Raw genomic sequence first — 72,089 nt, forward strand, 5'->3', positions numbered from 1 at the left:
CCACCATCTAGTTGCTTTGCCAATGTGATGTTGGCCAAGGCGAACTCAGTTAAAAAGACAGCGTTACCAACACTGAATTTAAGCTATAAGGAGAGACGCTTGGATTGGTTTCTCTGGAGCAGAGAAGGCTGAGGGGGGGACATGATTGAGGTGCATAGGATTATGAGGGGTTTGGACAGGGTGAGGAGGGAGCATCTGTTCCCCCTTGGTTGAGGGGTCAATCATGAGGGGACATAGGGCGAGGGGCAGGTGATTCAGAGGGGGTTTGAGAAAAAAACTTTTCACTCAGAGGGTGGTGAGAACTGGAATGTACTATCTCAGAAGGTAGTGGAGGTTGGAAACCTTACAACCTTTATAGAATCCCCTCAGTGCAGAAGGAGACCATTTGGCCCATCGAGTCTGCACCGGCCACAATCCCACCCAAGTCCTATCCCCATAAGCCCACGCATTTACCCTAGCCAGTCCCCGTGACACTAAGGGGCAATTTAACATGGCCAATCCACCTAACCTGCACGTCTTTGGACTGTGGGAGGAAACCGGTGGAAACCCACGCAGACACGGGGAGAACGTGCAGACTCCGCACAGTCGGTGATCCAAGACAGGGTCCCTGGTGCTGTGAGGCAGCAGTGCTTGTCATTAGTGCTGCCCAGCTTTGGATGAGCACTGGAAATATCATAACATTTAAGGATATGGGACAAGTGCAGGAAAATGAGATTAACGCACTTTTAGTGGTAGTTATTGGTGCAGGCTTGATGGGCCGAAGGGCCTTTCCTGCACTGAATGACTTTATGAATCTATAATCCTGGGGTAATGTGAAGGAGTCTCCCTAGTAACAGAGTGTGTGTTGCAGAGGAATATGTTAGGCATGTGTGCTGCATAGTTGAAGGCGTGCTCCCTCAGAGGATCCTCTGTGCCTCAGCTGGGTAAAGAGCTGATGAGTACGGAGTGGAAATGTTGACGACTGGGAGAGCCTGATGACATCACTCCGCAGAATCCATTTTTAATCTGGCCATGACCCAACGGACTAATGATCCCAACAGACAATCCAAAGAAGAACGTACAGGGTAAATGGTAGGACTCTGAAGAGTGCAGTTGAACAGAGGGATCTGGGAATACAGGTACAGAATTCCCTAAAAGTGACGTCACAGGTGGATAGGGTCGTAAAGAGTGCCTTTGGTACATTGGCCTTTATAAATCGGAGTATCGAGTATAAAAGTTGGAGTGTTATGGTAAGGTTATATAAGGAGTTTAACAACACCAGGTTAAAGTCCAACAGGTTTATTTGGTAGCAAAAGCCACGGTGTGGCTTTTGCTACCAAATAAACCTGTTGGACTTTAACCTGGTGTTAAACTTCTTACTGTGTTTACCCCAGTCCAACGCCGGCATCTCCACATCAAGGTTATATAAGGCATTGGTGAGGCCGAATTTGGAGTATTGTGTACAGTTTTGGTCACCTAGTTACAGGAAGGATGTAAATAAGGTTGAAAGAGTGCAGAGAAGGTTCACAAGGATGTTGCCGGGACTTGAGAAGCTGAGTTACAGAGAGAGATTGAATAGGTTGGGACTTTATTCCCTGGAGCGTAGAAGATTGAGGGGAGATTTGATAGAGGTGTATAAGATTTTGATGGGTATAGATAGAGTGAATGCAAGCAGGCTTTTTCCGCTGAGGCTAGGGGAGAAAAAAACCAGAGGGCATGGGTTAAGGGTGAAAGGAGAAAAGTTTAAAGGGAATATTAGGGGGGGCTTCTTCACGCAGAGAGTGGTGGGAGTGTGGAATGAGCTGCCGGATAAAGTGGTAAACATTTAAGAAAAACTTGGACGGGTTCATGGATGAGAGGGGTGTGGAGGGATATGGTCCAAGTGCAGGTCAGTGGGACTAGGCAAAAAATGGTTCGGCACAGACAAGAAGGGCCAAAAGGCCTGTTTCTGAGCTGAAATTTTCTATGGTTCTATGGTTCTATGGCTCTGGAAGGCATTGTTCAGGAGATAACATCCCAGAACAGTGGCCTCAAGTGAGTTCAAAACCTCTCCCAACCGAACCTGCGAAATGCCCTGCGAGACTTTCACTCACCCAGCCAATCAGACACCAGCACCTTGCATTTATATAGCACCTTAATTTTCACAAAGCATCCAAAGGCGCTTCAGGGCCGTTATAAAGCAAATTTTCACACCAAGCCAAGGTGACGTTAAAAACATAGAAACTAGAAGCAGGAGAAGGCCATTCAGCCCTTCGAGCCTGCTCTGCCATTCATATTGATCACGGCTGATCATTAAATTCAATATCCTGATCCCCCCTTCCCCCCCCCATATCCCTTGATCCCTTTAGCCCCGAGAGCTATATCTAATTTCTTCTTGAAATCAGACGTTTTGGCCTCAGCTACTTTCTGTGGGAGTGAATTCCACACATTCACCACTCTCTGGGTGAAGAAATTTCTCCTCACCTCAGTCCTAAATTGTTTACCCCTTATCCTCAAACTATGACCCCTAATTCTGGACTCCCCCACCATTGGGAACATTCTTTCTGAATCTACTCTGTCTAACCCTGTTAGAATTTTATAAGTTTCTATGAGATCCCCTCTCACTCTTCTAAACTTCAGTGAATATAATCCTAACCGACTTAGTCTTTCCTCATATGACAGACCCGCCATCCCAGGAATCAGCCTGGTAAACCTTCGCTGAGCTCCCTCTATAACAAGGACATCCTTCCTCAGATAAGGACACCAAAACTGCACACAAGACTCCAGGTGGGGCCTCACCAACATTCTCGGCAGGTAGGACCACAAGTGTGGTCAAAGAGGACCATCTTAATGGAGGAAGGAGAGAGAGAGAGGTTTTGGGAGGGAATTCCAGCACAGAGGGCCCAGGTAGCTGAGGTTAAAGTCTATTTATTAGCCACTAATAGGCTTACATTAACACTGTAATGAAGTTACGGTGAAATTTCCCGAGTCGCCAAATTCTGGTGTCAGTTCGGGTACACTGAGGGAGAATTTAGCACGGCCAATGCACCCTAACCAGCACGTCTTTCGGACTGTGGGAGGAAACCGGAGCACCCAGAGGAAACCCACACAGACACGGGGAGAATGTGCAAACTCCGCACAGATAGTGACCCAAGCCAGGAATCGAACCCGGGTCCCTGGTGCTGTGGGGCAGGAGTGCTAACCACTGTGCCACCGTAGCATGGTCGCCAGCGGTGAAGCAGTCAAATTCAGGGTTCTACTCCTGCCCTCCACCCTACCATGCTCACAGTGGTTAGCACTGCTGCCGCACAGCACCAGGGGTCCGGGTTCGATTCCTGGCTTGGGTCACTGTCTGTGTGGAGTTTGCACATTCTCCCCGTGTCTGCATAGGTTTCCTCCGGGTGCTCCGGTTTCCTCTCACAGTCCGAAAGATGTGCAGGTTAGGTGGATTGGCCATGCTAAATTGCCCCTTAGTGTCCAAAGATGTGTGGGTTAGGTGGGTTGACCATGTTAAATTATCCCTTAGTGTCCAAAGATGTGCAGGTTAGGTGGATTGGCCAAGCTAAATTACCCCTTAGTGTCCAAAGATGCACGGGTTAGGTGGATTGGCCATGCTAAATTGCCCCTTAGTGTCCAAAGATGTGTGGGTTAGGTGGATTGGCCATGTTAAATTATCCCTTAGTGTCCAAAGATGTGCAGGTTAGGTGGGTTGACCATGTTAAATTGCCCCTTAGTGTCCAAAGATGTGCAGATTAGGTGGATTGACCAAGCTAAATTGCCCCTTAGTGTCCAAAGATGTGTAGGTTAGGTGGGTTGACCATGCTAAATTGCCCCTTAGTGTCCAAAGATGTGCAGATTAGGTGGATTGGCCATGCTAAATTGCCCCTTAGTGTCCAAAGATGTGTGGGTTAGGTGGATTGGCCATGTTAAATTATCCCTTAGTGTCCAAAGATGTGCAGGTTAGGTGGGTTGACCATGTTAAATTGCCCCTTAGTGTCCAAAGATGTGCAGATTAGGTGGATTGACCAAGCTAAATTGCCCCTTAGTGTCCAAAGATGTGTAGGTTAGGTGGGTTGACCATGCTAAATTGCCCCTTAGTGTCCAAAGATGTGCAGATTAGGTGGATTGGCCATGCTAAATTGCCCCTTAGTGTCCAAAGATGTGTAAGTTAGGTAGATTGGCCATGCTAAATTGCCCCTTAGTATCCAAAGATGTGTAGGTTAGGTAGATTGGCCATGCTAAATTGCCCCTTAGTGTCCAAAGATGTGCAGGTTAGGTGGATTGGCCATGCTAAATTGCCCCTTAGTGTCCAAAGATGTGTAGGTTAGGTGGATTGGCCATGCTAAATTGCCCATTAGTGTCCAAAGATGTGTGGGTCAGGGTGGATTGGCCGCTTTCTGCACTGTGGAGGTTCTGCGGTTCTCATTTTCTCTCTCTCTGTGTTTCTTTTCAGATGAGAAAAATGGCCAGTTTAGCCATCCTTCAGGGACTTCAATCCGAGGGGCCCAAAGCATGCCCAGGGCGTGGAACGACTCCGAGTCTGTCGAGCACTTCAGACGAGGGGATTCCAAACACTCGTCCTCTTTGAAAGAGAAACCCAAGCTTTTATCTTCCAATGGCACACAAAGTCAACCGTAAAAACAAACGCAAAAAAAAGAGGAAAAAGGAACTAGTGGAAAATAAGGCATCTGATGCTGTCTTTTGTGAGGATGTAAATATCTTTAAAAACGTGAAGAAAAATGGAACTGAAATACGACCTCTATAGTCCCATCTCATTTTATTATTTAAAAACAGACTGTGCAGTCCGCCAGCCAGGGTTGGGGCCTTCTCTGCCTTCTGAATTGATAACATCTCCAAGACGCTAGTGTCTGCTTCAGGAAGGTATGGGACATCGTCTCCGCAGTAGCCGCCTTCAGCTCAGTATATCGTTGGACCGAGGGTCTTGAGGCCCCTCCAGAACATTCCCTGCGCATCCCCCCCCCCGCAAGGGGGGGTGGGGGATTCAAAAAAAGGGGGAATATGGGTGGGGGGGGGGGGGTGTCAAGGGGGCGCGGGGAAGTGTAAGCTATCCAACAACCCGGATCCACGGAGTTATCCGAGGCGTCTTCAGCCAGGGAAAATTAGCGGAATGCTCCTCCAGCGCTTCGTAGCCTTGTGGACGGGATCGGTTGAGACAGAAATCAAAGGAGAAAGTGAACCGCTTGTATCCGGTTCTTTCCCAGCTGGCACTGCAGGTTGGTAGAGCCAACCCCGGCTTTATGGAAATGTCGCCCACCTTGCCCCGCCAAGAAGTCTTCAACAGCGGCGTCCAGGGACTGAGACCGACCGGAGCGCAAAGCGCCATCCGGTGTCCGACGGAGGGTCAAGTAAAATTCTCGCTTGGAAAACCCCATGAGACACTTCAACTGTTAACCCGCCTTTCTCCTCTGGGCCACGGAAACCCATTCCCAGAATGTATGGCTTGAGTCACTGTGCGGGTGGCTACTTTACTTACCTTCTGACACCGTTGCGGACAAGCCTGACCCCGGGGGGGAGGGGCGGGGGTGGGGTCGCTGCTATTTAGAATAGCGATGGTAATTTTGTTTGCAGGTCTGAGGCGAGATGCCGTTAGAATATGGACTGGAATATTGGGCCTGATCCCTGAGCTCCCGAACAGAATGTAAGCGGCGATGGCGAACCCCAGGAACTAGGGTCGGAACTGAGTCTGGCTCCGGTGCATCGCTTAGGAACAGGAGGAGGCCGTTCAGCCCCTCAATCCTATTCAGTTAGACCAAACCTGATCTCTCCTAATGTGGGGTGTGCTTTTCTTTATAATATTATTGGCTCTTCAACACACACACGCACATGCACTTAGAGTGGGGAGAAATGGGCAGGAATGTGGGATGTGGTGAGGTAGAGACCAGAGAAGGTTGTTGCGCAGGTACAATAACATATAAACATACTTGGATGAGGAACATGGATAGGAAAGGATTAGAGGGCAAACGTGGGCAATTGGGACCAGCTGAGAGAGCACCATGGACTGGTTGGGCCGAAGGGCCTGTTTCCATGCTGTATTGCTCAATGACCGACAGAAGAGATGGAGATACAGGGGACAATTTTAATTCCTCCCAACTGGCAGGGAACGGGAAACCGATTTGCAAGCTGCCTTACTTTCCTTCCGTTGGCTCCGAGGTGAGAACGACGAAAATCAACCCCGTCGTTAAGAGATGGGAAGAAACTGCGACAAAGGGAATTAGAGACCGAGAAAGCTCAAACAAGACGAAGGCCCACGGGAGCAGAAATAGCCAGAGAGTAATTAGACAGTTGGGAATGACCAGACTAAGCCTCAGAAATATTCCAATTGGATCAGCAGGGTGAGTTTTTATCCATACATCGGTCTGTGTGTGAAGTACGAGACCTCCAACCTTCCCTCTACTCCATGTCGATAGTTGGGGATCATTCAAGACCGATACAAGTTGCAGAGTCCTCCTCCATCACAGATGGAGGAACTTTGTCACCTCTGCTCAACCAGGTTTAGAATAAACCAACTTTCCGGGAGACGGAATAAAGGCACAAGCTCTCGCAAAGTTAATAGTACACCCATATGTGACCCCTCTGTTCCTGCTGAATCACTGAATTTCTACGGTCCAGCAGGAGGCCATTTGGCCCATCATGTCTGCCCCAGCCCTCCGAATGAGCAAATTCACTGAGTGCCCATTCTCCCGCCTTCTCCCCTCAGCCTCCAGAACATTCCTCCTTTTTCGGGACCTGTCTAGATTCCCTTTTTAATCCTCTGATTGAAACTGCCCCCACCGCACTGTCACCACCACGTAGGGTTTGCCGACTGGTAATATTAAACCAGGCAATGGCCCAGTGATATTATCGGTGGACTATTAATCCAGAAACTCAGCTAATGTTCTGGGGACCCGGGTTCGAATCCCGCCACAGCAGACAATGGAATTTGAATTCAGTAAAATAAAAATGTGGAATTAAGAATCTACTGATGACCGTGAAACCATTGTCGATTGTCGGAAAAAACCCATCTGGTTCACTACTGTCCCTTTCGGGAAGGAAATCTGCCATCCTTACCCGGTCTGGCCTACATGTGACTCCAGAGCCACAGCAATGTAGTTGACTCTCAACTGCCCTCCAAGGGCAACGGGGGATGGGCAATAAATGCTGGCCCAGCCAGTGACGCCCATGTCTACCGAATGGGTAAAAAAAACTCACCTGATGAAGGGGCAGCGCTCCGAAAGCTCGTGATTCCAAATAAACCTGTTGGACTTTAACCTGGTGTTGTGAGACTTCTTACTGTGCCCACCCCAGTCCAATGCCGGCATCTCCACATCATAAAAAAATGTTGCCCGCCCTCCCGCCGTGGCAGTACTGATTTTTGTCCCCCACTGACAGTCCTGATCTTTGGGGTTTATGGGGAGCCAGCGGACCCCTGGTAATTCACTCAAGTGCCTCCCCCAACCCCCAACCCCCTTGCTGGAGCCATTTCATCTAATAAATTAAATTGAGGGACTAGGCATGGAGGGCAGGACCTTAAAGGGGGTTCCATCTGAAACCAAAATACAAAGCATAAAAGAAATGTAAAACTTTCAACCAAAATGTGATTCAAAGGACCAATAATACACTCCAGTCCCTGCGGTGCCCAACGAGCACAGTGCCCTGGGACACCACATGCTCCCTCTGCAGGGACACCCATCCACAAATATAGCTGCGTCAGAGAGGCAGACAGTCAGTCAGACACGGCGGCACTGCTGCCTCACAGCGCCAGAGACCCGGGTTCAATTCCGGCTTGGGTCACTGTCTGTGCGGAGTCTGCACGTTCTCCCCGTGTGGGTTTCCTCCAGGTGCTCCGGTTTCCTCCCAAAGAAGTGCGGATTAGGTGGATTGGCCATGCTAAATTGCCCTTCAGTGTCAGGGGGACTAGCTAGGGTAAATGCGTGGGGTTATGGGGACCGGGTCTGGGTGGGATTGTTGTCGGCGCAGACTCGATGGGCCGAATGGCCTCCTTCTGCACTGTAGGGATTCTATGACCCGCCTTGCTGGAACCTGGGTGATAAAAGTCAACCGCCAACTCATCCCTGTCCCCAATCTGACGTCCAGTCGCCTGCAGGGAGGTCACAGGATGCCTATCAAGAACATTTTGATATTCCACACCCACCCGTGTCTCCCACGCGCACCCCTCTCCCCCACCTCCCCTTCCCTCCAACAAACTCCGGCTAGGCTCAGCAATGTTAATCATTACATCCAGAAATGTTAAGATTGATCAATAATCCACAAGTAGGTTAGAGGAATTGAGTAGTCAGGTGTACTGCAGTCTGATGTCCTGAAATTACCTGGGATTCTCCCACCATCCTGGTTAGTATCCACTGCTTGTCCGGCAGCACCTGCCAGAATTTCACCGGAAAACTGAAGAACGTCTTCTGCAATCCTTCCATATTAAAAAAAACTTTTCTTCAGATGAGTGGCCATTTGGCCCATCAAGCTATGTTTTCCACTGCGGCCTACTGTCCCACCACACCCTGCAACTACCTGGTGAATAACTCTGTGGAGTTCATGCCTCCTTCACACAACACCCCCCTGCCCCCCCCCCCCACTGCCCCCCTTCCATTTTTACAAAAGGGTCATACACCCATATGTAAAAATAAATAACCTAATGTTAGCCCCTCTATTCACTGACAGTGATGGCACAGTGGGTTAGCGCTGCCGCCCTCACAGGTCCAGGGACCCGGGTTTGATTCCCGGCTTGGGTCACTGTCTGTGCGGAGTCTACACGTTCTCCCCGTGCCTGCGTGGGTTTCCTCCGGGTGCTCCGGTTTCCTCCCACAGTCCCAAAGACGTGCTGGTTAGTTGCATTGACCGTGCTAAATTCTCCCTCAGTGTTACCCGAACAGGCGCCAAAGTGTGGCAACTCGGGGATTTTCACAGTAACTTCATTAGTAACTAGAAGCAGGAGGAGGCCTTTCGGCCCTTCAAACCTGCTCCACCATTCATTATGATCATGGCTGATCATCAAATTCAATATCCTGATCCCCCCCTTTCCCCCCCATATCTCTTGATCCCTTTAGCCCCAAGAGCTATATCTAATTTCTTCTTGAAACCACACAACGTTTTGGCCTCAACTACTTTCTGTGGGGGTGAATTCCACACATTCACCACTCTGGGTGAAGAAATTTCTCCTCACCTCAGTCCTAAAAGGTTTACCCCTTATCCTCAAACTCTGACCCCCTAGTTCTGGACTCTCCCCACCATTGGGAACATTCTTTCTGAATCTACCCTGTAAACTGCAGTGTTAATGTAAGCCTACTTGTGACACTAATAAATAAACTTTAACAGGATCACAGAATTGCTACGGTGCAGCAGGAGGCCATTTGGCCCATCGTGTCTGCCCCAGCCCTCCGAATGAGCAAATTCACTGAGTGCCCATTCTCCCGCCTTCTCCCCTTAACCCCCAAAACATTCTTCCTTTCTCGACAGCTGTCCCATTTCCTTTTTATTCCTTCAATTGAAACTGCTTCCACTGCACTCTCTCCGCCAGGTAGGCTTTGCTGAATGAAAACATTAAAGCAGATGAAAACTGCATCCCGTGATGCCACCCCTCTGCCCACAAAGAGAATGGTCCAGTGAGGATCCGACTTTGGGCCTTGAGCTAGGTCCCCCAATAGCACAAACGACAGCCTCTGTTGTTTTATCCACGGTGGTTAGCACTGCTGCCTCACAGCGCCAGGGACCCGGCTTTGATTCACGGCTTGGGTCACTGTCAGAGCGGAGTCTGCACATTCGCCCCGTGTCTGCGTGGGTTTCCTCCGGGTGCTCCAGTTTCCTCCCACAGTCCGAAAGACGTGCTGGTTAGGGTGCATTGGCCATGCTAAATTCTCCCTCAGTGTACCTGAACAGGTGCCGGAGTGTGGCGACTAGAGGATTTTCACTAACTTCATTGCAGTGTTAATGTAAGCCTACTTGTGACACCAATAGATAAACGTTAGAAAGCTTAATTTTAAATTCTCCAACCGAAATGTGGAAACTGTTGTGAAGACAGATGGCCTACCAACCTAGTTATTCCCAATTTCTAAAAAGATTTTGAAGAATTTTTCTTTGCAAAGTCAAGTAGCCAACCAAAGCCTCCCAACCCTAACCCTTACCAACCTAACCCTTACCAACCTAACCCTTACCAACCTAACCCTTACTAACCTAACCCTTACCAACAGGGTTAAAAACTTTCCAGTTCAAGTAACTCAAGAAGAAATTAGGTCTCGCCCTTGTTGCTCTCCCTCAGTATACCCGAACAGGCGCCAGAGTGTGGCGACTAGGGGGATTTTCACAGCAACTTCATTGCAGCGTTAATGTAAGCCTACTCGTGACACTAATAAATAAACTTATAGTTAAAACTTAAACTGTGGGAAGTGGCTAGGGAACTCAAAAGTTTAAGTTTATTAGTGTCACGAGTAGGCTTACATTAACACTGCAATGAAGCGACTGTGAAAATCCCCAAGTCGTCACACTCCGGCGCCTGTTCGGGGACCCAGAGGGAGAATTTAGCACGGCCAATGCACCTAACCAGCACGTCTTTGGGACTGTGGGAGGAAACCAGAGCACCCGGAGAAAACCCACGCAGACACGGGGAGAACGTGCAGATTCCGCACAGACAGTCACCCAAGTCAGGAATCGAACCCGGGTCCCTGGCGCTGTGAGGCAGCAGCGCTAACCCACTGTGCTACCCTGCTGCCCCAAAAGAAGGGATACAAATGCACTATTATCAATCGCCCACTGTGACAACAAAATTGAATCTCAACGTAGTTGGAGTAGGGAAAAATAAAGACTGACCGCCCCCCTCCCCCCCCTCCCGTCCGCCCACCCAGTGTTTGAATGCATTAGTTTCCTTTGATTGAGGTGATCAGGGTTGTGGGGGTTGGGGGGGAGAAGGGGATGGGGTTGGGTTGCAATTTGATTCTCAGCTGGACAAAGCATCCATCCCAACCTGCGTGTTTCCGCCACCAGTATTTCTTTCTCAGCCCCCCCCATTTCTGATCGTAGCTCCTGTGTGTCGAACTCCTGTCTGTACACAATGTATGGATGTGTGTGTGTGTGTTTTATTTTAAAGTTGACAATATGCAGTAAAACTGAACGTGCTGTATAATCCGGTCCACAGTCCAGAACTCAACAAGAATTCTAAGTTTGCAATGGACGATTCGAAAAGCAGCAGGATGCTCACGTGCAAGGTGGGGTTTTTTTTCCCCCTCCACGTCCACCACATTGTTTTATTTGATGCCATGAATATAGTACTTCCTTATCAACTGAACAAACCTGTAAATTTGTATATGAATTTAGTGGGCTAGTTTAAATTAACAAATAAAGTCATATACGAGAAATAAATCAGCCTTTCTGTTTGTTTTTTCTTCCCCCTGCTACGGTGGTTAGCGCTGCAGCCTCACAGCGCCAGGAACCCGGGTTCGATTCCCGGCTTGGGTCACTGTCTGTGTGGAGTTTGCACGTTTTCCCCGTGTCAGCGTGGGTTTCCTCCGGGTGCTCCGGTTTCCTCCCACAGTCCAAAGATGTGCAGGTTAAGTGGATTGGCCATGCTAAAATTCCCCTCAGTGTCCAAAGGTGCGCAAGTTAGTGGGATTGGTCATACTAAATTGCCCCTTAATGTCCCATGATGCGCAGGTTAGGTGGATTGGCTGTGTTAAATTGCGCCATTGTGTCCAAAGATGTGTAGGTTAGGTGGATTGGCCATGCTAAATTGCCCCTTAGTGTCCAAAGATGTGCAGGTTAGGTGGATTGGCCGGGCTAAATTGCTCCTTAGTTGTCCAAAGCTGTGCAGGTTAGGTGGATTGGCCATGCTAAATTGCCCCTTAATGTCCCACGATGTGCAGGTTAGGTAATTGGCCATGCTAAATTGCGCCATTGTGTCCAAAGATGTGCCGGTTAGGTGGATTGGCTATGCTAAATTGCCCCTTCATGTTCCAAGACGTCCAGGTTAGCTGTATTGGCCATGCTAAATTGCCCATTAGTGTCCAAAGATATGTAGGTTGGCCGGATTAGTGCGGTAAATACATGGAGTGACTGGGATATGGTGGAGTTGGGCCTGGGTAAGAGTCAGTGCAGACTCGATGGGCTGAAAGGCCTCCTTCAGCACTGTCGGGATTCTATGACAATGCAAACCGTGCAAATTTTAACACAGAATAAAAGGTAAAGGTGCCGTAGGCCCTTTGAGGGGGAGAACTGACTGATGGTGATTTAACCTGAGGTTCATCACACCTCGGGCGAGGAACAAGGTTGAGAATGGGGGGGTCTTTATGAATAGCCTCAGCCAGCACAGGAATTGAACCCTCGCTCTTGGTGTCACTCTACATCACAAACCAGCCATCCAGCCAGCTGAGTTGACCTACTCCCACCTGCATAAAAGGGATGCAAAGTGCCGTTGGGAGTAGCGCTGACCGGTGTGTCCTGGAAGACTTGATTCCCTCAGTAGATCAGGAAAAAACCCCCACACAAATGCACAGCAGGGCGGCACGGTGGCTAGCACTGCTGCCTCACAGCATCAGGGATCCGGGTTTGAATCCTGGCTTGAGTGACTATTTGTGTGGAGTTTCCACGTTCTCCCCATGTCTGCATGTGTTTCCTCCGGGTGCTCCCGTTTCCCCTCTCAGTCCAAAAAGATGTGCTGGTTAGGGTGCATTGTCTATGCTAAATTCTCCCTCAGTGTACCCGAACAGGTGCTGGAGTGTGGTGACTAGGGGATTTTTACAGTAATTTAATTGCAATGTTAATGTAAGCCTACTTGTGACACTAATAAATAAACTTGAAGGGGGATTAGCAGGGTAAATACATAGGGTTACAGAGAATAGGTCTTGGGTGGGATATGGTCAGTGCAGGCTCAATGGGCCGAATGGCCTCCTTCGGCACTGTAGGATTCTAATATAATTACTGTGTGCATCTTTACATTAAGTTATCAGATGCAGCCGAAGCTGACTATAAAGTCCCAGATTTGTTCCATGGAGAGGAGGCTTGTCCAAGGTGGGCCCATGTGGATACGGCCCACATGCAGCACCCAATCCAGCTGCCCAAACTTTCCGCCAAAGAGAGACGTTTCAATGGATCTGTATCATTTTGCTCCTCCAATCAGTGGTCTGTTCCTCTCCCGCTCTTTTGTTGTGGATAAGCACACTAACCAATGAGAGATTGACCGCGCGAGGGACCGCGAGTGACCGCGCGAGGGAGCGCGAGAGTGACCGCGCAAGGGAGCGCGAGAGTGACCGCGCAAGGGAGCACGAGAGTGACCGCGCAAGGGAGCGCGAGAGTGACCGCGCAAGGGAGCACGAGAGTGACCGCGCAAGGGAGCACGAGAGTGACCGCGCAAGGGAGCACGAGAGTGACCGCGCAAGGGACCGCAAGAGGGAGTGTGAGAGGGACCACGCGAGGGAGCGTGAGTGTGACCGCGCAAGGGAGCGCGCATGACTACGTGAGGGAGCGCGAGTGACCGCACAAGGGAGTGCGAGAGTGACTGTGTGAGGGAGCAAGAGAGTGGGTAAGGGAGTGAGTGTGGACAGTGTATGTTTGTGTGGGGTGAGAGAGACAGGAAGACACTGGGAGTGTGTGCACGCCTGGGAAGTGCGAGACTGACCGACTGTGTGGAGGCGAGTGTGAGTCTGCCTTACGCCTAGTCACAAGTTTCCCACCAATTGTACCACTGCATACCACCACCCCCCTACCCCCCCCCCCCCCCACCATATACACGTCCCCACACATTGTTCATTTTTTAAAAACTTGAACTTTTAAAAAAAATTATCGTGGTGCCAAACTTTTATCTTTCCGAGATTTGCTCACCAGCCTCTTGTGTAAGAAAAGTATGTAAACATGCCATCTCTCCCACCCCGAGTGAAAAGTTTGGACAAGCCTGGTGCAGGAGTTAGGTGGTTTCAGCCAGGGCAACACTGGGGCCATTACAATCGCTCTTGGCAGCACTGGGCTGGAGGAAAACTGGAGGCAAAATGGACATGAGCCTGTGTGAGATGAGGATAGAGTTGGGTTTAGCGGGGCCCCACAAGAGCCCAGTGCCACTGTCCAGAATTACACTGAACTAATGGAGTGGAGGGGGGACTGGTGCCTGTACAACAGGGGCATATCCAGGAGGAGAGCTGGAGCAAGATTCGTACTTTTCATTCTTTGTCAAAGGTGTGTCCACTCAATAAGAAGCTTTAGATCAGAAGGAATTTCATATGGGAGGAAACTTAAAAAAGAGAACTCAAGGATGACTAGTGGCTCTCCTGTGACATTGCAACCATAGAATCCCTACAATGCACAAGGAGGCCATTCGGCCCATCGAGTCTGCACCGACCACAATCCCACCCAGGCTTTATCCCCATAACCCCATGCATTTACCCTAGCTAGTCCCCCTGACACTGAGGGACAATTTAGCATGGCCAATCCACCTAACCCGCACATCTTTGGAGTGTGGGAGGAAACTCATGCAGGCACGGGGAGAACGTGCAGACTCCGCACAGAGAGTGACCCGAGGCCGGAATTGAGCTTGGGTCCCTGACGCTGTGGGGCAGCAGTGCTAACCCACTGTGCCACCGCATATGTTAGACATGTTCTATAAAGTTTATTTATTAGTGTCACAAATAGGCTTACACTAACAATGCAGTGACGTTACTGCGAAAATCCCCTAGTCGCCACACTCTGGCGCCTGTTCGGGAGGGAGAATTTAGCGTGGCCAATGCACCTAACCAGCTCGTCTTTCAGACTGTGGGAGGAAACCGGAGCACCTGGACGAAACCCACGCAGACACGGGGAGAACGTGCAGACTCTGCACAGACAGTGACCCAAGCCGGGAATCGAACCTGGGTCCCTGGCGCTGTGAGGCAGCAGTGCGAACCACTGTGCCACCGGTATCCCTTTAAGGTCACTCTGTTAACTCCAAAGAGGTGCGGGTTAGGGGGGATTGGCCACGCTAAATTGCCCCTTAGTGCAAGGGGGATTAGCAGGGTAAATATGTGGGGTTATGGGGATAGGGCCTGGGTGGGATTGTTGTCCATGCAGGCTCGATGGGCCAAATACCCTCCCTCTGCAGGGATTCTACGATCAAATTGTGAAGTAAATACAGGGCAAAGTCAGTTGGATTACAAGTTCGAACACTGATGTGTTACAGATACATTTTAAAAATGAAAGTTGAAAGAATGCCAGAAACCATACACAGCAAATGTTAAAGGTATTCTTTTTATTTTTCAGTTTTCTTGTGAGATGCAGTGTATGATCTTAAGAGTTATATTACATCCAGTATTAATAGACTACCTTAGGCTTTCTGTAAATTAACAACTCATTGCAGCAACACGCTAGCACCGTCAGTGCAGTTGTGGGTTGAAACCAAAGCACGCCTTTTTTGATCTGGTATTGTCAGTGTGTAATCTCTTCCTAATAGTGAATAGCTGTGGACCCCGCACTATCCTTTCGCACTCATCCCAAGCCTAAGGGTTCCTAACGAGGGAGAAACAAAACTAAGAATCTACAAGCAAAATCAAATCAAATTATAAGAAAGATGACTGGGGGTGCGTTTTGCCTTGGCATCTCGTTACAATGCGCCACACCTGACAACGTTGCGGGCATCCCCGTCACAGGCTTAGAAGTAGTCAGCATCGAATATTATTCAAGTTCAAAATGAGATGTTGCGAGCAGAAATCATTGCCAACACATGCCTCCAGCCACTGAGAGAGAGAAATTCTTCCTCATAGCGAACTCAACCCAGCCTGCGGAATGAGCCAAGTTCCACCTTGTGATCACACTAAGCTCATATTCCCAAGGTCAAATTGTTGAGTTCCAGTCCACTAGCCTGGGAGTGAACCGCCTAGAGAAAACATACATCTGCTTAATAATTTGATTTTTAAAAAAAAAACACACACACACACACACACACACACACACACGCCGTCCAAAAAGGATGGCGCAGCTTCAGAATGACAGACTGGCTTCATTGCCACTCAAATGCTTCAGCGCAGTCCAACATAACCTTTAACCCTGATATGTACATTTAAATAATGTATGTGTCCGCTCCCTGCGACTCGGCCAAAAGCACCCAGTGGTTCAGTCACCAAACACAGTCATTTCTACGGGCACTTGTTTCAAAATCTTTGCTCTAGATGCAAGAAATAAAATCATAAAACAGTGAAACGGGAGTTCAGCACTCGCTAACACAACGTACAGTGGCTACGGCAGCAAGTGATCTCTCCGGCTGTGAAGTAAAACACGCCCTTCAGAGGCCTCGAGCTCAACCATTCTCACAGCTCTCGTGAATTCAGTTCAGACGCACCTCCTCACTCCCAATCACCTCGCCACCGCTACAAATGACATGGGATTTGTCATTTTCTAATTCCCTGGTCCGTCCACCGCACTAAAGCAGTTAAAACAACATTTGGCATTGTAGCTATCCTATCCGCAAATCATTTTCTACACAAAAGCACGCCGTTCCTCTCAATTCTCCCTTGGGCTCGTCACTGCCGCGCACATCAGGGAAGGGATTGCTCTGAGCCAGTCTCCAAGTGTGCAGGAGAATCTCAGCGGGTCTGACAGCATTTGGGGAGAGGGAATAGAGCCAAGGGACGGGATTTTACAGCTTCGCTCGTCCCCAAACCGTAAAATCCCGCCCGAGGTCAACGGACTTGCCCATGGTCGGCCCCTCGCCCGCTCCGATTCCAGTGGTGGGCGGAGCGGTAAGATTCCGGCCAGTGTTTCGACTGACTCGAAACGTTGGCTCTATTCTCTCTCCACAGATGCTGTCAGACCCGCTGGGATTTTCCAGCATTTTCTGTTTTGGTTTCAGATTCCGGCATCCGCTGGAATCTAGGTGTGCAAGATCCAGTAATCCTGCAGAGCTCTCTTACAGAGCTAACACCAGTACTCGTTATCCTGAACATCACTCTTCCTGGGCCTGCAATGCTATCAGTCCCAGGAACTTGGGTCTGGTTACACGATGAGAGGCGGAGAGAGAGAATAAACCACACATCTGCTGCCAGCTGCAATCCTTGTGGAGCAAACGTGCCAAGTTTAAATCTACAAAACCTGGATTAAAACCATCATAATACCCACGTATACTGTACGCAAAGGATCAATGGCGTTACCGGCACTCCAAACATCAGATAGTCACTCCAAGCAAAGTGCCAATGCAGCCCGTGTTCTGCTCCAGTCAACAAAAGGGATACAACCCTTCAAAATAAATAATATTTGCACCAATTGAAACAAAAGTCAGATCCTCCAGCCACTACTGAGATTTTTAAATATGTTATAATAACCTTTGCAAATTTGATCTTACCACAGAGCAAATCAGGATAAGGTTGAATAAAATTTACAGATTAATAAAATGTATTGAAGTACACTGCATTGTTACGGTCTTAAATCAAAGCTGGAAACATAAATCTGCTCATAAACCTCGTCCACTTCAGATGTCACTGACAGGCTGGACCCTGTGCTGGCCACCCATTCTGATCAGTATAACACGCAAGCAATAACCCCCACCCCCATCTCTCTTCCCAAATAGTGGCTTCCACTGTCAAGCTACCCATTTAAAAGTCCAGTTGTTACCAGCTGTGCTTCACAATCCAAAGCAGAGAAAATTGAAATTAAAACCGATTTACTAATGATAAAAACTGCTCATTTCTAACCCTTGCCGGAGGGACTGGCCCTGACTGCGATACGCTTCTACTGGTGCTGTATCGGAAAAGGAACAAACGCTAATTGCAGCCAGAGGAAAGGAACTTTAAAACACACATCTGATAAGAAAGTAATTAAATCACAGGCGGCATGGTGGCACAGTGGTTAGCACTGCTGCCTCACAGCGCCAGGGACCCGGGTTCGATTCCCGGCTTGGGTCACTGTCTGTGTGGAGTTTGCACATTCTCCCCGTGTCTGCGTGGGTTTCTTCCGGGTGCTCCGGTTTCCTCCCACAGACAGATGTGCAGGTTAGGTGGATTAGCCATGCTAAATTGCCCCTTAGTGTCAGGAGGACTAGCTAGGGTAAATACATGGGGTTATAGGGGATAGGGCCTGGGTGAGATTGTGGTTGGTGCAGGCTCGATGAGCTGAATGGCCTCTATCTGCACTGTAGGATTCTATTTTAGGATTACTGGACTCGGGTTATTGCTAATACGCAAAGATCTGTACTCTGCTTACTCTTGGTGTTCCATACTTCATCTAACTCGCATTCAACAGAGAATCGAAATGACTTTCTGAGATGTTTTTAATGGTTCTGGTATCTCAGCAGTATCCGGACAACTCTGCAACTGTGAGATTAGCCTCCAGTTCTCAAAAAGATTATGTTAGCGAGAACTGAGGAATTAGTTTGCAAATTGCAGCCCGTCAAGGCTTCAGCTCGACAGGGGGAGGGCGGAGAAACAGGGAGGGAGCGCTGTTGGGTCACGCAAACACTTCCATCCACCTTCCAATCTGCTTTGGAATCAAAGATCTCAGGGGAGGTAGGTGTCAGGATCTTGAGGATGCCTCAGGTGACTGTTACCTCAGTGGGGGTCAGGGCAGCGCGGGAGAAAGTGCTGGCAAGCCAGTGGGTGTGTTTGCTTCTTATATGCCACTATATAAAGATTAAAAATATTAGTGAGAAGAGAAAGAAGGGCATGAGGCACAATCTAAATGGTTTCCAGGCTGAACCCATTGTTTTGCACTTTTCCCACTACTTCCCAAACTGTATAATCCAGTTTAACCCGGAGAAGAGAGAACTAGAAACTTTACCTGCGACGCTATTTTCATTCCAAAGTTAATTTGGCTCCAAAGGGATACACCGCAGTAAAATTCATTCAGATAATAAGATGATTTAAACCCAGAGGCACAATGGGGAGGTGATTTGATACCCACTGCTCTGAAGTCTTCAGTTGAACTATCTTCACCTGTCCCACCACTCCCAAGTCAGTAGTGTAATGCGTCAATGCTAAAATGAAACTATAACTTAACAGTCTTAATCCTGCCCCACAAACAATGGGCTACAGCGCACACTGGTCTTAGCTCGACACTGCCTAGCAGTGGCAAGGCCGTGGGATAATGGGAAAATGCCACGCCGCTGCAGCTTTCCAAGGCTGCGTGTGAGGCTTGTTGTGGAGAGGGGGCAGAGGAGACCTTTACTCTGCAGTTAATGCACACTATAATGACGTGGCCTGAGCTGACAAAGGAAAGCATTCCGTTCCCCAGTTCCTTTCACTCCAACGAGCACAACTGATGCCGAGAGGACTCGGAGATATTCCAGTTTTACAAATGTTCATAGCCACGGGTATTTTTTTTTAAAAAATGGTCATGTGACACTTCTAAACTCACAGATAAACCAAAGATTACAAGCAGGATATGAAACAAGTGATAGGTCACAAAGGATCTACTGACCCACTACAAAGGCTATCTTCAATGGAGCTCAACTGGACAGCAACGAGCTCTACAACAATAAAAGGGACGTGGTGGGGAAAGGAGAAGGTGGCAGGAATAGCAGCAAGTCTCTTGAAGCAAAAAAACCCCATCTCCAGCTTGGTTACAAATATATCCCAGGAATCGTCAACACAGAACCCCCCCACCCTCCCCCTACGAGTATACAACGGGAGCCTTCATCCGCTCCAAACCACAAACCATATGAGGTTTCTCTAAGGATCGTTCTAATCTCTCTGCCTGCAGATTTGTGGCATCCAGGCCACGTTCTGTGCCAAACTGAAGTTTATTTATTAGTGTCGCAAGTCGGCTTACATTAACACTGCAATGAAGTTACTGTGAAAATCCCCTTAGTTGCCACACTCTGGCTGGCGCCTGTTCGGGTACACTGAGGGAGAATTTAGCATGGCCAATGCACCCTCACCAGCATGTCTTTGGTCTGTGGGAGGAAACCGGAGCATCCGGAGGAAGCCCACGCAGACACGGGGAGAACGTGCGAACTGCGCACAGACAGTCACCCAAGCCGGGAATCGAAGTCAGGCCCCTGGCGCTGTGAGGCAGCAGCGCTAACCCGCCGTGCCGCCCAGAGAATGGTAGCGGAGGACCGAGTGAAAAAAAACCGGACAATTGGCGCGTGACAGCGAGTGACGCCCGTCATTTCATGGAACGCCGACAGATCCATCCATAACCGGCGGCAAGCGAGTTAGGAGAATCTTTCGCATAAGTGAAAGAACTCGTTACTTGCTGTCACTAGGGTGCTGAGGTGGAAGGGGGTTTGACAACACCACGTACTGTTTAACATTGAGAAAGATGATACTCTGTGAGGTAAAGGAGAGCTGCGGTACTGGGGGCGGGGGCTCGACGCCGTCACCGTTTTGGGCCACTTGGAATCACTGATTTGTTGGTCACATGTTACTTCAACGTTGCCATGGGCAACATGATCTCTTAAGTTATTATTCTTTCCACTAAAGAAAATAATTCTAATATCCATGATGTGCATTGGCCACCCTGCTCATCTGTGGTCAACATGGTTCTGGGGCTGTGGCTCACCACAGAGCAGAACATCCGTTAAGTCCCTCATCACGGCCGTTTCCTTGGGGTCGATGAGATTGAACTCCCTGACAAAGATCAGAAAGTGCATGTAGACAGTATTGAGGTGCGGGTACAGTTCAAGGGCCACAACCTCCTTGAAGTGGGCACAGTAGATGTGAGCGAGAACGTGGAAGAGGTAGCGGCAGATCTTCTGAACGAGGGATTCAAAGGAACTCGGGAAGTCTTTACCTGTTGGCAAAACGGGAGGGCAGTCAGTTCACAAGAGCAATGGTTCTGCATTTGCTTGGGCAGTCACGAGCACAGACAAACATGGGCGCACCGACACAAAAAAAAAGAGGTTAATGGTGTCAGTGTAACGTTTCTGTCTCACATCAAAATGTTCTACAAGGAAGAGAACAAACACAGAATCAGTCCTCTTTTTCAATGGATGTGCGTGAAGCCATCATTTTGAGCTGATTAGAATCCCTACAGTGCAGAAGGAGACCATTCGGCCCATTGAGTCTGCACCGATCACAATCCCCTCCAGGCCCTATCCTCGTAACATTTACCCTGCTAATCTCCCTGACACTAAGGAGTAATTTAGCACGGCCAATCCACCTAACCAGTACATCTTTCAGACTGTGGGAGGAAACCGGGGCACCCGGAGGAAACCCACGCAGACACTGGGAGAACGTGCTGACTCCACACAGACAGTTACCCAAGCTGGGAATTGAACCCAGGTCCCTGGCACTGTGAGACAACAATGCTGACCACTGTGCCACCGTGCCGCATGGTAAATTTTGGACATTTACAGACAGTCACTGATCCATAGTCTGCAATACGAAGTGGTGATTTACTAAGTGAGATGTACAAAATGCACAAATGTACAAATGTACAAAATGCAAAATGTACAAAATGCACCAGATTCAGACAGGTAACGACAATATTTGTTTGCTATGTAATCATTCGGGAATGAAAACCAGAGAGTAAAAATCAAGCTTACAACAAATTCATTAACATAGATTTTTTAAAGTTAATTTATTAGTGTCACAAGTAGACTTACATTAACACTGCAATGAAGTTACTGTGGAAATCCCCTAGTCGCCACACTCTGGCGCCTGTCCGGGTACACTGAGGGAGAATTTAGCATGGTCAATACACCTAACCAGCACGTCTTTCGGACTGTGCGAGGAAACCGGAGCATCCAGAGGAAACCCATGCACACACAGGGAGAACATGCAGACTCCGCACAGACAATGACTCAAGCCAGGAATCGAACCGAGTCCCTGGTGCTGTGAGGCAGCAGTGCTAACCATTGTGCCACTCTGTCGCCCCAGCGCAGTAGATTGAGTAGATTGTGTCAATAATGTGCAATAGAGTGCAAGAAGATTAGTTTCCTGATGGCACATAAAGGTTCTGCTTGATTCCGGCCAGGGCAACAGGTTAAGGGGTCAAAGGTTATGAGGAAAAGGCAGGAGAATGGGGTTGAGAAACTTATCAGCCATGATTGAATGGAGGAGCAGACTTGACGGGCCGAATGGCCTAACTCTGCTCCAATGTATTATGGGCGTAACGGGCAGAAAACACATCGCACGTGGAAATACACTTGTAAAAACTCACCATACTTGGTAGGGAAGATTTCCTCATCGGTCAGTAGTTTTTGGATGTGCGTCATCACTAAGTCAATATACTGAGGTGCAGTACACTTTATTTTCTTCCCTCGCTCATCTGTCCAGAAGTACTGACTGCAACAATGACACAAATTATAGGAAACAGGATGAGCTTCAAGATGCATCTACCTGGAGTCATAGAGGTTTACAGCATGGAAACAGGCCCTTCGGCCTAACTTGGCAACTTGGCCAATCTGTCCTTTTATTTAACCACTAAGCCAGTCCCAATTGCCTGCGTTTGGCCCATATCCCTCTATACCCATCGTACCCATGTATACCAGGTCTAAATGTTTTTTAAAACACAAAATTGTACCCGCCTCTACTACTACCTTTGGCAGCTTGTTCCAGACACTCACCACCCTCTGTGTGAAAAAATTGCCCCACTGGACCCTTTTGTATCTCTCCCCTCTCACCTTAAACCTATGCCCTCTAGTTTTAGACTCCCTTACCTTTGGGAAAAGATATTGACTATCTAGCTTATCTCCTCATTATTTTATAGACCTCTATAAGATCACCCCTCAGCCTCCTACGCTTCAGAGAAAAAAGTCCCAGTCTATGCAGCCTCTCCTTGTAACTCAAACCATCAAGTCCCGGTAGCATCCTAGTAAATCTTTAAAGTTTATTTATTAGTCACAAGTAAGGCTCACATTAACACTGCAATGAAGTTACTGTGAAATTCCCCTAGTCGCCACAATCCGGCGCCTGTTCAGGTTAATGCACCCTAACCAGCATGTCTTTCAGAATGTGGGAGGAAACCGGAGCACCCGGAGGAAACCCACGCAGACATGGGGAGAATGCGCAAACTCTGCACAGACAGTGACCCAAGCCGGGAATCGAACCTGGGTCCCTGGCGCTGTGAAGCAGCAGTGCTAACCACTGTGCTACCGTGCCGCCCCACTCTTTCTAGTGCCATATATATTGAACCTGCCTCCATCACAATCCAGGCCGTGCATTCCAGACCCCAATCACTCGCTGGGTGAAAATGTTTATTTCCTCACGTCACATTTGCTTCTTTTGCCAAGCACTTCAAATCATGGCGGCCAAATCTAGTGCTCGATTGGCTGTACAGCTGGCAGCAATGCCTCGAGTGGGAGACCTATTGTGGCTGGCGTGGCATGGTGCTTGCAGTTGCTAGGCCACAGGGGGAGCCCCACGTACTATTCTATCAGGCAAGTGGGACAACAAGGATGTAGGCACAGCCATTAAAATTTAAACAACTGTCATTAAGAATTGAACAGATGTAAAAGCACCAACATATGCATTACCAGCCAGGTTAACATAATGCAAGAATTGTTTATACTTGCAGCAGTGTTTGAATACAGTCAAATAGACAATGCTGTTGCATCATCATCAGGCTTTTATTCATTTCTGGGACATGGGTGTCGCTGGCTGGCCAGCATTTATTGCCCATCCCCTGGAGGGCAGTTGAGAGTCGATGACACTGCAAAACAGGAGTTTGCTGTCCTGGAAAAACGCTCCAAGTGTACTTTTACATGTCAATTATTTTTTTTAAAAAATCAACTTTGGGACTGTACTTATGGGCTGCTTTGACTCGCTGGCTGCACAGGAACGCTGCCCCAGATGGGACTGAGTTCCGCCACGTCGCTGGGGGAAGGGGAAATTCTGTCATGACATTATTGAAAATTATGCTTATTCTACTGGAGGTACTTTCTCCCCCTTCCTTCGATCTCTCTTTGCACTGCCGTGAGCTAATGAAGGCAGGTGGATTGGTTCCCCGAGGCTGCTCCGTAATGACGCCATCAGCAGCAGAATCCAACAAACCGGGTGCTTTTCTCACCTCATTTATGAACTCTTCATCCAGCTCTGACCAATGGAACAAAGGGTCTCTCCTCTGTCAGCCGTACGTGAAATTAGTTGGGCAATTTCAACTGATTTTAAAGTTTTTTTTTAAAAGTTTATTTTTTAGTGTCACAAGTAAGATTTAACACTCCAATGAAGTTACTGTGAAAACCCCCTAGTTGCCACACTCCGGCACCTGTTCGGGTCAATGCATCCAACCAGCACGAGAAAACCGGAGCACCCGGGAGGAAGCCCTCGCAGGCACGGGGAGAATGTGCAAACTCCACCCGGTAAGAAGTCTCACAACACCAGGTTAAAATCCAACAGGTTTATTTGGTAGCATGAGCTTTCGGAGCGCTGCCCCTTCATCAGGTGAAGCCTAGTTAAGCAACTCACCTGATAAAGGGGCAGCGCTCCGAAAGCTCGTGATACCAAATAAACCTGTTGGACTTTAACCTGGTGTTGTGAGACTTCTTACTGTGCCCACCCCAGTCCAACGCCGGCATCTCCACATCAAACTCCACACAGACAGTGACCCAAGTCGGCAATTGAACCCGGGTCCCTGGAGCTGTGAGGCAGCAGTGCTAACCACTGTGCCGCCCACTTTTCCCTTCAGCTTTTTCAGTTCAGATTTTTCCCTTCAGTTCTCCTGCACCATCTGTAGGAATAGGTCTGCTCTCCACACTTCCTCTTGGTATACTCTATGGAGATCATTTGGGGACCTTTGCAATGGTTTCATCTGCGATTTCAGCTCTTAAACTCTCTCTAAATATATCACCCCTGCGAAGGGAAGTGATAGCATATTGTTAATGTCACTGGACCAGTAATCCAGAGGCCCCAGCTAATGCTCATATATCACCAGTAATGGTGACCATGCACTCATAACCCACTGTCATAAAAACTCCATCTGGTTCACTAATGACCTTTACAGAAGGAAATCTGCTGTCCTTACCTCATCTGGCCTACATGGGACTACAGACTCACAACGTGATTGACTCCGAAATGGCCTAGCAACCTACTCAGAGGTATCAAACCGCGACAGAAAAGGAGTAAAACCGGACAGACCAACTGGACCTCAGCACCAAAAACGACAACGGCACACCCAGCCCCGTCAACCCTGCAAAGTCCTACTTACTAACATCCGGAAGCTTGTGCCAAAATTGGGGGAGCTGCCTCGCAGAGTAGTCAAGCAACAGCCTGATATAGTCATGCTCATTGACACAGATAATGTTCTAGAAACCAGCATTACCATTCCTAGGTATGTCCTGTCCAACCGGAAGGACAGACCTAGCAGAGGTAGTGGTGTACAGTCAGAGAACAAGAAGCAATACTTTTCACTGTATGTTAATACATGTGATAATAATAAATCAAACCAAGGAGGGAGTTGTGCTGAGAGTCCTCAACATTAACTCCGGACCTCAGTATGCTTCAAACATAGATGAGGAAATCTCCTGATTACCATATCCCCTGCCCTGACAGCTGATGAGTCAGTATTCCCCCATGTTGAACCCCATTTGAAAGGCTCACTGAGGGTAGCGGCACGGGTAGCACAGTGGTTAGCATTGCTGCCTCACACCAGCTGGGACCCAGGTTCAATTCCCGGCTCGGGTCACTGTCTGTGTGGAGTTTGCACGTTCTCCCCGCGTCTGCGTGGGCTTCTTCCGGTTTCCTCCCACACTCCAAGGATGTGCGGATTAGGCTGATTGGCCATGCTAAATTTCCCCTTAGAGTCAGGGGGATTAGTGGGTAAAAATACTTGGGTTACGGGGATAGTTGTCGGTGCAGGCTCGATGGGCCGAATGGCATCCTCCTACACTGTAGGGATTCTATGAGTAGCAAGAGCACAGAATGTACTCTGGGTGGCGGAACTTCAACATGCATCACCAAGAGGTGCTTGGTAGCACCATTACTGACAAAAGTGGCCAAATCCTGAAGGACATAGTTGCAAGACGGAAAAATCTACTTGATCTTGTTTTCACTAATCTATTTGTCGCAGAAGACAGGATTGGAGAGTAACCGTCGCACAGTCCTTGGGTCGACCTACCGTCACATTGAGGAAACCCTACATCGTGTTCTGTGGCACTACCACCGTGCTAATTGGAATAGATTTCGAACAGATCTAAATCAAAACTGAGCATCCATAAGGTACTTTTGGGCCGTCAGCAGCAGCAGAATTGTATTCAACCACAATCTAACTTCATGGCCTGGTATATCTACCATTCCCATCAAGGTGGGGGAATCAACTCTGCTTCAAATGAAGAGTCAACTGCAGGACTTGAAATACCCAAAATTGAGGTGTCAATTAAAGCTACTTGAATGCCTCCTTCAACAGCAACCTCCATCATTTGGAATGAAGAGCTCGTCATATGAGGAACGGTTGAGGACTCTGGGTCTGTCACTTGTTGGAGTTTAGAAGGATGAGGGGGGATCTTACTGAAACTTACAGGATACTGCAAGGCCTGGATAGAGTGGACGTGGAGAGGATGTTTCCGCTAGTAGGAAAAACTAGAACCCGAGGGCACAACCTCAGGCTAAAGGGACGATCCTTTAAAACAGAGATGAGGAGGAATTTCTTCAGCCAGAGAGTGGTGAATCTGTGGAACTTTTTGCCGCAGAAGGCTGTGGAGGCCAAGTCATTGAGTGTCTTTAAGACAGAGATAGATAAGTTCTTGATTAATAAGAGGATCAGGGGTGATGGGGAAAAGGCAGGAGAATGGGAATGAGAAAAAAATCAGCCAAGATTGAATGGCGGAGCAGACTCGATGGGCCGAGTGGCCCAATTCTGCTCCTATGTCTTATGGTATGAGATGATGTGGAGATGCCGGCGTTGGACTGGGGTAAACACAGTAAGAGTTTTAACAACACCAGGTTAAAGTTTAACCTGGTGTTGTTAAAACTCTTACTTATGGCATGAGGGCAGTTGGCACGTGGGAGCACCACTTCCCCTCCAGACCACTCACCATCTTGACTTGGAAATATATTAGCATTCCTTCACTGTTGCTGGGTCAAATCCAGGAACGCCCTCCCTAACCCTGCAAGTGTGCCTGTAGTACCATGTGGACTGCAGCAGTTCGAGAAGGCAGCTCACCCCGCCACCTTCTCAAGGGCAATTAGGGATGGGCAATAAACGCTGGGCCCAGCCAATGATGCACACAACCTGTGAAAGAATACATTTCTGAAGAGTCGATCACTGTAGGGAATTGTTCCAGTTAAAGTAAACTCAAGTACATTAAGATCTGTAGCACATAATACTGACAAGTAAAGGGTACTTACATGTTGCATGCATTCATCACTGGACATGTCTCTGCTGTGCAGAACTCAGAGATAGCACTGTACTGCAGGTTTATGTGATTGAAGAATGTCATTGCTGTCAAAACAAAAATAATTGGGAACACATATGTGAGGCAATGTTACAATCTAAATTAATTATTGTAATAATAATGCCCTGCTTTATTTTCAATGGCTGCCTCCATATCTAAGGAGTAGCACGACTAATACTGGGTATCTGGGTGTTATTAGGATCTAAGCTCCAGCTTTATCTCTTTATTTCTCCAAATGCCATGTTAGTGTGTAATCCTCCCCAACGGATCTGTCCGGGTACTTTCAATGTATGACACGCCAGCAGTTGATGCGTCACTCTCATTTGTTGCCCTCGTGGGGGGCATTCTCTTGCCTCCAAATTACCATGCTCCCCCACCTTCCAACAACTTAATAAAACAAAACCGAGTATATTTCTAAGGAGTCAGAAAACCTAATGCCTCCTCTCTTTCAGATTTAGCAGTGTTTCCATTTTAAAAAATAAATATTTCCTTCCTTCTCACCCCTTAACTCTTCCCACCCTTACTCCCCCTGGCAAAAATAAACAAACATTTTCTTGGATGATCAGAGAATCACAGAACCCTACAGTGCAGGAGGTCATTCGGCCCATCGAGTCTGCACCAACCACAATCCTACCCAGACCCTATCCCCACAACCCCATGTATATACCCTGCTAGTCCCCTGACACTAAGGGGCAATTTATCCTGGCCAATCCCACCTAATCTGCACATCTTTGGACTGATAGTTGTCTACCTGATACACTGCAGGAAAGGATAACCCGAGGCATGGTACATTGGGGAGACCATGCAGACGCTATGACAACGGATGAATGAACATCTTCTCTTCCTGTTGGGGAACACTTCAGCAGTCACGGGCATTCAGCCTCTGATCTTCGGGTAAGCATTCTCCAAGGCGGCCTTCACGACACACGACAACGCAGATTCGCTGAGCAAAAACTGATAGCCAAATTCTGCACACACGAGGACGGCCTCAACCGGGATCTTGGGTTCATGTCACACTATCTGTAACCCCCACAACTTGCCTGGGCTTGCAAAATCTCACTAACTGTCCTGGCTGGAGACAATACACATCTCTTTAAACCTGTGCTTAACCCTCTCTCCACTCACATTGTCTGTACCTTTAAGACTTGATTACCTGTAAACACTCACATTCCAACCATTATCTTGTAAATTGAGTTTGTGTCTTTATGTGCCCTTTTTGTGAACAGAACTCCCACTCACTCACCTGATGAAGGAGCAGCGCTCTGAAAGCTTGTGGCTTGTGCTACCAAATAAACCTGTTGGACTTTAACCTGGTGTTGTGAGACTTCTTACAGCATTTATTGCCCAAACCTAGTTGCCCTTGGAGAGCAGTTGAGAGTCAACCACATTGCTGTGGCTCTGGAATCACATGTAGGCCAGACCGGGTAAGGATGGCGGATTTCCTTCCCTAAAGGGACATGAGTGAACCAGATGGGTTTTTCCGACAATCGACAATAGTTTCATGGTCATCAGTAGATTCTGAATCCCAGATTTTTTTTATTGAATTCAAATTCCATCACCTGCTGTGGTGAGATTCTAATCCGGGTCCCCAGAACATTAGCTTTTTAAAAAAATTAAATCGAGGGACATGGGTGTCGCTGGCTGGGCCAGCATTTTTTGCCCATCCCCAGTTGCCCTTGGAGGGCAGTTGAGTCAACCACATTGCAGTGGCTCTGGAGACACATGTAGGCCAGACCGGGTAAGGACAGCAGATTTCCTTCGCTAAAGGACATTAGTGAACCAGATGGGTTTTTCCGACAATCGACAATGGTCATCGGTGATTCTTAATCCCAGATTTCTTTTATTGAATTCAAATCCCACAACCTGCCGTGACGGGGTTCGAACCCGGGTCCCCACAACATTAGCTGAGTTTCTGGATTAATAGTCTAGTGATAATACCACTAGGCTATTGCCTCCCCAGGATGCCGGCCAATGAGCACAAGGTCAATGGTGTTGTTCTGGTCTGAGTAAAGTCCGGAGGAGGTCTACAATGTGGCTGACAACTCAGTGGAGGCAGTCCACAGCATGTATTGGTAATTAATCTGAATTATGTTGGGAGCCAAGAATGAAGCACAGCAAGTCTTTAATGGGAGTGTTCACAATGGCACAAAGCAAAAGAATGGAAAATCAATACTCCACATTAATGGCTTCACTGCCTGAAGGAGCGAGCCAGAGAGTTTCAAGTTCAGTCTTGACTGGTGTCCCATTATTGAGGAAAGAGTACATGAATAGAACAGATTGCACAAGAAACCGGTTATACTTTTACTGACCCCTCCAGTGACTCACGGTCATGGCTTGTGGTTTATGTAAAAAAAAAAGGTCTAACTGTAGGATGTGCTGTTCAAAACAACTGCAAAACCCCTATAATTGGATGAACAAAAACAAGATGTGTCTCATTCAGTCATGATAAGTCAGTGCCTTGCTCACCACAAGTATGTATGAGCTATATTATTTGTTAAAAACAAAACAGAGAAAGTGAAAGGGGGGAAAAGAAAAAAACATTAAAGTTTCTGTAATACACAGCAGGCTAGTCAGCAGCTGGAAAAATAAGGCAATGCTGTGTTTGATAAGAGATCGCCGAACAGAGTGGCTGAAGGCAGTATCATCCAGAAAGACAGCAGTCATATGGGAACATCACAACCCACAAGTCCCCCTCAAAGCCACACGCGGTCCGGGCTGAAGTTTAAGTTAAGTTTATTTATTAGTGTCACAAGTTGGCTTACATTAACACTGCAATGAAGTTACTGTGAAAATCCTCTAGTCGCTACACTCTGGTGCCAGTTCAGGTATATTGAGGGAGAATTTAGCATGGCTGATGCATCTAACAGCACATCTTTCAGACTGTGGGGGGGAAAGCGGAGCACCCGGAGGAAACCCATGCAGACACGGGGAGAAGGTGCAGACTCCGCACACACAGTGACCCAAGCCAGGAATTGAACCTGAGTCCCTGGCGCTATGAAGCAGCAGTGTTAACCCCACTGTGCCATCATGCCGCATGACCCGTTCCTTTACTGTCGCTGGCATCCCCTCCTAACAAGCCCACCACCCCAACCCCCCCATGCGCACCCCCCTCCACACCTCATATACCCCACCCCCAACCATTACCCACTCTGCACCACACACCTTCGCACCACCACAACCACATGGACTGCAGTGGTTTAAGAAGACAGCTCACTATCACCTTCTCAAGGGCAATTAGGAACAAGCAACACAAGTCAAGTCGGTGACGCCCTCAACCCATCAAAACATTTTTTTCTTAGAAACTAGTGCCAAAGGCAGTATTTAATCTATAGATATTCACCTTCGTCACTGCATGGACAGAAGGAAAAGAGGAGAATCAACTGACATTCTCTAAGGCCTTTGCAAATATCTTCTTCCTTAGAAGACCACTGGGACATTTTCAAGAGCAGCTACAAGGTGTCTGGATCATAGAATCCCTACAGAGCAGAAGGAGACCATTCGGCCCATCGAGTCTGCACCGACCACAATCCCACCCAGACCCTATTCCTGTAACCTCACGTATTTAACCTGCTAATCCCCCTGACACTAGAGTCAATTTAGCATGGCCAATCCGCCTAACCCTGCACATCTCTGGAGGAAACCGGAGCACGTGGAGGAAATCCACGCAGACACGGGGAGAATGTGCAAACTCCACACAGTTGGCTCACCCAATTTCATCTCCATATCCCCTACCCCATGGAAGTTGTTAGCCTTTACCTGAACATACCTCGGAAATCCCCGTAAGGAACGCTGGAAGAGAATAAATCCCACACCTGCCAAACATTACCTCCAAAGCACCGGTGTCACCATACCATTCCATTGCTGAGAACCTTTGGTTTATTGTGAGGTTTACTTACTGTTATTGGCCAACCATTCATTCTGGTCAATCTCGCTAGGCAAGCTCACAAGCATGGGCAAATCTGCATCAGACACTCGGGCTGAGGTGTACTCTGCCTCCAAATACAACTTCTTCTCTTCAGTCGAAGGCAGCTTTTCATCCGGCTTTGATTTTGCAGTCTTCCTGAGGGCAAAAAAGATAAACCACAAATAAAATCAGAAACAGGTTTCAAACACTGCAGCATAAAATGTGTTCTAGGTCAAAGTCAGTGATGTCCTCTGTTATTCTAATCTACCATCATTAGTCATAACAGTAGAGGGAGAATTGATGTCTGTAAGAAGCCAACAGGACTAGAATCATAGAATCCCTATGGTGCAGAAGGAGGCCATTCAGCCCATCGAGCCTGCACCAACAATAATCCCACCCAGGCCCTATCCCTGTAACCCTATGTATTTACCCTAGCTAGTCCCCCTGACACAAAGGGGCAATTTAGCATGGCCAATCAACCTAGCCAGCACATCTTTGGACTGTGGGAGGAAACCAGAGCACCCGGAGGAAACCCACGCAGACATGGGGAGAACATGCAGACTCCACACAGTCACCCGAGGCTGGAATCGAACCCTCATCCCTGGCGCTGAGAGGCAGCAGTGCTAACCATTGTGCCACTGTGAGGTAACTCCAATCCAATTCCCATTGATACCATGGCATATTACAATGTTAATGCTCAAACTTTGGAACACCATAACCATTTTAACATCTCTTGCTCTTAGATAGGAAATGAGAAAAAAATGCTGATTTTTCTTTCTACGACCTACTTCCCCCACCCCAACAGCTCTGCCTTCCCTTTCTTCAAAACAACTTATCTATGCTCCTCTGACTTTATTCCCATGTTCCTCCCAAGCTGCAAGATGAAGCACCTTAGAACAGTCGCCTCCCTCCCCCTTCAACATGTTGAAATCAAAACTCGTCACTCCATCTCTTTCCTTTTTAGTTTCTCAAAACTGTTCCACCTGCCTCCCTCCGTCTTCCCAATATCCTACAATCTACTGGCTTTTAAAGCCAATTGCGGCATTGCATAAACAACGACCGAATGTTCCACTCGATCTTTCTTTTCAATCCTTCCCATCTGGGTGTCCAGCTCTGTCCTATCCCTGTAACCCCATGTATTTACCCTGCTAATCCCCCTGACAATAAAGGGGAAATTTAGCATGGACAATCAACCTAGCCCACACATCTTTGGACTGTGTGGTCCAAAGATGGTCTTGCCCTTCACTCTGGAATCTCGATAGCAAAAGATTTTATTTTATTTTGCCCAAATGATTTATAAAGCTGGTGCACCCTTGTCACCACACTGCATACTTTCTTGCAAAGTCAATCATGGCCACACTATCCTTCATGAGACTGCGCATATCTCTTCCATTTCTTTCCAATTTTCTTAGATTTCACTGTTTCACTCCACCACAGCCACCTGTTATGGGCTGCCAACACTCCAGGATTGCCTTGTAATCTCCAAGATTTAGAATAGAACAGAATCCCTACAGTCAGGAGGCCATTTGTCCCATCGAGTCTGCACCGACAACAATCCCACCCAGGCCCTACCCCTGTAACCCCATGTATTTACCCTGCTAGTCCCCCTGACACGAAAGGACAATTTAGCATGGCCAATCAGCCTAACCTTTGGACTGTGGCAGGAAACCGGAACATCTGGAGGAAACACGGGGAGAACGTGCAAACTCCACAGACAGTAACCCAAGGGTGGAATTGAACCCGGGTCCCTGGTGCCGTGAGGCAGCAGTGCTAACCACTGTGCCACTCATCATTAAGACTAATTTCTGGGAAACTATGATGAGCAAACCCAGGAGAAAAATCATAGGACTGATAAAAAAAAATGTTTTTAAAATTGTTTGGTTATTAATAATAAAAATGTGAGCTGAGGGGGGGAATAAAGGGGATGTTTAACAGTCAAAAATCATCCAATCAGTAATAGTCTATTTGCTTTCCGATTGGTTTGGGATGTCAGCATGGGCTTGTGGGGTGCCAGTGGATAGTTGACACTAGATAGAGTTAGCAACTTTACCAACTCCCTTTTGTAGACATTTTCCCCTTTGATTATTACAATTAGAGTCATAGAATAGAATCATAGATCTCTAGAGTGCAGAAAGAGGCCATTCAGCCCATCGAGTCTGCACTGACAACAATCCCACCCAGGCCCTAACCCTGTAACCCCATGTATTTACCCTGCTAGTCCCCCTGACATTAAGGGACAATTTACTATAGCCAATCAACCTGTACGTTTTCGGACTGAGAGGAAACCGGAGCACCCGGAGGAAACTCACGCAGACACGGGGAGAACGTGCAAACTCTACACAGTCACCCAAGGCTGGAATTGAACCTGGGTCCCTGACGCTGTGAGGCAGTGGCACTAACCTCCGTGCCACCCTCCACCACTGGTCCGTGCCTACTCACCCATCCCTCCTTTACAATAACGCAGCCCTGATATGAAGAGATTATACATAAAGAGAAGCTATTTTCCTCGAGCAACCTAAATGACCCACATCAGACATGTTACATTCACAGCATTCCAGTTCTGAAAAACAAACATGAAGTAGATTGTGAAAATTACCCCAATTTCTTTTTTTTGCAAGAATATAAAATAAATAAGGGACCATCCGAAAACAATGTGGCTGAAATTGAGAGTTCAGTATCTACTTTTTGTGGTGCTATGCATTAGTATGCCCCCATGCAGTAGCACAAAAATACATTTAAAGGAAACCAGACCAACTCTAGCCATTCTGCTCACTTCACAAGGTCATACAGTAGGAGTCTTTTCCACACTACCACTCAGGAAATTACCGGTGATGCACAAGTTCATGGTTCAGTCGGGAGAAAGGGAAATCAAAAGCAAAGGTTACAACGTTTTTCCAAATTAAAACCTTCTTGTTCAGCACACCTGAATTAACGCCACCATGTCACACACTTCCACACACCAGGGCCAAATGCAACCTTCTTAAAACAGCAACAAAGAACACCTGACAGGAAGGGCTGTCATTAAATATACACCAAGTAGCTGCAAAAGGCATTTAGCAAGAAGAGCAAAACAATGAAATCTCTTAAAAATAACATCTTTTCTCAAAATGCCTCGAAGTACCCCAAGGAAATGTCTTAAAAGTCCGTAAGACGTGCTGGTTAGATGCACTGGCCTTGTTAGATTCGCCCTCAGTGTACCCGAGCAGGTGCCGCTAGGGCGAGACCGGAACTTCCCGCCTGAGGTCAAAGGAGATTTCCATTGTCAGACCCTCGCCCGCTCCAATTCCGTGGTGGGTGAGGTGATAGGGTTCCGCTCCCCGTGTCTGCGTGGGTTTCCTCCGGTGCTCCGGTTTCCTCCCGCACTCCAAAGATGTGCGGGTTAGGTGCATTGGCCATGTTAAATTGCCCCTTAGTGTTGGGGGGACTAGCAGGGTAAATACAAGGGGTTATGGGGATAGGGCCTGGGTGAGATTATAGTCGGTGCAGACTCGATGGGCCGGATGGCCTCCTTCTGCACTGTAGGATTCTATGTTTCTCCCTCAGTGTACCCGAACAGGTGCTGGTGTGTGGCGACTAGGGGATTTTCACAGCAACTTCATTGCAGTGTTAATGTAAGCCTACTTGTGACACTAATAAATAAAACTTTTTTTTAAAAACCTTAAAACTTAACAAAATACACAGGTTACCGAATGAATATTATTCTATCGCTGTATCAGCTCTTAGCTACCCTGAATGAAAATGCTCCTCAGTGAATGTCAACTTCCAGAGCACAAGTCATGACTGCTCTTATTCAGAGTCTAAGGGCCATCAATACATTGTGGAGCTTTGGGACAGGGTACAAGTGTGGAGAGGGAAGGGGGTGGGCATATGGCAGAACATGGTAAGGTTTTTTAAATAATCTAGCAGGGCTGCACCTTCATAGAATGTACTGAGACTTGCTGTTTGCAAAACCCTGTTTTCACCCAATTGCCAATCCTGTGATAGAGTAAAATGGACAGAATTAAACCCAGGGAAACATTAATAGCTTGAAATTAAGAAGATCAACACCATTCAGGACAAAGAACAGAAGAGCGTAAAGGCATAAGAAAACAGGAGCAGTTTGCCATCTCACCCCGCTAGCCTCCTCTGCTATCTGCTTGATTGGTAACCCCATCCACCATCTTAAAACAATCCATATTCACCAACAGTGTACCATGGCGACAGTGTGTACTCAATCAAGGCTGTTTTGACAGTACTGTCCAAACCTCCACTATCTGGAGGGACATGAGCTGCAAGTGCATGGGATTCCATAACCTGGAGTTCCCTCCAAGTCACACACTAACCTGAATTTGACCATTTGGTCAAAAGGCTGGAACTTCCTACCTAACAGCAGCGGGAGTGCTTTCAGCGGAATGCAATGGTCCGAGAAGGCAACTCACCATCATCTCAAGGGGAAACTCGCAATGGGCAATAAAAGCTGGTCTTCCATGATCCTTCTTAAAAAGCTTTGATAGGTAACGAACTATACAACATGGCCTAAAATAAATAATAATAGATAACATGCCACACAAATCACTTTTCCGTCAGCCTGGGCTCCAGCATCTCTATTCGTCTTCTTGCTCCCAATTCCCAAAAAAAAACCAGGGAATCCACTTTGTCACTTTCAACTCCAGCCTCGTGCACAGTTCCATCCATACGTCAACACTTGTGATTCCAAAGAAGTGCTAAATTGCCCACAGTGGCACAGTGGTTAGCAGCGCCAGGGACCTGGGTTCGATTCCCAGCTTGGGCCACTGTCTGTACGGAGTCTGCACATTCTCCCCCGTGTCTGCGTGGATTTCCTCCGGGTGCTCCGGTTTCTTCCCACGGCTCGAAAGACGTGCTGGTTAGGGTGCATTGGTCATGCTACATTCTCCCTTAATGTACCCAAACAGGCACCGGAGTGAGGCGACTGGGGGATTTCCACAGCAACTTGCAGCGTTAATGTGAGGCTACTTGTGACACTAATAAAAAATAAACTTTAAACCTGAGTGCCAGGGGGATTAGCAGGGTAGTATTTGGGGTTACGGGGATAGGGCAATGGGTGAGATTGTTGTCGGTGCAGACTTGATGGGCCGAATGGCCTCTTTCTGCACTGTAGGGATTGTATGATTCTAACTCTGTTACATTTCTCACCTTGCTGCTTAGTTGTCTTCATCCCATTTGCCATGCAATTGCAATGCTCCCTGGTCTGTAACGCTGTTGTGAGCCACATCGTAAGAGCTTTTTTTTAAAAAAGCGAGGCAGCAATTAAAATTTGATGACTAGGTTCAACAACTTGGACAATCAAAAGCCATTCCTTTTATCTCTCCTCTCCCGAATGACAAATCCCTTTAATTGTTAGTTGAATGCTATTTCTTACATTGTCATCTTCCCTGGAAGCAAACTGATGTAATGGCAAGGAGAAAAAAACATACTTTTTGAGAATTGAAAATTAAACTGACTCAAGGTTAAAAAGAGAGAGGGAAGATTTTAAACAAAAAGAGAAAAGTGAGGAACAAAAGGAAAAGAGAGCGAACAGATATATGGGCGCACAATCAAAAGTGAATGAAGAGAGGCAGGTATCTTGAGCAGATTGTTTTTAGCTCACTAACGCAAGTGTGCAGATTTCCCCGGGGCTGTTGCAGCCGTACGAGTTCAGGCTTGCTGCATTCCAAGATTAATCATCTCGGTTTGATTCTCAGCCCCTCTCTTGTCTACTCCGCTGCTTGCTTACTGTCAGTTACCAGACAGCACCTGGGCCAGACCCACCTCATGGGCCACAAACTGCCTTGGCAGGAGGGAATTACTAACTACCCCAGAGGGTTAGGGAATTTTGCAGGAGTCACGTGAAGGGTTGGAGAGCGTGTCTCTTGCAACTGACAAAAAGTCTGCACCTTGAGGGAAGTTGGTTGTTTGATACGAAGGAATTAATCCTTTTGTGCTTTTACAAGTTCATATTTCAAAGCATCTGTCATTGAAGTTAGCAAAGATCAGGCACTGTTCCAGAGACGGGGCAGTGAGCACTGTCAGTAGCTTGTTAGAACAAGTAAAATGGACATAACAAAATTAATTTTCTTTTAATCATCTTTATTTTCCTCTTCTCATTTGAAGATGGCGACTTGCAATGGAATACGATTCCAAGAGTTCTGCTCACCCTCTTGTATTGAACCTAGTGGCCATTCTTCCATCTGAACTTAAAGAGTCTGAATCAGTAAACTAGCTAACTGGGGGGGGGGGGGGAGGGGGGGGGGAGGAGAGGTGTGTGCGGCATGCAGCTGAACAGAAGTAGCAGGCCTCAAACAGATAACACTGGCCAGAATTTTACCATCTCGCCCGCCACGGGAATCGGAGCGGGCGAGGGGGCAGACCATGGGAAAGGTCCGTTGACCTCGGGCGGGATTTTACGGTTTCGGGACGAGCGAGGCCGTAAATTCCCGCCCACTGTCTTATTATCAGAGCTTTCTAGACAGTACTAAGATAGTAAGAACCCCGGAAGATTTTTCTTCTAACTCAGAATGTTGAGGCAGCCAATTGCATCCCAACCATCAACATGAACAGCTGAAAAAGCCAGGGGTCGAATCATCGAGCGCGTCCGAAAGGTAGACTGAGACTTCAGAGAATCCCTACAGTGCAGACAGAGGCCATTCGGCCCATAGAGTCTGCACCGACCACAACCCCACCCAGGCCCTATTCCCGTAACCCCACATATTTACCCTGCTGATCCCCCTGACACTAGGGTCAACTTAGCACAGCCAATCAACCTAACCTGCACATTTTTGGACTGTGGGAGGAAATGGGACCACCCGGAGGAAACCCACGCAGACATGGGGAGAATGTGCAAACTCACACAGACAGTCACCCGAGCCGGAATTAAACCCAGGTCCCTGGCACTGTGAGGGCAGCAGTGCTAACCACTGTGCCACCCGACTTGTGTTTAGATATCTTGAGGAACCAGATGAGCGTCCATAAGATTATCAATTCTAAATTCTATCCTATGACAAATCATGTATTTGCTCATTTGAAAAATTCTGCAGATTACACAGAAGCATCTGTGTGTCTGTGGATCATTTAGATACAATTTTTAAAAAGGAGGTTGCTGGCAAAACTGGTGCTGTATGCAAAACTGATTCCAGTTTGAAGGGCGTATTGATATAGTCAATAGTTATGTCATCAGAAATCACTAGTTAAACAAACAACTCATCAAGGGTATGCAGGTTGGGTGAATTGGCCATGCTAAATTGCCCCTTAGTTTCTCAAGATGTGGAGATTAGATGCATGGGGTCAAGGGGTAGGGTACGGTGGTGGGCCTGGGTAATATACTCTGTCAGAGAGTCGGTGCAGACTTGATGGGCCTCCTTCTGCACTGTAGGGATTCTATGAAGTAGATGAACCATGCTGGCCAGACACAGCACAGCCTCCAGTCTCCACTGAGTTAATTAATTCGGGTTACGGTAGAGACATTACAATTAGTCTCAGTGCTGCTTTACTAGGAAAGGGGGAAATTAACTGGGGTTGGTGCTTCGGAGCAGTAGCCAGTAACTTTGAGCTGAATGTGTGCTTTTCTGTAACGACACCTCCCCACCACCTACCCCCAAGTAACTTGCTGCCAAAAACCACACAATGGATAATGGTCACTATTTTGGTCTTGGACTGAGGATTGCCATGAATTGGTCCTCAGGACTCATCTACATGTTCAGGGCAAGCTGCTTCATCTCCATAGGTAGCTTGACCCGAAAGAAAAATCAATTTTAGGCTCTCCATCTTCAGTTGCTGTCTGGATATATCCCAGAAGGGGCTCTGGCCGAACAACAGCTTGGAGTCAGCTGGTGATTGTAAGGACTAAGAATAAAAGACATGGCTGCAGGAGTAGGTCATGTGATCCCCCAACCCTGCTTCACCATTCAATAAGATCATGGCCAATCTTCTATATCAAATCCATGTTCCTGTCCTATCCCTATATCCCCATGATTCCCTTAGTATCCAAGAATTTATCAATCTCAATCTTGAATATACCCAAATGAAAATTCCAAAGATTCACAACCCTCAAAGTGACAATGTTTCTCCTTATCTCAGTCCTAAATGGCTGACCCCTTTATCCTGACACTATGACCCTTAGTTTTAGACTCCCCAGCCTGGGAAAACAGACTCTCAGCATCTACCAGTCAAACACTAAGGCTGGAATGATTCGGCCGTTCACGCCAGTGGGATTTTCCCATCCCGCTGCAGTGAACGGAGATTTGGCTGGGCGCCAAACTCTCCGACCTCGCTGCAGTGGGAGCGTGGCGTGATCGGCCAGTAAGATCGTGCCTTAAGAATTTTATATAACTTCAATGCCACCACCTCACATTTATCTAAACTTCAAAGAATATACACCCATTTTACTCAACTCAAATGATGATGGGGGAGCACTTCGGAGCTTTCTGACTCCACAGAAAATGCTTTGACTTTAAATTCTTTCTAAAATTAAAATTCACCATTAGTTAGCAGCTGCGGGAGCAACTGAAACAGACGTACACATTTAGCAGTGGAATCAATGCTTGTCTAGACTAGGCGCAAGGTGCTCACTGCTAACGAGATACTTGAACTTTCTACTTGTTCTTTGCCTGAAAAATGGGTGCAACACAAGTTATTTTCTAATCCAAACGTCTATACTGTCTAAATCTTTCAGGAGAGGGAAAGAGAAATTGGTAAAATCACAGATAAACTGCCAGAAGAAGAGCAACATTTTCTGTAACCACTTTTTAAAAAGATGGTCACCAGTTACTTTGAGAAAATGATGTATATGGCTTGGCTGCCTGAAGAATGTTACAAGGCAACTTTGAAGGAGAGAGGCTGACTTAACCCAACTTGAGTAGCTTCTCAAAATATCTGGAATGCAGGAGGTGCATATTCCAGCCTGAATTATCCTTTCTAAGTTAAATATAGGTAAATTACGGCCTGTCGCCTCTCGGATTACATCAAAGCATAATATTCAGTGGGTGTGTGAAATCTTCACAATATGCCCTTTTAAACGGTGGAAAAGGAACCAATTACAGATTCCACCAAACCAAATGCGGGCTGTGGGTGGGGAGAGTACTCAGTGTATAACGTTAGGGTGACACACTGGTGATTATGGATGGTGGGGACAATTTAAGATGAGAATATCACAGAAGCAACACACTACACAACGTATATTGCACTTTTCCTATACGCTAAATAAGTTTAGCAACACTGGCTACAATTTGGGAATGGAGGGTGTTTCTTTGGCTGTTTCGGAAGTTTGCCTTTGCCCACGTTTGGGTGCTAAATGGCCCCTTAGTGTCAAGGGGACTAACAGGGTAAATACGTGGGGTTACAGGATAAGGTCTGGGTGGGATTACGAGATAGGGGCCTGGGTGGGATTGTTGCTGGTGCAGGCTCGGTGGGCCGAATGGCCTCCTTCTGTACTGTAGGGATTCTATGTAAGATGTCAGAGCAGACAGGTTCCTATAACTTGAAATAAAGTTGCTATTGCACCATGTGATTTGAAGTGCATTCACCTTTTGGGATTGATGTACTTGGATCAACAACCCATATGAAATACATTACACAGGTGTAACATAGATGGAGGGGATTAATCTATGTTGCAAAGCTGGCGAATGTATCACAACCTCGAACACCCCCCCCCCCCCCGCCACCAAACGTTTTCACAACACTCGGCAAGTATTCAAACTGTAATTACCAACTTTTCTTTCCCACTACCATTATCGTTTCAAGAGGGACAAAGTCTGCATATCTGAGCTGCTTTAACGAATGAATAGTGCGGAAATCGATCCCAGGCAAATTATAGCAAAGGACACAAACACCAGGCAACACAGGAGAACACAGAAGGAATCACATGGAATTTTTCACCCAGCGGATAATGACATTATTGAATAAGTTACCAGGGAAGGCCGTTGCAGTAGATAACGTGGACAGTTAGACAAGTTCTGGGGAGAAAAGGGATTGACAAATAAAGTGAGGTGGCAGGTAGATGGGATTGATCTGAGAAAAGGACCCGATTACTTTTCCCATTTCATAACGTGGTTATCCGAGAGGAGGGTACTGTAATACTCCACCTTTAGATTGAGAGAGATATGTCTATAAAGTATTAAAGCATCAAATTACTTTCAGCTACGTTAAGACTTAGCAACATTTTTAAAGCTTACGGAATATTGTTTCAGAAAACTCTTGCCAAACTGTGACGTACACAGAGTACAACACCAATAGATTTGCTAAAGTTATTCACCATCTTCTCCCCCACTTTTTGTAAACCTGTAATTTTACAAAAAATCCACGTCTTTGAACCCAGCAACAAAACAAAGGATAGTACTGTATGGAAACCCAGACTCTGGTCAGCCTCTTGCACCTTCCAAACCGATATTGAATATCCCCCAGCACACAATGGACTGCTGGCAGCAGAAAGAAAGTATTGAATACAATATGAAACCGTAGACAAGGACCCCATAAATACTACTTGGGACGCTTCAAAAAGTGGCATTTTATAGTGCCAGATGTCCTGGCAACACAGTTAGTAAAAATGAAGTGTACCGGAACCGTACAAACCAAGAAGGTCTCAGGTTCCACTGCCAGTTTGTGCTGAACTTGTTCATCTCAGCCTGGATCGCAGTGTGGATTCTATAGCCGGCCTCAGCATTTCTAGATTAGGGACAGGTCATCTGGCTGAGGCTACCATTCCTGTACCCTAAACCTGGTACAAAAACAGAAAATGCTGGAAAATCTCAGCAGGTCTGACAGCATCTGTAGAAAGAGAGAATAGAGCCAACGATTCGAGTCTGGATGACCCTTCATGACGAAGGTACATATGTGGGGCCACGGCGATAGGGCCAGGGTGGGATTGTTGTCGGTGCAGACTCGATGGGCTGAATGACCTCCTTTTGCACTGTAGGAATTCTACGACTCTATGATCTGGGGCGGCACGGTGGCACAGTGGTTAGCACTGCTGCCTCGCAGCAAGTATTCTGTAACTTGATTATGTGTCTCTGTGCCCTGTTTGAGAGCACATTTCCACTCCATCTGACGAAGGAGCAGCGCTCCGAAAGCTCATGGTATTTGCTACCAAATAAACCTGTTGGACTTTAACCTGGTGTTGTTAAAACTCTTACTGGCCTCACATCGCCAGGGACCCGGGTTCGATTCCCAGCTTGGGTCACCGTCTGTGCGGAGTCTGCACGTTCTCCCCGTGTCTGTGTGGGTTTCCTCCGGGTGCTCCGGTTTCCTCCCACAGTCTGGAAGATGTGCTGGTTAGGTGCATTGGCCATGCTAAATTCTCTCTGTGTACCCGAACAGGTGCCGGAGTGTGGCGACTAGGGGATTTTCACAGTAACTTCATTGCAGTGTTAATGTAAGCCTTACTTGTGACTAATAAACTTTTTTTTAAAACTTTAAATTTTGATGGGCCGAGTGGCCTCCTTCTGCACTGTAGGGATTCTGTGATTCTAAGTCTTATCGAACTCGAAACGTTAACTCCGTTCTTTCTCTCCACAGATTCTGCCAGACCTGCTGAGTTTTTTTCCAGCATTTTGTTTTCATCTGACTCCCTTGTACCTACATCTTTGACGTTCATCAGGAACAAGAACCCCAGTCGATTTCTGGGGTGAAATGTGTTCTTTTTAAAAAAAACAAACTACCCAGATAGCTGAACGCCCTGTGAAATGTTCCCTGAGACAGTGCACTCACCTGGTGTCAGTCAGCACTACTGCATACAGCACGTACAGCAGTGCTAAAATACATGCTCTGTTGTTTGGGCTGTTCTGATAGTTAACCGTTTCCAAATACCTACCAGCGAACACAACCCAGAGCATTTAACCGCCTTGCCAACAGTACACAATCTAAAAAACAGCATTTTCAACAGATTATCCCGGGTTACAAGTTTTGTTTGGCATATTATGGGCAGAAAGGGACTTCGTCCAATCTCTTAATTTTAGTTCCCTCTCGCTGCAGGACTTTAAAGGGAAGCAGAGAAGACAAATCATTTACACTTCAATTGACAGATTTCAGATTAGAGGCTGTACTGAAATACTCAGACACAGGGGAGGGGGGTAGGGTAGGAATCTGGATCCCAAGGATCAGCAGTCCGATTCAAAGTTCGCAACAGCATTCTCTTTCCAATGCAACTGCACAAACAATCCTTCCGTTTCCCTCTTACTTTCTTACCTTTTCTTGTAGCCCAGTGCCTTCCCTACAGCCTGTAGGACCATTCTGCACTGCTCCAGGGCCCCCCTGTTATTTCACTCAACTGCCAGATTGGAGGAAACGCACACAAAAAAAGCCCACCCGGCACAATAGCATGTGCAAAGTGTTCCCCCCCCCCCTCTCTGTAACACAGCAAGCTCAAACCACTCTGCAAACTAGTTTGACTGCATTTGATGTGCTTATACGACTGGCTCCCAAAGAGGACCCAATCGGAGCGCAGGCTGTGGCTGCTGCCACGACAACACAAAGCAAAGACCTTAGGGAGCGTCTGTAAATTGAACCCAACACAAAGAAGTCATCCTTGTCTCCGAAGGGACTTTGTGCAAAGAGAGTGAGCCAATATAGTGCCATTAATTGTGTCACAGAAACACTCCTCTCTCTGGTTATAACATTCAGCGCTGTCCACTCGAAATATGGAACATATTTGGTTCTAAAGTATGAATGAGAACAAAAATTCCACCCAAGCCATTATATTATAATGTTACACTTCACAATTTATTATTATTAATCATTTGCTCAAATTTCTCCCACCACGGTAAGGGGCAATAGATTTCTCCCAGCAGTAGTTTATCCTATACAACTCAACAGGGCAGTCTATGATTGCTTGATGGGTGCTAACACCATGGCTGTGTGAAAACTTGATGCACTAACTATTATGCTTTACTGAAACTCTAATAACATGACTAAAACCAGGTTTTAAAACCAATGTTGTGTAACTCAAATAATGATCTACTGTGAATCCACAAGAAATCTTCCTTGCTCATTCAAAGCGACACAGCCAATCCCCACACTGACAAGTTACACAGGGACAGAACCCTGTTAGGTAGAAAGCTCTTTACCCAGAAAAGAGTGTGCCTGTGAAACAAGTTGCCAAGTTCTTTCAAGCAAAAACTGGTCCTGTTTCTGATAATGGACAGAGTACCAGGCTACTAGTCTGGGACTAGTCTTGTTTGCCCAAAAGAGGCTGGAAGAATTGCTCTGCTTTCCCCCATCTAATTGGCCAGGGTTCTTAATCTGTTTTTCTCCTCAGTCTCCCAGATGATGTTATTATTCAGGAAAGGGTAGGGAATGTATGCAGTAAGCGCCACAATTAGATGGAAGCAAAATACTGCGGATGCTGGAGTGTGAAACAAAAACAGAAAATGCCGGAAGATCTCAGCAGGTCTGACAGCATCTGTGGAGAGAGAATAGAGCCAACGTTTTGAGTCAGTTGAAACATTGCTGGAATCTTATCGCACTGTCCGCCACATGAATCGGAGTGGGCGAGCGGCAGACCATGGGAAGGTCTGTTGACCTTGGGCAGGAATTTATGGTATTGGGACGAGCAAGACTGTAAAATCCCATCCATTGGCTCTATTCTCTCTCCACAAATGTTGTCAGACCTGCTGAGATTTTCCAGTATTTTCTGTTTTTGTCGCATTTGGCTGGGCTGTTATGGTGTTCTTGTCTGTTTTTAAATTTATTTATTAGTGTCACAAGTAGGCTTACATTAACACTGCACTGAAGTTAATGTGAAAATCCCCTAGTTGCCACACTCCGGCCCCTTCACATATGTAAGTATAGTGTTCAACTCATCTCCGAGAGAACCTCTGCGCATCCTTTGCAGAAAAGCTGACAATTCATTACATTCACTCTCCACCAGTGGCAGCAGGCAAGGGGATGCTAGTAAGAGGCAGGGCTTTCCAAATATTCACACGGGCGGCGCAGTGGCTGGCTCTGCTGCCTCACAGCGCCAGGGACCCGGGTTCAATTCCGGCCTTGGTCTGTGTGGAGTTTGTACATTCTCCCCGTGTCTGCGTGGGTTTCCTCTGGGTGCTCCGGTTTCCTCCCGCAGTCCAACGATGTGCGGTTTAAGTTGATTGGCCATGATAAATTGGCCCTAGTGTCAGGGGATTAGCAGGGTAAATACGTGGGGTTATGGGAATAGGGCCCGAGTGAGATTGTGCAGTGTCGATGGGCCGAATGGCCTCCTTCTGCACCGTCGGGATTCTATTCTATGAAATAAAAACACTCTCTTCATTATGATGTGGAGATGTCGGCATTGGATTAGGGTGGGCACAGTACGAAGTCTCACAACACCAGGTTAAAGTGCAATAGGTTTATTTGGTATCACAAGCTTTCATAGAAATCATAGAAACCCTACAGTGCAGAAGGAGGCCATTCGGCCCATCGAGTCTGCACCGACCACAATCCCACCCAGGCCCTACCCCCACATATTTACCCGCTCAACCCTCTAACCTGCGCATCCCAGGATTCTAAGGGGCAATTTTTAACCTGGCCAATCAACCTAACCCGCACATCTTTGGACTGTGGGAGGAAACCGGAGCACCCGGAGGAAACCCACGCAGACACGAGGAGAATGTGCAAACTCCACACAGACAGTGACCCGAGCCGGGAATCGAACCCAGGACCCTGGAGCTGTGAAGCAGCAGTGCTAACCACTGTGCTACCGTGCCGCCCTTGTGACACTTTCGGAGCGCTGCTCCTTCATCAGGTGACTTTTCCTGACAGAAGGTGATGGGAGAGAATGTCCGGGGTGCATGGGGTCCTTGATTATGCTGGCTGCTTTGCCGAGGCAGTGGAAAGTATAGACAGAGTCAATGGATGGGAGGCTGGTTTGCGTGATGGATTAGGCTACATTCACGACCTTTTGTAGTTCCTTACGGTCTTGGGCAAGCAGGAGCCATACCAAGCTGTGATACAACCAGAAAGAAAGAAGAAGAGAAAGAGCGTCCTGTGTTTATCAATGATTTTGATACAAGCCCAGTGAGGATATCACTGTAGAGGCCCCCAAAATAAAGAGGTGCAGTTCATTCATTAGATTTGAGGATAAGGGAAAGGGGAATGAAATGGGCTAAACAAAAAGCAGCTGGAATTCAATGCCTGCAAATGTGAGATGATGCATTTTGTGAAAAGGAAGAGCGGTAATTACGCTTGGTGATGAAGAAGAGCAGAGGGATGTAGGGGATACGGTTTTATAGGACAGTAAAAGCAGCAAAGGCTATTAAAAGCTAATGGAATTCTGGACCTCATCACAAGCGGGAAAGAACATAAAAGTCAAAAGGTAATGATCAGCTCACATAAAACCTTAACAAGACCCCAGTTAAAAGTCTGCATGCAGTATTGGACTGCACACTCACAGTAAGGATATTTATAGAAAGAGTACAACATAGGTTGGATTTCCAGCTGTATGAAGAAATAAAAATGCGAAGACTGGAAAAGTTGGGGCTTATTACGTTTAGAATAAAGGAATGATTTGATAGTCTATTAGTGTCACAAGTGGGCCAAATGGCCACCTTCTGCACTGTAGGGATTCTACGGGCGGCACGGTAGCACAGTGGTTAGCACTGCTGCTTCACAGCTCCAGGGTCCCAGGTTCGATTCCCGGCTCGGGTCACTGTCTGTGTGGAGTTTGCACATTCTCCTCGTGTCTGCGTGGGTTTCCTCCGGGTGCTCTGGTTTCCTCCCACAGTCCAAAGATGTGCGGGTTAGGTTGATTGGCCAGGTTAAAAAAAATTGCCCCTTAGAGTCCTGAGATGCATAGGTTAGAGGGATTAGTGGGTAAATATGTGGGGGTAGGGCCTGGGTGGGATTGTGGTCGGTGCAGACTCGATGGGCCGAATGGCCTCCTTCTGCACTGTAGGGTTTCTATGATTTCTATGATACTGGAAGGACAAAGTGGTCTACATAGAGACAATATGAGAGTGAGAAAATTGTCACCGGCAAGCCTTGTGTATCACATTGCTTAATTTCAGTAAATTGAAAGTATGAATTTTCCTTTGCTGACAAGTTGATATGGAAAGCTAAAGTCAAGATGGTGAGATTCACAGATAACAACATTTCAGTGTAAGGATTCCAACAAGTAACTGAAGAAACTTGCAGAGAGGTCCACAAGTTAGTGAGATCTTGTGACCTATCTGGTATTGAAGACTGGTTAACCAATCAATCGAATACAATCGGTCAGCTCAGTTGGCTGGACAGCTGGTTCGTAATGCGGAGCAACACCAACAGTGTGGGTTCAATTCCCGTATTGACCTTCTCAATCTTGCCCCTCACCTAAGGTGTGGCGACCCTCAGGTTAAAAATGTTTATTTATTAGTGTCACAAGTAGGTTTACATTCACACTGCAATGAAGCTACTGTGAAAATCCCCTAATGGCCACACTCCGGCATCTGTTCGGATAGACTAAGGGAGAATTTAGCATGGCTGATGCACCTAACCAGCACGTCTTTGGACTACGGGAGGAAACCGGAACACCCCGAGGAAAGCTACGCAGACACAGGGAGAACGTGCAAACTCCACACAGACAGTGACCCCAAGCCGAGAATCGAACCCGGGTCCCTAACGCTGTGAAGCAGCAGCGCTAACCCACTGTGCCACCCTCACCACCAGTCGCACCCTCACAGGAACAACAGCTCCTATCTGTTAAAACGCAGAGCAGTTTGCATCAGTATCTTTTATTTTTCAGAGAGACAGTTAACATACTATTTCCCATATTCTATGGCTATCTAACGAGCCACTCCTGTTGTCTTTAAGAGCTGAGAATTTTGTGAAGAAGCAGAATGCCCTGGTCGCTAGTAGATAGTTAATGTTTGAAATCCAGCCAAAACAATTTGCACGAGACTAGATCCTCGATTACAGACTGAAAACTTTAGACCCAACAATGATTGCACAAACTCTGGGCATGTCAGGGCTTCACATAAACATGCTACCTGAAAAAAAAGTGCTGGACATTTTTCTGAAGGACATTGCTTACAAGATAGAGATTTAAAAAAACAGATTCAGAAACCACAAAGGCATAGGACATTCAGCAAAATCTGGCATGGAAAAAGTGATTGCAAATCTGAAATGAGCCAACAATTTTTAAAAAATTGTTTATTTCTCTTCCCAGATCACCTCTGATTTGATTTGTCACATGCATCGGATACAATGAAAAGTATTGTTTCTTGCACACTATACAGACAAAGCATACCGTTCATAGAGTTATCAGGGGAGAAGGAAAGGAGAGGATGCAGAATGTAGTGTTACAGTCATAGCTAGGCTGCAGGGAAAGATCAACTTAGTGCAAGGTCAGTCCATTCAAAAGTCTGACAGCAGCAGGGAAGAAGCTGTTCTTGAGTTGGTTGGTACGTGAACTCAGACTTTGGTATCTTTTTCCTGACGGAAGAAGGTGGAAGAGAGAATGTCTGGGGTGCGTGGGGTCCTTGATTATGCTGGCTGCTTTGCCGAGGCAGCAGAAAGTGTAGACGGGTGTCAACGATGGGAGACTGGTCTGCGTGATGGACTGGGCTACGTTCATGACTCTTTGTAGATTTTTTGCAGTCTTGGGCAGAGCAGGAAACATACTAAGCTGTGATACAACCGGAAAGGATATTTTCTGTGGTGCATCAGTAAAAATTGGTGAGCGTCGTAGCGGACATGCTGAATTTCCTTAGCCTCCCGAGAAAGAGGCGGCGTTGGTGGGATTTCTTAGCTATAGCGTCAGTGTGGAGGGACCAGGACAAGTTGTTGGTGATCCGGACACCGAGGAACTTGAAGCTCTCGCCCCTTTCCACTTCATTACCAATGATGTAGACAGGGGCATGTTCTTCTTTATACTTCCTTAAGTCGATGACAAAATCCTTTGCTTTGTTGACATTGAGGGAGAGATTATTGTTGCCGCACCAGTTCACCAGATTCTCTATCTCATTCCTGTACTCTGTCTCATCATTGTTTGAGATCCGACCCATTGCGGTGGTGTCAGCAAACTTGAAAATGGGGGGAGGGGGAGGGGGGGGGGGGGAATGGATGGGACAGAAGTAAGATTTAGAAAAGGAGAAGCAAAGGGGGAGAAAAGGTAAGGGAAGGGGGGTAAAGTAGGGGAAAAGAGTGGGAAGGAAAATGAAGAAAGACAATTAAGAAATAATAGATAGGGAACAGTAAAAAATTAAATAAAATAGAATGAAAACAAAGGGGTCGAGGTGGGGTCGAGCAAATCATCTGAAGTTGTTGAATTCGATGTTGAGACTGGAAGGTTGTAAAGTGCCGAGCCGGAAGATGAGATGCTGTTCCTCCAGTTTGCGTTGAGCTTCACTGGAGCATTGCAGCAGGCCAAGGACAGACACGTGGGCATGGGAACAGGATTGTGTGTTACAGTGGCAAGCAACGGGAAGGTCAGAGTCCTGATTGCGCACAGACCGAAGGTGCTCAGCAAGGTGATCACCCAGTCTACGCTTGGTCTCTCCGATATAGAGGAGGCCACATTGGGAGCAGCGAATGCGATACAGCAAATTGAAAGAGGTGCAAGTGAAAATGGAGTTAGAGTGGAATTTGGCCACACAGTAATAAGTGCATAAGGAGAATAGTAAGGGACTGAGGACACAGCCTGGTCCGAGCATAGAGCTTTTCTCTCCTCTTCAGTTATAACAGTATTCCAGACAAGTGTACATTTAATATGTTGAAGTCTGGGGAGATTTAGCAACAGCAACTTCACTGCACCCTGTGTGTGGGGAGATCAGATGTGGGAAAGTTGAGAGCAGCTGGGCACAATCCAAGTTAACTTCCTTCCAATCACTGGAAACAACATGCACAAGGTTGTGATTGAGATCTTTATAGATCTGATTTTTTTTATTTACTTGACCCCCAAAGCACCACATTCACATTCTCCTTGATCCATATGTCAAAAAGCATAGACAAAAACTAGTGTTTTAGCACTCAATGGTCCAATGCTCTAGCCAAACTAATCCAAACTATAATACCTGACCTTTACTGTAACAATAACATTTCCTCATTATATAAAATTGGTGATTTTTTGTTTTATATCGAGAAAGGTACAAAATAAGAGGATTCTAAAATTAACCATTAGTTTGGCAACTTTTTAAATAGTATCCTGTAGAAGTCGTGCCTTTAGAATCCCAACTTTGTTGTGAATATGGTTTTCAGAAATTAGCTCAACCGCTTAAGGGAATGTCTCCAGCTACAAACAGCTGACTTTAGCAGCATTTTCACCTTTTCCTCTGCTGAAAGTGTGAACTCTTGGTGGGGTGATTCATTTCAGATACCGGCAGAATTCTATTCAAGTGGTCATTTTAGATGGATGACAGCAGCGAGTTTTAGCTAGTATAGCATTGGTGGGTAACCTGTGGCCCGGAGCCACATGCGGCTCATCTGCGTCTGAGTGCGGCCTCACAGGACGTTATGTTGACTGCTGCCCACACACAGGATTGCCACATTCCGCAGATTTCCATCTGTGTGATTTTTTTTCCGACTGGCATGATTGAAGTGATATGCATGTAAAGTAAGGGTAAGTGAAATGAGGTGCGTGCTGATTACACACAGCATTCACTGTGAGAGCTGTGTCCTCCCTCTGTGTCCAAAGCGTAAATATTTCTTTTGCTTTTGCCAAAGTTCTTTTAATATGTGAATGATTAAGCACTTATGAAATATTCGGCGTGTCTTAAATGTGTTCAATCTTCTTCATAAAGTCATGGTTAGTCAACAAGCCCGATTTCAAGCTTGCGGCCTATTGAGATGAAGAGGAGCCACTCAAACGACCCACTCACTAGCCTAGGCTGTCTATGATTCCGGAGTTGGCTTATGAGGAGAGACTGACTGGACTGGGGCTATACTCATTGGAGTTCAGAAGAATGAGGGGAGATCTTCGAGAAACATATACGATTATGAATGGAATAGATAAGAGAAGCTGGAAGGATGTTTCCCCGACGGGTGAAACTAGAACTAGGAGGCATGGCCTCAAAATAAGGGGAGCAGATTTAGGACTGAGTTGAAGAGGAACTTCTTCACCCAAAGGGTTGTGAATCTGTGGAATTCCCTGCCCAGCGAAACAGTTGAGGCTACCTCATTGATGTTTTTAAGGCAAGGACAGATAAATTTTTGAACAGTAAAGGAATTAAGAGTAATGGTGAGTGGGCGGGTAAGTGGAGCTGAGGCCACTAAAAGATCAGCCATGATCATATTGGATGGCGGAGCAGGCTTGGGGGCCAGATGTACTACTCCTGCTCCTAGTTCTTATGTTCTTTACCAGTGCATTATTGCCAAATCCAACCTCATTGTCAGCCAACCTCCGCATATGACCCTTCTGGCAAGAGTCACTTGGATTGAGTTGATGATTCCATGTGATATGTTTTTTCCTTTCCTAGCCCAGAGGATTGATGGTAGCATTATACCTGCGGCCCGCGCTGTGCTCTGCAAATTAAGGACCCACTTGAAGCATCTTTACATGTCCACAATGGCAATAACTAAGGTCAGAATTACTGCAACTGAAGTATCAGGAGTAAAGGAAGACACAGTTTCTGTACGAGCAGTGTTGTCAAGATTAAGGGTTGGTTACAAAACTCCTTTAAATTTGAAATATTAGGCTGGAAAATAATGAATATTGGGATCGATGTGCTTGAAATTGCAACAAATGAATATTAGCAGGATAAATATGTGGGTTACGGGAATAGGGCCTGGGTGGGAGTCAGTGCAGACTCGATGGGGCGAATGGCCTCCTTCTGCACTGTAGAGATTCTCTGATTCTTCAGAGTTAACTCCTCCCACGTCTAGAAACCTACCGTAGCCTGCATAAAGTGTTTTCCCATAGGCATTGTGGTGGGACTTCAAACAGTGCAGCACAGACTGGTATTAGCACACATCCTCCCCCCAATCTTCCCAGGTGAATACTGCCTGGGTTGTGTCACTAGGAGAACCAGCAGATGCTGGTTTCGATCAGCAACACAAATGCACTGAGGGTGCAGGAGATGGCTTTTGCACAGGGAAAGCAAGATTCTCATTCTTTCATGGTATGTGGGTATCGCTGGCTAGGCCAGCATTTATTACCCATCCCCAATTGCCCTTGGGAGGATGGTGGTGAGCCACCTTCTCGAAGTGCTGCAGTCCGTGCAGCTTAGGTACACCCACGGTGCTGGGGAATGATTTTGAAGCGCATCCATTCTTTCATAATGTTTAGTCACATCAAAGATTGGCAGAGGCCACTCGACCGGAAACTGACATGTGGCACTATGGGGAACTAAAGAGAGAAAAGACAAAACGACCTGGAAGTTTTCCCAGCCCAAACTACGGTGTTCAGTCCTATGTAAGCCACCTATATCAAATACGCCCAACACTTTTCCAAATGCTACAGGTTAGTCTTTACAGAAAACAATCCCTTAATGGGTTACACAGCAGATGTAGCCTGCAATATAACCTGTCAAGAGCTTATATTTTACAGCCATATACAAAACGTGGTGGCAATGTCATGCAGTAATTACATGACTAATGGAGGCAAATCTGACCTAGGCCTTCATGACAATAAATCATAGAATCATAGAAACCCTACAGTGCAGAAGGAGGCCATTCGGCCCATCGAGTCTGCACCGACCACAATCCCACCCAGGCCCTACCCCCACATATTTACCCACTAATCCCTCTAACCTACGCATCTCAGGACTCTAAGGGGCAATTTTTAACCTGGCCAATCAACCTAACCCGCACATCTTTGGACTGTGGGAGGAAACCGGAGCACCCGGAGGAAACCCACGCAGACACGAGGAGAATGTGCAAACTCCACACAGACAGTGACCCGAGCCGGGAATCGAACCCGGGACCCTGGAGCTGTGAAGCAGCAGTGCTAACCACTGTGCTACCGTGCCGCCCTGCTATAGTGCTGACCAGGTCCAAGCCACTCATTCTTCATCCAACTTTAATGTTTGATGTGGTGCAAGCCAGTTAGAAGATATAATAAGAACAGCGCTATAAAAGGACGCTTAATCAGAAAAGAGTAATTAATTCAGTCGAAGGCCAACATTAAGAGCAACATCATAACAAAATGTGAGTTAAGCGCAAGAAAAGTGGCCCAGTGGACTTAAAAGAAATGCTTGAACCTGCTGGAAATCAGAAGTAAAAGAAAGAATTGCTAGAAATTCACAGCAGGTGGAAGATTAACATTTCCGACACATATCTTTTCCCAGCGTACATACCAATCTGACAATGTAGACTGCCTGGAACATAAACATGTCTTTTTCTCTTTTCTGTCATGAACAGGACTGCTGTGCAGTTCCAGCACGGTTTCTTTACGAGGTTCTGGAATTAGTTATTTTGCTGTTACAGGAGGATCTCACTGGGGATGGGATGGCAAAGAGGCAGCTGACGGCAAGAAGTCAGAGGACCAAAATTACATTTCTCCTCAACGCAAACTGGAGGAACAGCGTCTCAACTTCCGATTGGGCACTTTACAGCCTTCCAGACTGAACACGGAGTTCAACAACGTCAAAACATGAACTTTCCCCTCCACCTTCACCCCATTTCTATTTATTTATTTCTTCTTTTCATCTCACTCATCCCTCCTCCCCCTCCCCCCACACAACCCTTCAGAGCAATTGCCACATTCCTCTGGCAGTCCCTCAACAATCTGTACCTCTGTTCTGCTTTCACACATTCTGATCGCTTAATGGTCACTTTTAGCACCTTACACGTAGGGGCCGCACTGTGGCACAATGGTTAGTGCTGCTGCCTCACAGCGTCAGGGACTTGGGTTCGATTCCCGGCTTGGGTCATTGCCTGTGTGGAGTTTGCACGTTCTCCCCGTAGGTTTCCTCCAGGTGCTCCGGTTTCCTCCTACAGTCCAAAGATCTGTGGGTTAAGTGGATTGGCCATGCTAAATTGCCCCTTTGTGTCAGGGGTACCAGCTAGGGTAAATGCATGGGGTTATGGGGTGGGATGTGGTCAGTACAGACTCGATGGGCCGAATGGCCTCCTTCTGTACTGTAGGATTCTATGATTCTCAGCCTTCTTCATCATATTTACATTTCCTTTGTCCAATTACAGCATCCCCCCTCCCCCCCATAGTATAAATCTTTTCTGATTTTCTTTGCTCTGACGAAGGGTCATCCAGACCCGAAACACTGGCTCTATTCTCTCCCCACAGATGCTGTCAGATCCGCTGAGATTTTCCAGCATTTTCTGCTTTTGTTACACTTTTCTCAACAGGTTTGGAGTTTCTATTTTAGCAATCCCCCATGCTGCTGGATCACATCCATTGAATTTATCCAGGTAGGGGCAGTTTAGAGTAAATATTTAAACCAGATTTTCAAGTTGTAAAATTATTCAACGAGCTGCAACTATAACTGAATGAATAATGAGCTATTATTAGATTTTTAAAAATCTAATATTGTGAAATGGGCACAGACAGAATCATGGATATGATCCTATTTTTTTTCTACATCACTTATTTGACAGAATAGTTTTACGACAGGCCATGCCAAAGCAAACACTAACACGGAGAAGGAGATTGCTGCATGAATAGATTATAAGAACACAAAGAGGAATTGACAGTTTCCCCGAGGCCTCATGGGTAAAGACACTACCCCAAGGAGTATTGAGTCTCACAGGCCAGCAGGTACTAGCTTTGATTCGGTTCTGTGCTGTTTAAGGTTTCTTTAATGTTTGAACAAAGAACAAAGAAAATTACAGCATAGGAACAGGCCCTTCGGCCCTCCAAGCCTGCACCAACCGTGCTGCCCGACTGAACTAAAACCCCTACCCTTCCGGGGACCATATCCCTCCGTTCATGTATTTGTCAAGACGCCCCTTAAAAGTCACTATTGTATCTGCTTCCACTACCTCCCCTGGAAGAGTTTTCCAGGCACCCACCACCCTCTGTGTAAAAAACTTGCAGTAAGGAGTCTAACAACACCAGGTTAAAGTCCAACAGGTTTATTTGGTAGCAAATACCATTAGCTTTCAGAGCGCTGCTCCTTCGTCAGATGGAGTGGAAATCTGCTCTCAAACAGGGCACAGAGACACAAAATCAAGTTACAGAATACTGATTAGAATGAGAATCTCTACAACCAGCCAGTTCTGAAAGATTCAGACAATGTGAGTGGAGGGAGCATTAAGCACAGGTTAAAGAGATGTGTATTGTCTCCAGACAGGACAGCCAGTGAGATTCTGCAAGTCCAGCAGGCAAGCTGTGGGGGTTACCAAATAAACCTGTTGGACTTTAACCTGGTGTTGTTAGACTCCTTACTGTGTTTACCCTAGTCCAACGCCGGCATTTCCACATCGTAAAAAACTTGCCTCGTACATCTCCTTTAAACCTTGCCCCTCGCATCTTAAACCTGTGCCGCCTAGTAACTGACTCTTCCACCCTGGGAAAAAGCATCTGACTATCCACTGTGTCCATGCCCCTCATAAGCTTGTAGCCATGCCCCTCATAATCTTGTAGACTTCTATCAGGTCGCCCCTCAACCTCCGTTGTTCCAGTGAGAACAAACCTCTCCTCATAGCTAATGCCCTCCAAACCAGGCAGTTTGCTGAGAGTCTTTGGTAGAACAGCACTCCTGTCAGAGGCCCATCATTCCTTTTGCACTGCTACTTCTCCCAACAGTGCTACAGGGAGTCAGCAGAGCTTAACAACACTACATGGCTGGTAACACTGCCTATGTCTCTCTGGAAAGGTCGCAGTTTGTTGGGTGTGGAAGGAACAAGGCCTGCGAGGAAAGCATTGGATAAATTAAGTTGGAAAGCGATAAAGGGCCTGGTGAGCGACAGAGCCTCCCGATTCCTAACATTAAGAGTGATCTAGCCCCACCGTTATGAACAGCAGTCCAACGAAAGTTTGCAACGCATGGAAAACGAGGTCACTGCTGCCATGGGAACAATAAAGTCATATTTATTTCCAATGCAGCCAATGGTAAGAGAGCAACCTATTTCCATCAGGTGCACTCTTCTTCAGCTAAGCTGAACTGAACAGCATTTGAGATGTTACAATTCAAATCATTTATGGGCAGAGAAGTAAGTCACCGGGTAAATAAAACAAGATGGGCATGTTCTTTTTTCATGATGTCTGCAAGGTGGAGTAAAAAAAAAAGGTGGAGACACAACGAAAGCAGAAGATAAAACCGTGCTGCGGACTAAAAAAGAAAATGATCTAATTAAAACAAACTGCAACGCAACAAGCCTGAGCAGGCTCGGTAATGTAAAACAAAATCCCAAGGCATTAACCCGATGAATGCCGGATTTACAAAGAAAACCAATTTTTTAAAAGTCAAGCATTTATTCAAAATACAAAGGCAGACTTTTGTGTGTTTTTTTTCCAAATTCAGGTCATCGGTCTGTAGAGTATTTGGTTATGGATTTACTGCAGAAAGCATAAGCTATGCAAACCAAATTCTGAACAGTGGCTATGCTTTTGCCCATCATTAGCAAGAAAAAAATCTTTATTTTTAACACTACTGCCAAAACTTTGTGACAACTGTTAATTTTAGGTTCCAAGATGATTATATTTTAGGACATTTTAAAAATTAATTCGTGGGACATGGGCGTCGCTGGCTGGGCCAGCATTTATTGCCCATCCCTAGTTGCCCTTGTTCAGAGAGCAGTTGAGAGTCAACCACATTGCTGTGGCTCTGGAGTCACATGTAGTAAGAAGTCTCACAACACCAGGTTAAAGCAAGTCCAACAGATTTATTTGGCAGCACTAGCTTTCGGAGTCTCAGGCTCCTTCATCAGGTGAGTGAGGACTTGTGTTCTCAAACAGGTCATATCCAGGCACAAACTCAATTTACAGGATAAAGATAATAGCCAACCATTATCCTGTAAATTGAGTTTGTGCCTGGATATGACCTGTTTGAGAACACAAGCCCTCACTCACCTGATGAAGGAGCCTGAGACTCCGAAAGCTAGTGCTGCCAAATAACCTGTTGGGCTTTAACCTGGTGTTGTGAGGCTTCTTACTGTGCTTACCCAGGTCCAACGCCGGCATCTCCACATCATAGTCACATGTAGGCCAGACCAGGTAAGGACGGCAGATTTCCCTCCCTAAAAGGACATTAGTGAACCAGATGGGTTTTTCCTGACAATGGGTTCCATGGTCATCAGTAGATTCTTAATTCCAGATTTTTTTTATTGAATTCAAATTCCACCATCTAGCGTGGTGGGATTCGAACCCGGGTCCTGAGTACATTGGCTGAGTTTCTGGATTAATCGTCTTAGCGATAATATCACCAGGCCATAACCTCCCCCTGTATCTTTTAGCTTCTAAGATTATTAAGCTTCGGCATTGTGGCTTTAAGTTTAGGTTAAATGATGGGGAGATGGTGTTGTGCAACCTGTTCTACAGTGTGCACGGGTGATTTGATTGTTAGACATCAAGGGAATACCCAGATTGTTTTACTGAGAGGAAGGTGCAAGGTATTCACACTTTGGAGACAATGGCCACAGTCTCGGAGTACTCCTGAATCTTCCAAAGTCCCAAAAGGTGTTATAATTATTGAGATGTTAAATGGTGGTGCTGTAAACTATCCATTGACTTCGATGATGAATGGGAGTTGGGATCAAAGGTAACTAATCAGCATTTCTACTTAGATACAATGCTGATGTGTTTCACATTGCCCAAGGGGGAGAGGATAGATGAAGCCATTTTATGCTGAGGATACATGTTTCCCTACAAACCCATAAATATCACAGACAAACAGCAGTCTGGTCTTTTGTAGTCTGCAGCCATCTGAGATTAAGAGAGCACGAGATAGAAATAGCCAAGCGTGCACTATAAGCAGGCGAAATAATACATAGAACATAGAACAGTACAGCACAGAACAGGCCCTTCGGCCCACGATGTTGTGCCGAGCTTTATCTGAAACCAAGATCAAGCTATCCCACTCCCTATCATCCTGGTGTGCTCCATGTGTCTATCCAATAACCGCTTAAATGTTTCTAAAGTGTCTGACTCCACTATCACTGCAGGCAGTCCATTCCACACCCCAACCACTCTCTGCGTAAAGAACCTACCTCTGATATCCGTCCTGTATCTCCCACCACGAACCCTATAGTTATGCCCCCTTGTAATAGCTCCATCCACCCGAGGAAATAGTCTTTGAACGTTCACTCTATCTATCCCCTTCATCATTTTATACACCTCTATTAAGTCTCCCCTCAGCCTCCTCCGCTCCAGAGAGAACAGTCCTAGCTTCCTCAACCTTTCCTCATATGACCTACCCTCCAAACCAGGCAGCATCCTGGTAAATCTCCTCTGCACTCTTTCCAGCGCTTCCACATCCTTCTTATAGTGAGGTGACCAGAACTGCACACAATATTCCAAATGTGGTCTCACCAAGGTCCTGTACAGTTGCAGCATAACCCCACGGCTCTTAAACTCCAACCCCCTGTTAATAAAAGCTAACACACTATAGGCCTTCTTCACAGCTCTATCCACTTGACTGGCAACCTTTAGAGATCTGTGGATATGGACCCCAAGATCTCTCTGTTCCTCCACAGTCTTCAGAACCCTACCTTTGACCCTGTAATCCACATTTAAATTTGTCCTACCAAAATGAATCACCTCACATTTATCAGGGTTAAACTCCATTTGCCATTTTTCAGCCCAGCTTTGCATCCTGTCTATGTCTCTTTGCAGCCTACAACAGCCCTCCACCTCATCCACTACTCCACCAATCTTGGTGTCATCAGCAAATTTACTGATCCACCCTTCAGTCCCCTCCTCTAAGTCATTAATAAAAATCACAAAGAGCAGAGGACCAAGCACTGATCCCTGCGGCACACCGCTAGCAACCTGCCTCCAATCCGAAAATTTTCCATCGACCACCACCCTCTGTCTTCGGTCAGACAGCCAGTTACCTATCCAATCGGCCAACTTTCCCTCTATCCCACACCTCCTCACTTTCATCATAAGCCGACCATGGGGGACCTTATCAAACGCCTTACTAAAATCCATGTATATGACATCAACTGCCCTACCTTCATCAACACACTTAGTTACCTCCTCAAAAAATTCTATCAAATTTGTGAGGCACGACTTGCCCTTCACGAATCCGTGCTGACTATCTCGGATTAATCCGCATCTTTCTAAATGGTCGTAAATCCCATCCCTAAGGACCCTTTCCATCAATTTACCAACCACCGAAGTAAGACTAACCGGTCTATAATTACCAGGGTCATTTCTATTCCCTTTCTTAAACAGAGGAACAACATTCGCCATTCTCCAGTCCTCTGGCACCATCCCCGTGGACAGCGAGGACCCAAAGATCAAAGCCAAAGGCTCTGCAATCTCATCCCTTGCCTCCCACAGAATCCTAGGATACATTTCATCAGGCCCAGGGGACTTATCGACCTTCAGTTTATTCAAAACTGCCAAGACATCCTCCCTTCGAACATCTATTTCCTCCAGCCTATTAGCCTGTAACACCTTCTCTTCCTCAAAAACATGGCCCCTCTCCTTGGTGAACACTGAAGAAAAGTATTCATTCATCACCTCGCCTATCTCTACTGACTCCATACACAAGTTCCCACTACTGTCCTTGACCGGCCCTAACCTCACCCTGGTCATTCTTTTATTCCTCACATAAGAGTAAAAAGCCTTGGGGTTTTCCTTGATCCGACCCGCCAAGGACTTCTCATGTCCCCTCCTAGCTCTCCTAAGCCCCTTTTTCAGCTCATTCCTTGCTAACTTGTAACCCTCAATCGAGCCATCTGAACCTTGTTTCCTCATCCCTACATAAGCTTCCCTCTTCCTTTTCACAAGACATTCCACCTCTTTTGTGAACCATGGTTCCCTCACTCGGCCATTTCCTCCCTGCCTGACAGGAACATACCTATCAAGGACATCCAGTATTTGTTCCTTGAAAAAGTTCCACTTTTCATTAGTTCCTTTCTCTGACAGTTTCTGTTCCCAACTTATGCCCCCTAATTCTTGCCTAATCGCATCATAATTACCCCTCCCCCAATTGTAAACCTTGCCCTGCCGTACGGCCCTATCCCTCTCCATTGCAATAACAAAAGACACCGAATTGTGGTCACTATCTCCAAATTGCTCTCCCACAACCAAATCTAACACTTGGCCCGGTTCATTTCCCAGTACCAAATCCAATGTGGCCTCACCTCTAGTCGGCCCATCCACATATTGTGTCAGGAAACCCTCCCGCACACACTGCACAAAAACTGCCCCATCCAAACTATTTGACCTACAAAGGTTCCAATCAATATTTGGAAAGTTAAAGTCCCCCATGACAACTACCCTGTGACCCCCACACATATCCATAATCTGCTTAGCAATTTCTTCCTCCACATCTCTACTACTATTTGGGGGCCTATAGTAAACTCCTAGCAACGTGACCGCTCCTTTCCTATTTCTAACTTCAGCCCATATTACCTCAGTGTGCAGATCCCCCACGAAGTGCCTTTCCGCAGCCGTTAAACTATCCTTGATTAACAATGCCACTCCTCCACCTCTTTTACCAGCTTCCCTACACTTAGTGAAACATCTATACCCCGGAACGTCCAACAACCATTCCTGTCCTTGTTCTACCCACATCTCCGTAATGGCCACAACATCGTAGTCCCAAGTACCAATCCACGCCCCAAGTTCATCTACCTTGTTCCGGATGCTCCTTGCATTGAAGTAGACACACTTCAACCCACCTTCCTGTCTACCAGTACCCACCCTTGACCCTGATACCTTCCCCAATACCTCACCACCCTCACTGACTTCTGGACTACAACTCCCTTTTCCACTCCCCTGACAAATTAGTTTAAACCCCCCTGAAGAGCCGTAACAAATTTCCCTCCGAGGATATTGGTGCCCCTCTGGTTCAGGTGCACCCCGTCCTGTTTGTACAGGTTCCACCTTCCCCAGAACGTGTTCCAATTATCCACGTATCTGAAACCCTCGCTCCTACACCATCCCTGCAACCACATATTTAACTGCACTCTCTCCCTGTTCCTCAACTCGCTATCACGTGGTACCGGCAACGTACCAGAGATGACCACATGTTTCGTCTTGGCTCTCAGCTTCCAGCCCAGCTATGGTTCTATTGTCATTACGTACCAACAGACTCAAGAATTGCTTCTTCTTTGCTGCTGTCAGACTTTTGAATGGACTTACCTCACACTAAGTTGATCTTTCTCTACACGCTAGCTATGACTGTAACACTACATTCTGCACTCTCTCGTTTCCTTCTTTATGAACGGTATGTTTTGTCTGTATAGCGTGCAAGAAACGATACTTTTCACTGTATCCCAATATATGTGACAATAATAAATCGAATCAAAAATCTTCACGCAGAACAGGTGTGGCAGCTCATACTCAGATTGAAGTGCGAGTTTGTGATGATTGAGAGAAGGCTGGAAGATTTGCCTAGCTTGGAGTTAGGGAAAGGTAGTGAAAAATAGTTCAGGGTTTGGAGGTTACCCAGCTGGGAAAGTGAAAATGAAGCAAGCCATTGGGGGCTGAGAATTTTAGACTGGTTTCTGGAGGATGAAGGGTCTGCTTAAAGGACAGTGTAACATATGACCGTATCAGGAGATTTTTGGTCAATAAGTTAAATGGGGAATTTCTTCTCTGTAGTTTAAAGTACAAGTTACCTATAAAAATAAAGTAGTGTTCGGTCAAGTGTCTTTGTGATTTATTGCAGTGAAATGGTTTAAAAAAGTGAAATCTTGACATGTCATTCTTTCAGCTATCAACTGAAAGTTTGAATTTCTCTTTAAAAGTTATCAGGGATCAGAACAAAATTGGGGGCTCTTTGGGGGATTCCAAAAACACATGCTGAGGAGAGTACATTAGGATTTTCTAAATTTTAAACGAACAAGATTTCACAGTAACGTTTGCTGTATTCACTGTAAAGTTAAAAATGGTTACGTCTATTCCAGAAGCTTTCCTCAACAGAATATTTCTTTTGCAATAGTTAACAAAGATCAATTTAAAAGCAGTGACAGAAAAGTTGGGAAATTGGGGTTAAAAGTAGGCCCTGTGACAGTAGAAATAGTTCAGGTTATTGGCTCAAGATTGGATTCGAATCACAGCTTGGGTCACTGTCCGTGTGGAGTTTACACATTCTCCCCGTGTCTGTGTGGGTTTCCTCCGGGTGCTCCGGTTTCCTCCCACAGTCCCAAAGATGTGCGGGTTAGGTGGGTTGGCCGTGCTAAATTCTCCCTCAGTGTACCCGAACAGGCGCTGGAGTGTGGCGACTCGGGGACTTTTACAGTAACTTCATTGCAGTGTTAATGCAAGACTACTTGTGACTAATAAATAAACTTTAACTTTTAACATCTGAACCTTGAGGACAGAAAATAATCTAGATAAAACGCAGCTCAAGTTAGCTAGGCTAGAAGCACAATACTGCAGATGCTGGAAATCTGAAATAAGAACGGAAAGTGCTGCAAAACGTCAGCAAGTCTGGCAGCATCTGTGGAGAGAGAAACAGATTTGATGTGGAGTCCAATACGACTCTTCTTTGGGACTTGCTGCCAGGCGTGCTGAGTTCTTGCAGCACTTTGTTTGTATTCGAGTTGGCTAGGATTCAATTACAAATGAAGCAACATGAACTTGAAAGAGAAGGAAAAGAAAAAAAAAGAAGAGGGGTGTGTATAAAACCCAGCTCAGAACCATCTTACAGCTGAGATTACAGCTCACAAGCCCAGACCTATAGCACGGTATGTTGCAGCATGGTATGTAGTAACCACAACACTTTTGAGCCACTTGCTTTCTTTTTGAAGTATTCTGCTCTTAAAAACCTGGGACCAGGATTCAAATCCAGTCCACCCCTACATTGCCTAACACAGATCCTAGCCAACATTCCGCCTCCCTGACCCAACATCCCCAAATTGTCTAATAATTGACCATTAATTTAATTCCTCTTGGTAGGATTTTGCTATGTGCAAAATGGCTGCTTTGCATTTCTGCTTTGCGTATTTCAAAAGTAGCTTGCTATCTGTAAAGAATGTGGAATTTTTACAAGAGACAATATAAATGTCAATCTTTTCCAGGGGAAAAGAGAGGTTTGTCAATCTCAACTCCAAACAGGTGGGAGGTGCACAAAACTGCCCCTGCAATTTCAGTAAGAAGTTTAACAACACCAGGTTAAAGTCCAACAGATTTATTTCACACAGCTAGGGATCTTATTCAGAAAGGAGAGCACATTGGTTGGTGTTGGTATTTACATAGAATATACAGCACAGAAAAAGTTTTTTAAAAAATAAACATAGTGCCTTCACACCCTCAGGACATCTCAAAGCACTCAACACAAATTATTTTTTAAACCATAGTGTTGCGCATTTGGCAGCCAACTTGTGCACAGCAAGGTTCCAAAAGCAGCAGAGAGATAAATGACCAGGTAAATCCACTTTCAAAAACGTTGATTCAGGGATAAATATTGCCCATTAAACCAGTATGTCGTGGGATCTTTTACAGGCTTGAACAGGAAGATCAGTGCTCGGTTTAACACTGCATCCAAAACTTGGCATCTTCCAGCAAAGGAGTACTCCCAAAGCCTAAATTAGGTCAAATCCCCACAGTGAGCTCAAGCCCATACTCTCCAACTCAGGGTTCTATACCACTGAGCCACACAGACACGCGGTTGCATTATTTGCTTACCAACAGGTTTTACATCTTGACTTAGAGGTTTTCTAACTAAACAGCTCAATGCAAAGCAGCTTCCTAGATCAGGAAAAAGTAGATAGACAAGGGTGTTTTTTTGAGGGGGAGGAACAAGTAACTGGGTTAGTCTTCACTGTAATGTTACTTTGATCAAAATTGTGGTACTTAGGGATTGGTACTGAAGAGTGTAAAGACTCTCCCCTCCAGCTCCCCATAGAAACTGAAAGCAGGAGGCCATTCGGCCCTTCGAGCCTGCTCTGCCATTCATTTCGATCATGACTGATCATCAAGTTCAATATCCTGATCCCCCCTTCCCCCCCATATCCCTTTAGCCCCAAGAGCTATATCCAATTGTTTCTTGAAATTACACAACGTTTTGGCCTCAACTATTTTCTGTGATAGTGAATTCCACACATTCACGACTCTCTGGGTGGAGAAATTTCTCCTCACCTCAGTCCTAAAAGGTTTACCCCTTATCCTCAAACTCTGAACCCTAGTTCTGGACTCCTCCCACCATCGGGAACATTCTTTCTGAATATACTCTGTCTTATCCTGTTAGAATTTTATAAGTTTCTATGCGATCCCCTCTCACTCTTCTAAACTCCAGTGAATACAATCCTAACCGACTTGGTCTCTCCTCATATGACAGACCTGCCATCCCAGGAATCAGCCTGGTAAACCTTCGCTGAACTTCCTCTGTAGCAAGGACATCCTTCCTCAGATAAGGAAATGATAAGTTTTAGAGTGTGAATGGATTAGAAACTTGAAATGAAGGAAAAGGATGAAAGGTCACTCAGGAATTATATGCCACTACTAACAAACAGCCACAGAGTACTACTGGCAATTGCTGGAATAATGCAGATCGGCGCGAGATCTCAACCAGAAAATATTGTGTGGAAATCAAAAGAATCTGGGGAAAAGTTGCGAACATTTCTCATCTCTGCCAAAATCAGAAACAATGCACGAGGTCAGATATGTTCTAAGGAGACCCATCAAAGATGCCAAAAGACAGACCAGGCCAAGCTCGAGTCCGGGGTGGAGGGCGTGCTCTCGCTGACCTCTTGTTCAAAATGGGCATAGATATGATCTATAATGACGAGACGGAGTCCAGGAAACAGATAGAGAATCTGGTGAACTGGTGCGATAATAATCATCTCTCCCCCAATGTCAACAAGATGAAGGAGATAGTCATCGACTTCAGGAAACGTAGTGGAAGACATGCCCCTGTCTACATCAATGGGGATGAAATAGAAAGGGTCGAGAGCTTCAAGTTTTTAGGTGTCCAGATCATCAACAACCTGTCCTGATCCCTCCATGCCGACGCAATAGTTATGAAAGCCCCACCAATGCCACTACTTTCTCAGAAGACTATGGAAATTTCGTATGTCCACTACGACTCTCACCAACTTTTACAGGTACACCATAGAAAGCATTCTTTCTGGTTGTATCACAGCTTGGTATGGCTCCTGCTCTGCCCAAGGCCACAAGAACTACAAAGGGTTATGAAGGAAGCCCAGAGCATCACTCAAAACAGTCTTCCATCCATTGACATTGCCTACACTTCCTGCTGCCTTGGAAAAGCGCTCAGCATAATTAAGGACCCCACACACCCCAGACATTCTCTCTTCCATCTTCTTCCGTCAGGAAAAAGATACAAATGTCTGAGGACATGTACCAACCGACTCAAGAACAACTTCTTCCCTGCTGCCATCGGACTTTTGAATGGGCCTATCTTGTATTAAGTTGATCTTTCTCTGCACCCTAGTTATGGCTGTAACACTACATTCTGCACTCTCTCGTTTCCTTCTCCATGAACGGTATGCTTTGTCTCTATAGTGCGCAAGAAACAATACTTTTCACTGTATATCAATAAACCAAATCAAAGAGTGGACCTACAATTTGCTTTCTTCCAGTTAGCTCATTTATGTTATTAAACTGCTACTTTAAAAATGAAAATGCTATTTACTTAATTCCATGGACATAATAACTGAACCATTTCAAATAGGTACCAAGATGCCTGTATGTAAAGAAAAATAACTTGCATTTATATATCACCTTTCACATCCCTAAAGGAAGACTCAAAGCACATGACAGCGAATTGAATTATTTTGAAGTGTAATCACTGTTGTCATGTTGGTGAGCAACAGCTAAGTTATACACATCAGAGATGAATGGCCAGATAATATTTTGGTGATATGAGGAAGACATATTGGCTAGGACACTGGGAGAACTCCCCTGCACGTCTTGGAATAGTGCCAGAAAGTCTTTTACATCCGCCAATGAGGACAATTAGGGCCTCAACTCAGGCGGTGCTTGTAGACAATGCTGAACTGATGTATCAGTCAAGAGACTTCCAAGAATTGAGTTCTAAACCCACTAGCTTAAAATTCAACTTAATTTTGCCATGGGCTATCTTTATTGTACTCATTGTGGAAATGGTGCCGAGAAGCAGAATCACCCACGTCATGCAATACGTATCCGTTTTCAATCCCTCCCAGGCAAGGATGACATAGAACATTACAGTGCTGTACAGGCCCTTCGGCCCTCGATGTTACATCTGGCTCAATGTGAAGTCAAACTGTCTCTATAATCTATCAATTTAGCTAAGTAGGCATAATATTGGTGAGATGTGAAGTAAAGCTCATTCTAAACCGCCACAGTAGAAATAGCACACTTCATTGGCAGCAACACTCCCAAGATGAGGTGCAATGACTCATCTTGTCAGCTTGGGTCTTGTTTGTCTCCCTTGTGGGGACCTTGAATTGGATTCAATTGGTTTTTAAATTTGGTTTTTGGGGCAAGCAAAGAATGGATTTGGGTCTGCCTGGTCAATTCTGAGCACTGGCTTTGTAACTTTAAGAATGGAGTAAAAAATTAATAATAAATAACTCCAGTTATGATTTTGAGTTTTGATGATAACATTAAACAACTCAAATCTTCTTTGGTCCTAGCTATTAAATGAATTCATCAAATTGTTGCCCTTATTGTCCAATGCCATGAAGGTTCCATATATATTGTCGTCTGTATCTTGATTGGAGGATGATGTCTATGTTGGATTGAGAGTTTCTGTCATGCGCCTTCATGTAACTGAAACTGGCCCATTCCCAATCTACAGACCTTGGAACACATGGGGCAGAATGTCCCTCGAGTCAGTGGGATCAGAATTGCAGCATTTACTTCCTTTTCTTTCCTTCTCTGCCGTCGCTCTAACCTTGTTGTGACTCAAGGTGCGACGCAGCTCAATGGACAATTTGTCACCATTCTGAGCAATTGGCCGAAAGCTCCTTCCAGCCTTCAATGTCATTGCTGCCACACTCCAAGGAGAGCTTCAGATGTCTTGGAAGCATTTTATTTGTCCTCCTCTGGAACATTGGCCAATGGAGATTTGGGAAAACAGGATCTAGTGGGGGAGACACTTTTCAGCCATTGGGACAAGAGAGAGTGTCCATTCCATCGAGTTTGTCTGTGGATATGGCTTCAAAAAGGGCATTAGCATTTATTCAATGGTCCTCCCATTGAATCGGGAGCATGAGGTGGAGACATTGCTGAAGGAATTTCTCTAGTGCTCTCATGTGTTGTTAATACACTGTCCAGATCTCTCTGTAGTACAGGGGTGGCGATGACAATAGCTCTATACACTAGGGGCAAAACTTTCTAATTTCTTTATGCCACAGTGGTGCAGCAGGGGGGGACAGGTGGGGGGGGGGGGGGGGGGGGGGGACACAGACCCCAAGGGTGGCTTTGTCTGCCATATTTTTAGCCACTCAGTGCAAAAAAGGTGAATGTCAGTCCCAGGACGTAAACACTGGTAGGGCGGGCAGCGATTTAAGTTTTTAAAAGATCAAGGGTACCCGATTTTAAAAAAACAGAAATATCCCCTGTCCACGCAACACCCCTCTCCCCCGACCATGAACTCCACCCCCCCCCCCCCCCCCCCCAAGGAGCAAGGAGCATGGAAACAGAACTACCTCTCTTGCAATGATCCCCCCGCAATAACACCCTCCGTGCCAGGGGGCAGTATTAGGATACTGCCTTGGCATATGCCCCCACCCCCCCCCCCACCCCCCCCCCGGGGTGGGGGTGGTGGGCTGTACTCACCTCTGGCGGGTTCTGCCCACCAGGTACACATTGTAGGGGATTTGTCGTGTTTCACTGTGAATGGTCAATCCAACACCGCACAGGGAGATTATCAGGCACAAAGGCCTGACAACGACATTCAAATCAATGCAAATGGGGATCCTGATTTTCATAGGCAGGATTTCCATCATGTCATTTGCAGGGATGGGGAGGGGGGGGGGGGGGGGGGGGGGTGGGGAGCGAAACGACAATCGATCAGGGGAATCCCGCTGCCCGCTGACACAAATCGCATTTGCAGCTTCTCACAAGATTTCGCATACTTGTCGCTATTTGTACCTATGGCAAATAGAGGTGCAAAATATCAGCCTGGGACTATTGCTGGCGTGGGAGGTCTTTATTGTCAGACACTCGCTGTAGTAGTTTGTAGAAGGCTGGCTGATCTGGCAGAGCTGATCCAGTGTTGGATCTCTGCGCCATTGGTTGCCCTTTGGGAGAGATGGCTGCCAAGGTAATGGGAAGTGCTCGACATATTTCAGTGTCTCTCCTTCAACATATATGACAGGTGGAATATTTGGCTGTGCAGACATGGGTTGGTATACCAGTTTTGTTTTGGCAACATTCTAGGATGGACTGGAGTGTATTATAAACAGAATTGAAGAAAGATAGGAGTAGGAGTGGGGCATTCGGCTCTTCGAGCCTGCTCAGACATTCAACATAATCATGGCTGATCCTCAATCTCAACGCCATACTCCAATACTCTTCCCACATCCCTGGAGATTGAAAGTGGCTTGCAAATCTGATGTAGAGTGGACAACGACACAGCAGTCATCCACAAGCTGTAGATCATGTATCTCTATGGTGGTCAGTTTAGTTTTGGCACTGAGGTTAAAGAGTTTTCCATCTAGGCGACAATAGGGATGGGTAATAAACACAGGCCTAGCCAACAACACCCACATCCCATAACTGAATAATAAAAAAACACCACATGGCATTGATCTTTGATGAGGTGATTAGCCAATGTCAGATAGATTGGAAATAGTATGGGGGCTGTCACACACCCTTGCTTGACCCTGGTCTGGGACGTTAATGTGCCTGTTTCAGTTCTCAACTGAAGACAGTTGCACTCATATCATCATGACACAATCACAGGATTGTGATGTAGTCTCTTGGACATCCTAATCCTTGGAGCACAATCCACAGAACCTCACGATTAGAGAGTCAAATGCTTCGGTCGGGTTGACGAATGTACTGAAGAGTTCCTGGTTTTGTTCTGGATATTCTACTTGGATTTGCCTGGGAACAAAAAGCATGTTGAAGGTTCCTCTGGCCGGTCAAAAGCCATGCTCTGCCTTTGGGAAGATTTCCGTAGCCACAGAAAGTAGATAATTCAGGATAACGCGTGCCAGGATTTTCCCTGCTATGCTCAAGTGGGAGAAACCTCAATAGTTGCATGCATGATTTATCTCCCTTCTTGAAGATTGTTACCAGAGTCACATTCCTAAAGTCGGCTGGAGGCATTGGGGGGGGGGGGAATCATTGGTGCTTCATCCATGGATTCTATCACAGGGGACTGGGAGAATGGTCTGGAGAGTAGCAGCTACCACCGAGCATTCATTCACAGTCCAGGAGTTATTGAAAATGTTCTTTGGAGCGCTGACAGATGGCATTGTCAACTGAAACACTCTCCTGTGAGCAAAGGGAATATTGTCCATTTGACGTTGGTCTATAGATGGTCCTGGCTTTCATATGACATGGTGAGCATTCTGCTAGATCTCTCGAGCTTTCTCTTAAAGTAAAAGTAAAGTTAAAGTTTATTTATTAGTCACAAGTAAGGCTTACATTAACACTGCAATGACGTTCCTGTGAAATATCCCTAGTTGCCACACTCCAGCGCCTGTTCAGGTCTAACCAGCACATCTTTCAGACTGTGGGGGGAAACTGGAGCACCCGGAGGAAACCCACGCAGACACGGGGAGAATGTGCAAACTCCACATAGACAGTGACCCAAGCTAGGAATTGAACCCAGGTCCCTGACGCTATGAGGCAGCAGTGCTAACCACTGTGCCGCCTCACTCTTCTCACTACATGTCCTTTATCTTCTGAATTTGTCTTTGGGCATCAGTCTCGAGCTGTTGGAATGATATCTCCTTGACTTTAGACCTTGGGCTTTATTGCCAGGCAGTGAGAGCTTTGCGCTTTTTTCTAATAAGTTACATACAGCATTGTTTCCAGCTAACTAGTCCTGGTGTCACTAATGCTTAAAACCAATGGGTTCTGGGCACCGTCATCTAATACAGCTGACTTTTAATCCCACTCTCCTGGAATTGAGTTGGGCGTGTGAAGGTTTTCCAGATTGGTGTTGAGCTGCACTTGAAATTCCCCTCTTCAATCAAGCTGCTTTAGGGCTGAGACATTGATCCTCTTCCTCTTGGACTTTGTAATGTGTTGGTGCCAAGTGGTTCTGCACCGTATGAACAGATCTATGATCTGTCCAACAAAGCATGGACCCCCTGCACGGGTTGAGTGATACAGACGTCACTTAGATCTTTGACCCAAACGATGACATAATCCAGGAGGTGCCAATGCTTTGATCTATGAAGCTTCCTTGTGGTTTTGCATTTTTCCTTCTGGTGGAAGAGGGTGTTTGTTTTAAGGAGGCCAGGCTGAGGAAGGACACCATTTGCATTGGTTTTCCTCATCCCACTTTTCCCCAAAAGGTGACATCAGAGTCATGACAAATCCTGATTAAAGTTCCCCAGGAGGATAATTATTGTTCTCTTTTTGGATAGATTCAACAGTAGAATTGAACTTTTCCTTAACATTGTCATCAGAGAGTCATGGGTCAGGGCATAAAGCTGATGACGATAGCATATTAGTTATGGCTAAGCTGTAGGTGAAATGTCATGAGCTTTTCATTTAGACAACCGAGGAGTTCTGGCAATGTACTCAAGATATTATTCCAGATGGCAAAACCAACTATGGACATGATAGTCCATCAGCCTTTCCTATCCGGTGGAAGGCATATTCCCGTTTGTTCCGTCAACTGCCCCTCACCCAGGAAGGTGAGTCTCACTGAGGGCAGGATATCAATTTGGAGTTTTCATAGCTGACGTGATACAATTGCTGCCTTTCTTTCCAGATGGGCACTCTTGAGATTACCCATGAGTAATCTAACATTCCAAGTTATATTTGACCATAAAACTGGTGATTCTACAGGATATAGAATCATGAAATCATACAGTGTAGAAGGAGGCCATTCGGCCCATTGAGTCTGCACCGACAACAATTCCACCCAGACCCCATCCCCACAACCCCATGTATTTACCCTAGCTAGTCCCTCTGATACCAAGGGCAATTTAGCATGGCCAATCAACCTAACTCGCGCATCTTTGGAGAGTGGGAGGAAACCAACACAGAAAAGGGGGGAACGTGCAAACTCTACAAAGTCACACGAGGCCGGAATTGAGCCTGAGTCCTTGGTGCTGTGAAGTAGCAGTGCTAATTACTGTGCTGCCCTGGGTGTGGTTCTCCACGATGTGGAGATGCCGGCGTTGGACTGGGGTAAGCACAGCAAGAGGTCTCACAACACCAGGTTAAAGTCCAACAGGTTTATTTGGTAGCACAAGCTTTCAGAGCGTTGCTCCTTCTTCAGGTGAGTGAGGAGTGTTATTCCTTCTTCATTCACCTGAAGAAGGAGTAACACTCTGAAAGCTTGTACTACCAAATAAACCTGTTGGACTTTAACCTGGTGTTGAGAGACTTCTTACTGTGGTTCCCCAGCCAGGAGAAGCTCAGACAGCCTATTTTTAGGGCACCTTTTCAAGCTCCCTCCACATATGGGATGAGCAGAGGGTTTCCTGAAGAGGACTGAACATTCATGGATACTGCTGCCCAAAACTATCTTTGTCCCAACACAGCGGCCCACCCATCTTCACGTATCGGTCACCGGTGTACAAATTCTTGACTAGAGTCTCCCAGGTTCACAGCTCTGTCTCTTTCACCAATTCATCATTGCCACAGGACTTGGCAGATAGACCCTAATAGGAGCCTACACATGGTTTTGTTTAACATGGAGACATTGGGCAACGGCATTATCCATACGATTTTGGTGATATATTTATATTGGTGATGCGTTGAACCACAATGACTGGGACCACATCACCACTGCAGTCTTCTTCTGCCTTTGCAGCTGATGAGGCGTACAGTCTTCCATCGTCTGTACTGCCGTTGAGGACATTTTGGGTCATACCTTGTCTGGCACCTCCCTCCACATCCCCCCCTCCCCTCCTTGCAAGTGGAAAAGATCTCAATAGGAGTCTGGACTTAGAGCAGGGCATAAAAGGTGA

The 72,089-nt window shown here is 46.4% G+C and overlaps 1 protein-coding gene across 2 annotated transcripts; it reads right to left on the reverse strand.

Moving 5' to 3' along the window:
* Window positions 1–15,149: 15,149 nt before the first annotated feature.
* On the reverse strand, window positions 15,150–43,427 carry LOC144488652 (MOB kinase activator 2-like). 2 transcript variants are annotated; one of them, XM_078206724.1, is made up of 6 exons: window positions 43,260–43,427; window positions 31,078–31,241; window positions 27,135–27,228; window positions 22,012–22,136; window positions 20,410–20,640; window positions 15,150–15,793 (listed from the first exon to the last, which is right to left on the reverse strand). In XM_078206724.1, the coding sequence occupies exons 1-6, from the start codon at window positions 43,301–43,303 to the stop codon at window positions 15,774–15,776; spliced, it is 678 nt and encodes a 225-aa protein (XP_078062850.1). In that variant the 5' UTR covers window positions 43,304–43,427; the 3' UTR covers window positions 15,150–15,773. The 2 variants fall into 2 exon arrangements, with proteins under 2 accessions (XP_078062850.1, XP_078062849.1); XM_078206723.1 differs by lacking the exon at window positions 15,150–15,793 and having other exon boundaries at window positions 19,206–20,640.
* Window positions 43,428–72,089: the final 28,662 nt, after the last annotated feature.

The sequence above is a fragment of the Mustelus asterias genome, unplaced genomic scaffold, assembly GCF_964213995.1.
Source record: "Mustelus asterias unplaced genomic scaffold, sMusAst1.hap1.1 HAP1_SCAFFOLD_1741, whole genome shotgun sequence".
Taxonomy (NCBI): Eukaryota; Metazoa; Chordata; class Chondrichthyes; order Carcharhiniformes; family Triakidae; genus Mustelus; species Mustelus asterias.

Coding starts and splice junctions, on each gene's coding strand:
- LOC144488652 (XM_078206723.1), bottom strand. CDS start 43,303: ATGGTCCTACAGGCTGTAGGGAAGGCACTGGGCTACAAGAAAAG. Junction 27,229..31,077: donor TGAATGGTTGGCCAATAACA/GTAAGTAAACCT, acceptor TTGTTTTGACAG/CAATGACATTCTTCAATCAC. Junction 20,641..22,011: donor AATCTTCCCTACCAAGTATG/GTGAGTTTTTAC, acceptor TTTTGCCAACAG/GTAAAGACTTCCCGAGTTCC.